The sequence below is a fragment of the Hakea prostrata genome, chromosome 7 (genome assembly GCF_041222555.1).
Source record: "Hakea prostrata isolate BN-2017 chromosome 7, UWA_Hpros_2, whole genome shotgun sequence".
In the NCBI taxonomy this organism is placed as follows: domain Eukaryota; kingdom Viridiplantae; phylum Streptophyta; class Magnoliopsida; order Proteales; family Proteaceae; genus Hakea; species Hakea prostrata.
This window is the reverse complement of record NC_142606.1, coordinates 71,821,769-71,887,739: the sequence shown is the minus strand read 5'-3', so window position 1 is coordinate 71,887,739 and position 65,971 is coordinate 71,821,769. Positions and strand designations below refer to the sequence as shown.

Below are 65,971 nucleotides of genomic sequence, written 5' to 3'. Positions count from 1 at the left end.
AAATAATAAAACAAGGAAGCTGGTGGAAGGCACATGTGATAGATGCAATGTATTGGTTAGGGTAATTCACACACGGCTCTAAGTCTGTGTGGTTTGGTGGGAAAACATTTTTCTCGTGACATTAAAAATTGTTTTATGTTTGGTAAGGAGGAAAGGAAAAAGAAAGGGAATAAAATAATGAAGAGGTGGTCCCCACCCACGCCTGCGCCTGCGCAAAATCGAGAAATGTATTGATTGGTTGCATGAAAGCCCCAATTTCTTTTTCTATTGATTCTCTTGCCGGAGTCCGGACGCGACCGACATGACTTTTTCAAATTTGCAAAAAACCCCACGTGATCTGCGTTTCGTATTAATTCATTTCCGTCTCCGTGCATAGATAGAAACAAGCCCTCAGTCTTTAACAAAATTACATCATGTGCCATCCTTCCTTCCAATTCCACTTGCAACTTGCAACTTGCAACTTGCAGTTACGGTTTTTTTCTTCTTTTCTTACACGGTACGTCGGCACCGGTTCGACCCGTTTATGGGTTGCCTGGATCGAATCAGACGAATTGTTCTTTTCTTTTTTGGTAATTTTCATCTGGACCCCCTGAGGTTTGGGCGGTCACTTATCAGTTTAAGTTTTCTTGCATAGCTCCCCTGTTTTATAATGATTAAATAAGCGTTACCTGTAATTTAATAAATTTGGTGCAAAAATACCCTCGTTTGGATTTTTGTTTTTATTTTTATTTTGTTTCGTCCCACAAGGCTTCGCCACTCATTTTCGCGAACCTGCGCATAATTTGCTCTTTTGTTTTGATTCGTTCAAATCCACCTCTCAAACCCTAAAAACATCAATGGAAGTCATGAGGACTTTCAACTTCATTCGTTTGTCCGGATGGTTTTCGTCGGTACCATCTGTTCTCCCCGTTCTTTGAGAAAATTCAAACGATGGTCTACAATCCAAAAAGCAAAACAAGGCACAAAACGTAAGAATTCAAGCCAAAGAAACTGTTTTTCATCGGATGTGGGCGTTCCTACGATCCATTCTAAATGAGAAGATGGGGCCGTCGAGGCCGCAAACAGTCGCCGTTATTAGAATGGGTATATTCTGTATTCAATAATCCCACGCCGTTGTCTTCTTACCTCTCTATTCTAAGTGAAGCAGTCCACTTCCAGATGCCTGTCCAAGCTTGAAACATGGGGTACCTATTGGGCGGTTACCCCTGTTGCCGGGAGACCAACGGGTGGGTAGGTAAATCGTCCTCATTTTCTTTTTGTGCGGTAGCATGAGGTCCGGGTTGGTTTTGTCTCCTGTGGCTCACTCAATCTTCTTCGTCGCGGGTTTCCGACTCGCGGTCGTTCAGGGATCGTGCTGTTTATTATTTATTTTATGTTTTATTTTAGTAGTTAATTATTCCAACGGGGTTTTTGTCACCAATTTATTATTCGTTCGTAAACTTGTCCTTATTTATCATTTATTAACTCGGGGAGCCTTGCGGCTTCGGCTGTGCCCGGCCCCTCGGGGGTCCTGTTCCTTTTTTTTTTAATCAACAAATTTATTCAAGCGCAAATTTGAGATATGAAATTAAAAAGCTCCCTAATAAAAAAATGAAAATAAATAAGATAATTGAGTGCTATAAAGGTCAAGTTTTCTAACCAAATTTAACTTAACCTCATTATCAATTTTTACCATGTTCAACTATTGTAAATTTATCATTTAACTTAAGCTCATTATAAAAAATAAAACAAATTGCACTGACACCCCAAAATGGAGGCTTTAGAGCACTGACACCCCACTTTTTGTTTAAAAAACACAGACACCTCAATTCATTAAACACATAAGTCTATTCTATTAGTAAAACAGTTAATCCATTATTTATTTTTCTTTAATTCAAAAAATGTCCTTACCAAAATTTGAGGAAAAAAAAAAAAACTAACAATGTCTTCATGAAATAACATTTATTCGCAAAAGAATGTTTTTTTTTTTTGGTAAATGAGAATAAGATTTCTTGAAAGGTTATAATAATCTTTGTGATAATATAACTAACCATTATAAGAGAATAAGACAGTATGTGTTTTCTCAAACAAAAAGTGGGATATGAATACTTTAAAGCCTCCATTTTGAGGTGGTAGTACAATTTACTCTACAATATAATAACTATTAACATTCTTTTTCTCTAACAATTTTGAATTTTTTACCTAAAGAATATGTCATTTTAGAAACTTTTAGAATTGATTGAAGTGTTAAGTGCAAATCTAATCTATTGTTTTCATAAGCATAACCAACGCTTCCACAAAGGAGGTTAGAGTTCGAATCTCCTGCCGGATGTTGTCGATGAGCGCGTAAGTTGGCCCAGATGAACCTCTATAATAAAAAAAATAATATATGCACATTTGTATCAAATTCAATATCATTTTCTTATATTATATTTCTTATTCTTATTTTTATATTAAATGACATTATTATTTTATTACATAGAAGATAGCAACATTTTATTGGTCAATTCATAAACATCTAACACATGACTTTGAGTGAGAATTTTTCCTAACTCATACCTAACCATTTCAAAGAAGGCAAAGATTTGTGGTAAAGAGGGTGTTTTCCCCCCTTTTTTGATAAGGTGATAGAACTTCTTATCTAATAAAGAAAAAATTTGATTCTTCTATTTAGGATGATTGCTTTTCTTTAAAAAAAAAAAACAGTTGTTGCATTATTAGATAAGGCTATGGTTTTTTAATATAAAATCTAACTACAACATGAGAAAAAACACCTCTTTGCTCTTTTTTCTTCTTCTTTTCCTTCTCTTCTTAAATTAGTTTTGATGTAATAATACATGTGAGAAGCCACAAGCACAATACATGCCTGAACCATCAAAACCTTTCTTTTTTATCCCTACTTTAGAATAACATATGTATAATATTTTAAGAATAAAACAAAGTTCAAATGAAATGAAGATCACAACCTTCAGATTCTCTACTTGGTGATTATAAGTTAATCTAAATGTTGGGTTGTCTTTAATTATTTAAATATATTATTATAAGTTAATCTAATATTTGGTATTTGAGGTTTATCCGGGCCAGCTTGCGCACACCTTGATTACATCCTTAGGGGGGATGCTTGTCGTCCACAAGGGTCGAAACCATGACCTCTCCATTGAGAAGTATGGATCTTACCACTCTACCAACCCTGCATTTACAAGTAGAGTTTTTTTTTTGATACATGAGGATCTTGGAAACAACCATGCCCTTGTAAATAGTTAAACGATTCCAAATTGAAGATCTCTTTCTCACACTTCTCTTATTGCAGGATTCGCACGACGATGACTGAGGAGTGTAAGTAGATTTTTTTCATCATATATCATGGCTCATGTATGGTGTTAGTTTGGGTCTTATAGTTTGATAGACCTTCTTCAGTTCAGCATTGAACTGTTCAGCGAGATTCATAACTGTTGGATCGAGTATCTTGACCAAGATCTCAATCCAATAGTTGAGATCTCGATCCAATAGTCAATTTCTTCTCGTTGAACAGTTCAGAACAGAAGAATTAAGGCAATTCTTAAAATTTTTTAAAAATCCGGGGGGCATGGCCCCCTCGGCCCCTTCATAGGTCCCCGCCGCTGTTTGGGACCACTCATTTCAACACATGTGGTTGCTTCTGGTGGTCCATCTGGTGCTTATGTTTTTAATAATGTTTTGTTAAGAATCAAGTCATTAATAATAAATTTAGGTTGTGTCAATGATGTATTCATAAAATAGGTCATGAGTTTATAACAAATTTTAAAAAATATATAGATTCAGTTACCAATATAGACCGGTTCATCTAGTTTTCTATTCCTCTCATATTTTTAGCAGCCTTAGGTGGTGGGGTTACTCATATTTGAGAAAAATAAATTATTTTCTTAAAGAACCAAATCTCATCTATCGGATCAAGGATAAAAATCAACAAAATTTTCTCTTTTTTTTTTTTGTTTGAATTAATTGACTGAGATCAATTTCACCATCAAATGAAATAAAAATCCATGTTTTATTAGTGGATAAAAGTTGAATCTATACTTTTTTTTTTTTGGGTGGCTTTCAATATATATGGTCCATCAACTAACAAATGCTTTTCAATATTAAATATGTAAAATATATTATTTTCTATGCATCTATGTGATATTAGGCAAAATTACAAGTTGCACGTAATAAACATGCATGACAAATGAAAAGGATAGAACCAATAATTCAGGATGCCGTAACTCTATTCGTATTTTCTATGATTGGCGTTCTCAATACATTAAGAAAATCGTAAAGTTATATTATATGTATTTAATATATGTAGACGAAGAGGAAGGGAGAAAACCAAATACGAATTTACCAATTATGAGTGGGGGCACTTTAACCATTCCGACATGAATGCTTATTGAGATGATGGTACATTATAAATAACCAAATTCCAATTGAAATGAAAATTTTAAAAAGAATCAATAAAAGGACACAATTGCCCATGTTGAGAATTACCAAACTTATGTGACAATAATAATTTGTTTGTTTTATTCTATCCTATCTGGAAAGATATTGTAATGTATCAAAATATAGTAAATAAAATAGAATAACAGTTATGATATCACTCTTCAATTCCTCGTGCTAATATATCTTAAAATTAAATAAATTTATGGTTTTGCCTCTGTTTTGTTACATGAATCCAGAGATTTCAAATCTCTGGATTCATGAATCTGAGAATTATACCCGTTTGGTTGTAAAAATCTATAGATTCATGAAATCTAGAGATTCACCTTTTTACACTAAAAACGTGAATCTGTAGATTTATGGGTAAGGGGTGAAATCCAGAGATTTCAAAAAAGCTATACATTTGCACATTCACAAAAATCACGTCGATCAAATAGTTTTTTAGGATGAATCCATAGATTTCATTCCACAACCAAACATCTAATTTTATAAATTATAACTCCATAGATTTGAAATTTATAGATTTAAAATCTTTAGATATTTGAAATCTCCAGACTCATGTAACCAAACAGGCCAATGAATAATCAATGGTTACTGAAAAAACAAAAAAAAAAACACAAAAAATAAATTATTATTTTTTTTTTATAAAAAAAACAAACCCACAAATCAAACCTCAATGATGGTTTGGTTTTTTAAAAAAAACAAAAAAAAAAAAAAAAACAAAGGTGGGTGGTTTGATTGCCCCGCAAAAAAGGGTGTTTTTGGGGGCGGTTTTTACATGATTTTCGGGTATGGCAACCTAGCGGGAATGGAGTTCACGAAATGAGCAAAATTTTCCTGCAAAGCGAGCGAAGGCCGAGTTTATGAAGACCATGCGAACTTTGCGTAAAAATTATTTTGGTAAAGCACAAATTGCATTTAGATTCTTTATTCGATGACCCGTGTTACACTAAGAGATGTAAGTATGGCGTTATTTCAGATTAGGGTTTTGATATAAATATATTGAGGGGTATAATTCGAAGCGTCGAGGGCTCCTGAAGAAAAATTTATTTTATTTTATATGATACTAATCATGCATAACTGAGGTTCTGAATCAAAGAATGCCATGGGACATTTTACATTCAAAGCACAATTGAACTATTAAAATACATGCAGCACTCCTCCAACAAAGCTCTTTTTATACAATTGGCCCAGTGTTTGTTGACGGCCGACTTCGCTAGGACGCCTTGGCCTGGAGGGATTCGAACTTTGCCCTCTCCTCAGATTTGGTGTGACAATATTGGTGCTACCTATAAGAAGGTTTCAATTGCTTTCAAGAAGCACCAAACCTATTGAGATCGATTCATTTTGTTGGCATTGGTCTACTCAAATCCTTTATCCCAGTCCCAGCATACCAGATTTGACACCAATTTGAATAACTGAATTCTGAATCAAAGAATGCAATGGGACATTTTACATTCAAAGCACAATTGAACTATTAAATGACTCAGTGCAGATACTCCTCCACTACAACTCAGTTGTTCTATAAGTACATATGCTCACTTTAATAAAACATATTAGATATTCTTTCTATCATGAACCTTTATGCCATGTGTGCAAACCAGCAAGGAGGATGAAGAGGCTGCAACAAAAAGTAAAAAAATGCTTCATCTGTTGCAGCCAAAACTGTATCAGTAGATACAAGATGAAGTCATCAATCTGTGAGTTTAATTCAGGAACCCCTTCAGACATTGTTATCTATGCTTGTAATGTTCTGGGATTTCGACTGCTTAACCGGCCGTCCTTGTTCATCATATCGGTCAAGATTTTCACATGGATCAGGGAAGATGGTTCCAATCACCCGTCCTTGAACAAAAGCACATTGAAAGACATCCTTCGTCTTCTTTGTTATTCCCACTGACATGTCCTGAAACGTAATGTTTCTAACAGGTATCTCTTCACTGCCTTGGATTTGAACTGGGACTCGAACTCCTTGGCCACGAACACCAGTAAAGCTTATATCCTCAAGGAGTGGGAGGGCCGAGTGATTGTAACTCTCATCAGGGTGCTGATTATAGTTGGTCATAATAACAATCCCCACCCGGGTATTGTCAAAGGTCAAGTTCCTGTAGTGTATCTGTCGAACATATCCCCCTCTCCCAGGGGCGGTCTTGATCCGAACTGCTCGTCTTGAGCTCCATACATGAAGATTCTCCACTGTTATGTTTGAGACTCCCCCAGACATCTCACTGCCGATTGATACTCCCGCACTGGCCAACAGTGCAATAAAGCAGACCTTTGTTACACGTCAAATGCAAAAAAGGACTTGAATGAAGAAAGCCAAATATGTAAAGAGACACACCTAAGGACAAGACACGACAATGTTCAACTAACAAACTGGGCCCAACATGCGTCCAGGTGTGTTTTCAACTAATGGTAAAGGCACATCAACTTTAAAGGCATGGCACTGATGAGCATGACACAGTGGAGACCCATGCTGGCTCTGGACTTAGACTGGACCCATTTATGGTAAGTAAACACAAGTAGGACTTGTAAAGAGGAGCATGAACCATTCTCTTCTTAAAAAACATATGCAAAGGGAGAACACTGCTGATAATATTTATGGTTATTGTATGCGCACACACTATTATAGCATATTCTACGCATAAATTGTACCATAGACATGAATGGATGAAAATTGTGGCAGGCCAAACATGATGTCCAATTTTGGCCTTGCCTGAACCCCAAGGGGTTGACTCAGTTGGCAAAGAACAATATCAAATAATAGGTCAAGTGTTCAAATCTCCTTAAGGCCAAGGCTTCTTCTCAATACATAAATTACCCCCTCCCCCATATATAGAAGCTTTTGGCCTTGCCTGATGACTTCAAGCCCTCAATGGCATTGGTTTCATACTACTGGTCTGGAGGCCATAGGTAGCAGGAGGGAACTGCCGGGCATGTGGGGTGGGGGGGGGGTTCAGGGTACTAGGGCAAGGCAAAATAGTCCTTCCATGAAATATCACAGCTGTTGCAACATATAACAGGCATGAACCACTATATTCGCACATATTTGTGCATCTGACGAGCGGGAAAACATAACAAGCAATAACTCACCTCACCATAGAGCGAACAGTAAGGTTTCGGATGAGAATGTTGGTGGAAGGTCGACCATAAGAAATTCCAAATTGATCCCAGCCACTCTTTATTGCAATTCCATCATCTCCTACGCTGATGTAACAATCCTCTATTACCATATTCTCACATGAATCTGCAGAGAACAAACCCTAGTCTGAATTCCAATCTCAGAATACCAATAAAAAGAATAATCCATGTCACTTAAAATTGTGAATATCCCATACCAATGAACTATCTTAGCACCAAGGATATAAAGAGAAACAATTTAAGCCAAAAGCTAAATGAGGACTTTTCTCTAACAAAGAGAAGTATATGACAATCATGGGTCCACCATTCTCCCAGAATCTGAAACAGCAGGATCCATTTCTACTTATTGAACAGAAAGTTCGACTGACTGCTAGGTATTTTAAAGATGAAGCACTCACATAATTCCTATTCCATCTGTTTGACTGGTTGGTAAACATTTAAGGATGGGACACATATAATCTCCATTCCAACTGTCATCAACCTGCTTTGAGATTTTTAGGCAATCGTGATTAAACTCAGTATCATATGGTTAACAACCCCTGGTGGTTCACCATAAATTCTTCCATCACAAAATGACCAATGAACAAGATAGTAGAAACAGTAGGATGGCACACTTACCAGGATCAATTCCATCAGTGTTTGGAGCTCCTAATACAGGAGCTAAAATGGTTACATTCGTGATAGTTACATTCTTGCAGTCATAGGGATGGAGGGTCCAGAAAGGAGAATTGCGTAAAGTGATATTAGAAATCCAGATGTTACTTGACCACATGATCTGCACAAGTGGGCCCCTGGTATGGTTGAGAAGTTTCTGCTGATGCTTCACCCACCATGATTTACCTTGTCCGTCTATGGTGCCATTATGCCCTGCTTTGTATAGAATGAAAAGCTATTAGTTATGCTATCAACACCACCAAACCTCCCTCCCCTTTCCCACAAAATAAGAGAGGGAAAAAAGAGTTTGAATCACTTCAGAAATGACAGATACAACTTCTGTTTCCTACAAGGTTTTGATAATGGAACATATGGCTCATCAGCAACCCATACAGATGTGTGATTAATAACGAAGAAAATAATCCAAAGAAAGCTGAATCATCCAAAAATCCAATCGCTATGACTTTGAAGCTCAGTCCATCCAAGAGAAATCGGCCAATAAATGTATATCTATGGGGCACAAGTAGACATTTGGATTAAATTCATCCAACTGCCTAAGCAGCTTGACATCTTGTTCATTTTTTCAGGATGTAGATCAGTCAGATACAGATCTTAGATTCTATTTATAACTCTGGCAGACCTAGGATTTGAATAGGCTTTTGTTTATAGATGGTGAAACTTTACCTGGTTGGTATACTTAAATCTGCTACACAGACTTAAAAGGATACTGAAAGTCTGAAACATATGCAGCACTTAAAATGACTACAGTTGAATTTTGACAATGTTTCAATAGAGCATAATGTTGCAGAGGACTAGACAAGGGGGATAACAATGAATTTGACTCTATAATGACATAAGCAGCTTCCAGAATAATAAAGTAGCTCTTTCTCTTAGCCTTTCTAACCAGTAATCCCTTCTTCTCAAACCCCGATACAAATAAAAATTTTGGCCACTCCTGGGCCAAGTCATTCACCATTTCCTACCCAGTTAAAAACTTATCTCAAATCTTCCAATTGGGAAACTCAGATAAGAAATGCCCCTACCCACACCTAGAGAGAGAGAGAGAGAGAGAGAGAGAGAGAGAGCTTGGACAGATAGCCGTATTTTCCTGTACAAGGAAAAACTCAGCTGTACCATCCAGATAAGCATCAGAGAATTAAAACGCTGACACGAATTCATGTGAAAAAACCTTTCTGAAAGATCCACCAACTTAAAAAGGCAATATCTAATTGATCATACCATGAGTAGCTGACTTGGCTCAAGAACCATTTGGCTCATATGGCTGGAACTTTTATTAAGCTTGGCTGTAGAAAACAATTTTGGAACATGCAGGAATATATTCACTCAGTAACTTTCTGAGTTGGTGGATTAGAATGGAGACACTACCCCATGAAAACTCGTGTCAATTATTGAATGGAAAAAAATTAAAAAAAAAAAATGTCTAACCAGTTATAATGACATCCTTGAGATTTTGACCATGGATCAGACTCCCATATCGTGCTCCAGGATGCTCTCTCCCATATCCATAAGAGGGCAAAGGAGGCATCAGTGGCCAATACTTTTCATCCTGTTAAATGATATGTTAGTATGATTCAATAATAATATGTAAAATGGTAACCCTAATCATTCTTAACAGCTTAGTAACACTACTGTAAGGTACATAACAAGAAGTAATATAGCAGACAGAAGAAATTGAATGAACTTCATTGTTCAATAATATAGGTCCCAAGACCTACCTCAAATTGAAGACAAAGGCCTAGAAGAAACCCTAGACTTGCTGCCCAGCAACATAAGAAGCCAATCCATACAACCAGCAGAACCTTAGTAAGTCATTTTTTTTGGGTGGAAATACCTTAGTTAGTACAAAAGATATGTCATACATAATCCATAATGGGCTTTTAATTTCTGTTTAAGTCAGTCTAAAGTTAAGTCAGGTCTATTTAGAGTGATACACATTATTTAATTACATAATGCATATTACTAGAGTTTGTTTTGAACTCAGTTTGGTATTAGAAATTAGAATACAACCAGGAATTAGAAACAACAGTTTGTAAGGCTCACAGTTCAGATTATTAATAAAATTAGCTATTGCAGCCTATTTGTTTGTTGTTCTGAGAGAAGATCATGCCCCAGATGTGGTAAGGTCGCTCCACATGGTCAAGGAAAATGGTCTCTAAGTGACTTAAAGTTGAGAATCCTCTATGGCTATGCATTTAGCATACATGCAGTTCTGTCCACCACCACCTCAACTCACCACAAGGCTTTTCTTTCAATTTTTTGGTAAGCCAGCAACCCTCCATTCTTCCTTCCATCCTTTCATCTTCTATCTTGAGACCTCTCCATACCCATAGCCTAAATGCATAAAACCCTAACCCTAAGTTCAGAATTATAAGGGACTTAAACCAGCGGCCATCCATCAAGAATTCCTAATCTAGGAGCCCTCAACCCTACCTTCACCCCCTGTTTTGACCCAAACAGAATCCCTAATCATTCTTAACAGCTCATTCATCTAGATCTTAGATTGTTGGCCCTCATTCAATTGAGGCTACATCATTACATTAATGTTTATTCAAATAACAAAACTTTCTAAAGAAACAGTTGGACCTATAGGCTACCCTTGAAAATTATTGAGACAATTATCATTAGATGCTCAACTTGGAAGCAAAAGCATCAGCATTTAGGACCTTAAAGGAGACCAAGACCTAAATATTCCTCCTATCTGAGAATCCCTCACAGTAGCATTGGGTATCAACCATTGCAAAGAGTTGATCACTCACTGGATATGCCTGGGGTGCCTTGACCGAAGTGCAGAAGGAGATAAATATATTACATGATCTCACACCTCTAATGAGGAGAAGTGACAACAATCTAAATCTTGGTATTGCATATTGGATTGGATACCACTGATCCCAACTGGGATCAGCCAACTTTTGCCAGAATATTGATGGCATAGGCGTAATCAGTGCTAGCACTTGATACCTTGGATAGTCATCCCTACTCATACTAAAGCAGATAGGCAAAGCTGGTTTGCCCCCAGAGATCCACCAAATTGTCTTCCCAGCTTTAAAGCATAAAATCTCAGTTGATTCCACTATATAGCAAATGCAAACACTTCCTTGAAGGTTGAAATCCTATCTGGCAAGATTAATTAAGTAAATTAGAAGAAAAAAAATGCATGTCCAAAATCTCATACAAAATTATCCTATTTTAGCAGAGAATGGGAAAATAGAAATACTAGGCAACCCAAAAAGCCACCATGTGAAAAAGCATGAAGTATACAAAGAGAAAATCATAATGGTAGACTAGTACCTTGATACAAAAGAAAGAATATTTATCCAAACTTCATCTCCAGAACCGATGTTATCGTGTTACAAAGAATAGAAAGCTGAATCAGTAATAAAGTTGTGCAAAGGCAAATATTTCTTGAATCAAACAAGGAATCCTCCAGCAACCATTTTTAACACCACATGTTAAGACTAAGCACACAGTGATAATCATTACCTTTGCATTTTAAACCACTTAAGATTCAAGAGATTCCAACCACTGATAATATTTCGAATACAATGATACTACATATCCATCCATAGGATCAAATTTAATAAATATAAAAGGTTATATTTACTAAGCCAAACCAAAAAATCTTTGATCCTGAATCCAAGGGAAGGAGAGTCACTAGCCAAAATCTATTAACAAGTAGTTTGAAACTATGAAGATATTCGAATCTGATAACCATAAGATCAGCAAAATTTTCATGATTAACTTAACACAACCAAGTCACTGTATCTAGCTGTGTATTAAAAGAAAAAGACTAGACTACAGGGAAGTAAGAGGAATGAATCCACCATTAGATTCTTAAATAATTTCATCTCTGCATCAAGAACAATAGATTGATAGTAAATTTACAAGTCTTGAATAAGGAAAAACTATCTAGTATCTACCTACCTCAATCCCGAGTATAACAGCATCCTCAGCAAGAAAAAGAGTCATGTGACTGGTAAGATTAAAAGGTGCCGTAAGCCAACGCCCAGCGGGCACATTAAGCTGTCCACCTCCTCTCTTCTCCACCTTAGAAATAGCGGCAATAGCACTCTCAAATGCGTTGGTATTTAATGTTACGCCATCGCCAACACCGCCAAAATCAGTCAAATTGAACACAAATGTACGTTGAGTTGGAATGGAGTTAACTGGTACTTTCTGGAAAAAGGGAAAATCATAAACGATGTTCCGCTGCCATATTAAAACAGAAACAAATCCAACGATCCAGAGAACAGAGAAAAGTCTCTTGCGTGAAGATAGAAATGGAGGAACACATCGCTTGAAGTCGGGTATTTGGAAGTGACACCTCCCAAATGATAAGGTATCTCCCATTATCAGATTAACGAGTCTGTTCAAAACAAACTGTGGAATTTCTATTCGAAGAAATCAACGGTTTCACCTCAGAGACTGAATTAAACCCCAAAATTTTGAATCGCAAAATTAATCTGGAGGAAGAAACTAAAAGTTTTAGAAGGTGAGGAGACTTGTCAAAATCAAGAGAGTTTGGTAATGAAGTAAATTGAAAGGTAAGGTTCAGCTTGCATTCGCCAAAACTAACGAAACCAGGCTAGAACTTTTCTACCTCGGTTCAGGTTCATGGGAGATGCAACTGTGACGAAACTGCCGTAGTTATGGCGGCATCCATGAGGAACAGATAAGGACGATCTGTTCTACTGGCGCCATGAATCTGCGTTCGGAAAACGACCATACCAACATCAACTATAAAATTTTTCTGTTGACGCGAACTTTAGAGTTTCTTTATTTGAAAAGTATAATTTGAAGTTGAAAGTCAAACATTCCATCGAGCAGGTAAGAGGTCGGACAGAGAGAGATAGCTCAACGAACCAGAATTACCCGGTCTCTGAGACCTACCTTAGATGATACCAGAGCTGCTCGAAGTCCACTGCAAGATAAAACAAAATTGCACAATTTCGATCAATCTACTGCAGTGAGAAAATTTTATTTTTGCTGTTTACCTCTCAGTAGCTGGAGAAGTTGAATACTTAAGTAATTGAGGTGTCTCAGTCACCGATGTGGCACGATTTGATTGGACATTTGGGGATAATACCTGCATCACTACTTCCTGTCCTTAAATCTTTCTTGTTCAATTAGAGCTCTGCAGCGGTGGGAGATTGAGAAGCTCACCATGGCATTGCCTATCGCGTCTTCTTCGTTGTCGAAGCTCCCTCCTGCTTCAGCTCCAAGGTTAGTTTGGATTTCTTCTATTTTCTTTCCAAATTTAGGTATCTTCGAAGTTGGAATTCGTAATCGTAATCTGATTCGTTAATGTAAATGCTGTTTGGAGAAATTAATAGGGAAACATCTCAAAACACCTTATCAGGCAGCTTCACACTTAAATGTAAATCATTAAGAAGCGGCGCGGTTAATGCAACTAAAGGAGTATCCAGTATTTGTAAGCCTCTTCCTCCCGATAGACCTCTCTGGTTCCCAGGTAGTTCGCCTCCTCCGTGGCTCGATGGAAGGTGCGTTTTTTTTTTCCTTCTGTATTATCTCTCTTTGTTTTTACATACTTCGGAATCGAAATTAGTGACATTTCTTCTTCTCTGCAACTCTCCAGTCTCCCAGGAGACTTTGGTTTCGATCCTCTCGGACTAGGTAAGCTTTTCTTGCGAGTTACAATGTAAAAACACTTAGATAAACTCTGAATCGAACTGAAATTTTGGTTTAAATCCATCGTAGGATCTGATCCGGAGCTTCTCCAGTGGTTTGCTCAAGCTGAGTTAATGCATTCCAGATGGGCAATGCTGGCCGTTGCCGGAATCTTGATCCCTGAGTGGCTGGAGAAGTTAGGGTTCATAGAAAACTTCTCGTGGTATGATGCTGGTGCGCGGGAATACTTTGCGGACCCGGTGACCTTGTTTGTGGTTCAATTGGTTTTGATGGGTTGGGCCGAGGGAAGAAGATGGGCCGATCTAATCAAGCCTGGTTGTGTGGATATTGAGCCCAAGTTTCCAAACAGGAAGAACCCAAAACCGGATGTTGGGTACCCAGGTGGGTTGTGGTTCGACCCGATTATGTGGGGTAGGGGTTCTCCAGAGCCCGTTATGGTTTTGAGGACTAAAGAAATCAAGAATGGTCGTCTAGCCATGCTGGCTTTCGTGGGCTTTTGCTTTCAGGCTATTTATACAGGAGAAGGCCCAATTGAAAACTTGATGGCCCACATTGCAGATCCGGGACACTGCAACATTTTCTCGGTAAGTTTTTCTTCGGTAGCACTTTTTATACATAGAGAAATTAGAGTCCGGATCATCTCCCCTGACGCCCTGACGGGGAGTTCCCTTCAACTGTTGACCACAAATTACAGGAGGCCTCATAGAGTTGTGGGCCCCACATAAATTGTAGTTGTAATGTCGTCAGAGGAGGAGCACAGAGTGTTCCCTGTCAGGGGTCAGGGGAGATGATCCACACTCGAAAAATGGGAATGGAAATATTACATATGCCTACGATAAGGGTTGAACCTACGACTTTTCCACTAACCCTCCATTGACCTTGGTAAAATTTCCTTTTTATACCATTTTGTTATTTTCCGTTATTTAACACTTGCCTTGTGACCAAACGGGGTTTCACAATTCTTTCTAGTTTCTTTCATGAAGATGATTACTAAAAACTTATTTGTGTTTGCAGGCATTCACTTCACGGTAACATGTTAATTGGAGAAGGGGAAGAAGAGGCCTGAAATGACTTGTTAATTGGGTTATTTCTATGTCCTTTAAATTGTTCATTACTTGGTATATATAAAGGGATAAAATCAAAATTGATAAATAAAATGATGAATTTTCACATGATCCTCCAGCATGCATCTTATGCTTCTTTAAGGGCATGTTTGGTTACATGAGTATGGAGATTTCAAATCTATGGAGTCATAATTTACAAAATTAACTGTTTGGTGTAGAATGAAATCTGTGAATTCATCTTAAAAAACTATTTGGTCGACATGATTTTTGTGAATACACAAATATTTAGTGCTTTTATAGTAGGCGTTAAATCTCTGAATTTCACCCAATACCCATTGATAAAGGAGAAATAAACTAGCTCGCCTTACCAAGTCAAGGTCGGTTATACAGCGTAAAGGGATAACAAAGTGAATCCTAGTAAATTGAGACCGAAGACAAGTTGGGACTCAATAACTCATAGAGTAGACTCAATCGTCGGTCAAGTATGTTTTGTTCAAAACGAACTCATACGTGACGTATTGAGTGGACACAATGACTGGGCGGATCACACCAAACTAGGGTTTGAGTCTCCTCGAACCGTCGGGAAAATCTATAAAAGGAAGGGCGGTTAGAACTATCCTATTCATATCATTATTGTTCATTCTTTCCTTAGTCGGCTCCTACCCGATGGGTGAAATCTCCACGGTCGGCTCATTCACGTTTTTAGTGTAAAACCCATAAATCTACAGATTCACGTTTTTAGTGTAAAAAGATGAATCTCTAGATTTCATGAATCTAGGAATTTTTGGAATTTTTACAACCAAATGGGTATAAATCTCGCATTCATGAATCTAGAGATTTGGAATCTATGGATTCATGTAACCAAATAGGCCATAAATTAATTTTATTTTATTTATGAATAAATATATGGCTTTGGCTTGGTTAATAAACATGGTTTGTACTATATCATTAATCGAATTATATTGAATTTCGTCTTAATTTTCTTATATGAAATAGCGAACACGACCATTCAGCAATATTCCATGTATTTGGCTATCAGACTTGTATTTTTCTTTGGCTTTTTGCTTTATCATGTGAATAAATTTTTTTTTTTGAAAAACAAAATCTTTGTTAATTAAGATAACAGATACATAAGATAGTAGGGTCTATTACATATGACTTGTTAAAGTCTATAGAGGACTGAAATGTTAAATACATGAGCCATTGGTGGAGTATGGTATCACAAAAACTATTAAGGTTTGCATCCTTAATGTGAGTTACTATATTTATCAAAATTGGGACATGAGATATCGGCCATTTGCTGTGATTAAGTGGCATGAGTAGATCACGAACTTCTTTGTTATTGCACCATATATCTTGTATTTGAATATTGTGGTGCAATGCTTGATCTATCCCTTCCTTTAATCCAATCAAGAGTGCCTCAACGATGTTTCCCTTCGCTAGACCTCCTGTGCTTAGAAGCTTTAACTGCCCTTCATGCACTACTCCCACATTCCAACTTGTGCTGTCTAGTTTTGCATTATGTACCCCTGCACACAATAAAGTTGGACAAAGATTTAAGTTAGTTAGAGTATTACAAAAGCAAGTATTTGGCTCAGATGGTTGTGTTTGTGTTTGGTGATGTGAGTTTTCAAAACTTTCTTGTGGTGTGATTTTTAAATCCTGGATCCAACTTGCTATGTTATTTAGAGCTTTGATGGGGTTGGGTTTATCTTTATTAATGATTTTATTATTCTGTTCTTTCCAGATAAAGTAGCATGTAATTATAAAAACGGACACCATCCATCTTTTTGATGCCTTATCCATCCTTGCGTCTAGGATCTTTTTGATGCCTTATCCATCCTTGCGTCTAGGATAAAGGAGTTGCACAGATCCCTGATTGATGGACTTTTGAATCTTTCTGTTCTCAAACCCAGTGGTCCAGCCGCCCAAATCCTTTTCGTCCATTCACAAGAAAGGAATACAAGCCATGCAGATTCCACACAATTTCCACAAAGTTCGCATTCTGGGAATATTGGTATCCATTGCGCAAGTGTTGCCTTAACTGGTAATCCTGCATTTAACAGACGCCAAAAAAGGTCTTAAGTTTGAGGAGTAGGAGTATTTTCCAAAAGAACCTCCACCAACCAACCGGTGTAAATAGAAGAATGAGATGTCGATCTTATTTGCGCAAGGGTTTTTCTTGCCAGTTTGACAGAGAAATCCCCATTACTTGAAATAAGAGACATCCATGTATCATTTTCATTTGACAGTCTCAGGTGAGAGAGGTGGAATAGATGAGAGTTTAGAGGAAGTGACAACTCCCTGTTGGGCAAATTGATTGAATCCACCACTTGAGCTATCGAATTGTTTCTCTCACACTGGCTCGTATTAGGTTCTAGTTGTGTTCAATCTTCCGGATTTTTGATCCAGGGATCAAACCAAAAAGATGTGTTCCTCCCGTTTCCTATCTTTCTCCATATCATATTCTCCAATTTTGGTAATATTCCACGGATGTTGTTCCACGTCCATGATCCATTTCTTCTTTTCACCTTTGGATCGAAAGGTGAAGTATGTGGGAAGTATTTTGCCTTTAGTGTCCGCACCTATAATGATTCGGGGTTCTTGAGCATTCTCCATCCTTGCTTGAGTAAGAGAGCTGTGTTAACTTCCCCCATTTTCTTGAAGCCCAGCCCGCCATTTTCTTTTGATTCGCAGCATTGGTCCCATGAGATGAGCGTAAGTTGCTTTTCCTTTGTTGGATTCCCTAGCCAGAATTTTTGGCATAAGGAATCAATTTGTTTGCATATTGTAGTTGGGAATTTAAAGCACTGCATGTGGTATAACGACTGACTTTGAAGGACATATTTTATTAGTAACCCCCTTCCTGCAAATGAGAGATTCGCCGCTTTCCAGAAGGCCATCTTCTTCTTCATTTTGTTGGTTATAAACTGAAGATCTTTTATTTTGGACCGATCGTGTAAGAGTTGCGATCCTAAATAAACTGAATCTTTTTTCATTTCATTGATTCCCAAAGTTTGTAGGATTGCATTCTTTTCAGTAGACGGTATATTTCTGCTAAGAATGCCCCACTTTTTTCAAAATTAATTTCTTGGCCTGTGATATCAGAAAAAAGTTATAATACAACTTTTAGGGCCAAAATGTCTTCCTTTTCGCTCGACAAAACAAGAAAAGTATCATCAGCAAAGAATAGGTGAGAGATCTCATGAGTGCTTCTAGCCACCTTAATTCCTTTAAAGAGATTTAGAGTCCTATATTCATTCAACAACCTAGAAAGAATTTCCATGACAAACAGAAAAAGATACAGACTCAGTGGGCAACCTTGACGTAAACCTCTTGTTCCTGAGAAACAGAAGTAAGGATTTCCATTGTGTTTAATGGAAAAGGAAGCAGTAGAGATTAAGCACTCAATCATTTGGCACCATTTTTTTTTTTCAAAGCCTAGGAACTTAAAATTTTTTTGAAGGACATTCCACTCTACTCTATCATAGGCTTTTGACAAGTCGAGCTTCAGAGCAACAAATTTATTTTTTGCTCTGGTCTTGCTCATGAAGTGGAAGATTTCTTGGGTTAACAAAATGTTATCCGAGATTTGTCTATTTTCCACAATGCTCCTTGACATGGGGAAATGAAAATTTTCAATAGAGGTTTTAGTCTACGCGCAATTATCTTAGCCACAATTTTGTAGCTAACATTACATAGACTAATCGGTCTGAAGTTAGTTGTCGTTCTAGCATTCTCTTTCTTGGGAATAAAGCAAAGAAGAGTATGATTACCACTAAAGGGGTAGTGAGGGATGATTGAAGAAATCAAAGACGAAATCACAGAGATCAGAACTAATTAAATCCCAATTTTTCTAATAGAAAAAAGCATTAAAGCCGTCCATTCCTAGAGCCTTGTGGGGATCCAATGAGAAAACTGTCTTTTTGATTTCCTCAACAGTTGGTGACCCCGAGATCCCTACTAAGTTTACAAAGTTGGACATGTTCGGGAAAAGGCTTTCAATGAAAAACGGATCCAACGGGTTTGAGGAGGTAAATAAATTTTGCATGTGAGAAGAGAAAGCATCAACAATTTCAAAGGGAGAACTTACAAGTTGACCATTGTGTTTGATGTTCTCAATCTTCCTTTTATGGCAATAGATTTTTTAGGATAGATGACAGTACCTGGTATTTCGGTCTCCATCCTTTATATATATATTTACCTCTTGATTTTTGAAACCAGAACTGCTCTTCGGCATCCAGTGCCAAAGAAAAAGCTTGTTTTTTCTGCGCGACCATATCCCAATGTGGACATACTTGATTCTCCATTGCATCAATTTCCGCAGAAATGTTGTGGAAAATGTTTTCAATGTTTCCAAACACATCTATATTCCAATGGGTTAGAAATCGAGAAAGATTAGCAAGTTTATGGGTTAGTGGAACATTACCTTCACTTACCCAGGTTTTTTCGATTGCAGAGGTACAGAGTGGATGACAATGCCAAGCTGTTTGATAGTGAAACAACTTTCTTCCTTGCGGTTTGTTGTTATCCAGGCTAAGTAGAATAGGGTTATGATCCGATCCCGTGGCTGGTAACTTCTTTAGCTTGGCATCTTGAAAAAGTGCGATCCACGACGTGGATACCCAACACCCATCAAGCTTTTCCTTGATTAAGTTGGGAGGTTTTTGTCTATTTGACCAAGTGAAGGAAAGGGTTGGGGTAGAGATTTTTCGTAGGTCCAAGCTAAAAACAATATTTTGAAGAGCAGAGAGTGCAAGGGATGGTTTGAAGTCATTTCCCAATTTGTCTTCCTGGTTTCATGATTTCATTGAAACCCCCAATGATTATAAACGGTTTGGTCATAGATTGGATGAACGAGAGGAGCTGTGTCCAAATTTTTTTTCTTTGCATACGTAGGAGGGGCATAAATGAGAATTGTGATCCAGTCTCTCCCTTTGAAAGAGCAGTTGATGCCCATGAAAAAATGGTTTTTTTTGATAAAAGAGTACACCCAGTTCCCTTTTTTTGTAGTGTCCAAATTCCCCCCTTCATTCCTTTCACTCCCTGACTGTCGGAAAATCCAATAGATGAATAATTCTTTAGGATCTTCCCCTTCAATTTTTTAAAATTCTTAATGTTCACACATTTTGTTTCACATAAGAACACCAAATTGGGGTTGTGCTTGTTAAGAACTTTAGACAAGCATTGGGTTGTAAATTTCCCATTGATGCCCCTGACGTTCCAAGACAAGATTTTCATATTCAAAAAAAGGAAGGTGACCAACAGAAATAAAGCACGCACGATCTTCAAGGTATGAACGGCTAGAGATTTTAAAAAAACATAAACTAACTAGAAAGCAAACATAGAAAATCAGTAACAGTACTGAGTAAAAGAAACAATGTTGTAAATATGTTTAAAACTTTATATAAATATTTTATTTATTTTAATTGTGTCTTTTATCCATGGTTTTGTTTAGTCCCACATCGGGTTGAGAGGATCTGATTATATGGTTTATATATAGTAAGAGCCCAGGTATTATTAATTTTCCTGAACCCTATAGTGACCTTGCCATGATTATATAGATAGATATATATTAATATTAATATATCTATATGACTTGGGACTTGGGACTTGGGACTTGGGACTTGGGACTTGGCTTTAATCCGGAAGGCCCGGTTTGTCATGGGCCCTATCGGAAGCCCCTCTGGGTGAATCGTGGAGATGCCATTTGGTGGCACTCTCCGGGGAGGTCGGGGTACCTTCTTGGGGTTGGGAGGTACCTTTCCCCCGCCTTTGGGGCTGTATTCTCCATTTCGTGCTCATTCTTGACCCTTCCTCCTCCTCTTTCTCTCTCTCTCTCTCCCGTTATTCTTGCATTGGGTGAACATAACCTGATTATACCTTGAGTAAACCTTTCAAAGGTTTTGGGCTGACTATATTGGGGTGACTGATCTTGGGGTGAAGACACTTTTAGAACCCGTATTGCACAATTCGGGGTGTCTAAATACCTTAAACTTGGCTCTTACTATATATAAACCATATAATCAGATCCTCTAAACCCGATGTGGGACTAAACAAAACCATGGATAAAAGACACAATTAAAATAAATAAAATATTTATATAAAGTTTTAAACATATTTACAACAATCCCCCACAATGGTTAAAACTTCAAATACAAAGGCTGAAGACTCAAGTAGCAGTTTCTTAGTTTGATTAACTATTTCTAGGCTTGTTCCCATGATCAACATGTCATCTACATAAAGTAGAATAAAAACACCCTTCCCTTGATGAAACTTACTATATAAGCACCTTTCAGAATCATTGACACTAAAACCCTTTGAAATGAGAGCAGTATCAAATTTCTCATGCCATTGCTTGGGTGCTTGCTTCAACCCATACAATGACTTGACTAATTTACAAACCTTATTAGGTTGACCAAGAGATACATAACCTTCTGGTTGTCTTATGTAGATCTCTTCCTCCAATTCCCCATTTAGAAATGTTGTCTTTACATCCATTGTAGATAGATGCAATAGCCATGAGAACTCTCACTATAGTTATTCTTGCTATAGGTGCAAAGGTGTCAAAGTAATCTATGTCTTTCTTTTGCCTAAAACCTTTGACTACAAGTCTGGCTTTAAACTTATCTAAGGAACCATCAGATTTCAATTTCTTTCGAAATATCCACTTGGTTTCTAACACCTTTGAACCTTGAGGAAGATTTACCAATTCCCAAGTGTGATTAGCTATGATGGAATCTAGTTCACTCTTTATAGCTTCCTTCCAAAAGACAGCATCCGGAGAAGTAATTGCTTCACTATAAGTGAGAGGGTCATTGTCTATAAGATAGACTATCCACTCATCATATGAAAATTTAGCTTTCCTTTGTCTTTTGCTTTTCCGTATAGGATTCTCATTTCCACTTGGAGTCAATATTATCTCATTTCCACTGTCTTGTGACAATTCATGAGATAAATCAGCGGTTGTAGCCAAATCATTTCCATGATTCATACTACTACTTCCAGACTCACTATCAAGTCTATTAAATTTAAAAGGAAATATTCTTTCAAAGAATTCAGCATCCCTTGTCTCAATTATTGAATTTTCCTCACAAATTTCTTCAATGGTTCTTATAACCATGCAACGGTATGCAGAACTATGTACTGCATATCCTAAAAACACACAGTCAATGGTCTTAGGACCAACTTTTCGCTTCTTAGGTTCTGGAATGGCCACTTTGACCAAACAACCCCATGTTCTCAAGTGTTTTACACTTGGTTTTCTTAAATACCATATTTCATATGGTATCATTCCGATTTTCTGTGGGGAATTCTGTTTAAAACATAACATGAAGTTAATATTGCATCCCCCCACAAGTCAAGTGGTAAGCCAGAACTGATTAACATTGCATTCATCATCTCTTTTAATGAACGATTTTTCCTTTCTGCTATCCCATTAGATTGTGGTTGATATGGGGCAGTGGTTTCATGAATAATGCCATTCTCTTCAAAGAATTTACTAAGGCTGAAATATTCTGACCCTCTGTCAGTCCTTAGCCTTTTTATCTTTCTTCCAAGTTGATTCTCTACTTCTGCTTTATAAGACAGAAAGGCATTGCAGGCTTCATTCTTAGATTTCAGTAGATATATCATAGTATATCTAGAACAGTCATCTATAAAGGTGATAACATACTTATTACCACATCTTGATTCTTGTGATTTGAAATCACATAAATCACTATGCACTAGTTCTAGCAAATTCGTTTTCCTATCCACTGACTTATGAGGTTTCTTTGTAAATTTAGCCTCAACACAAATTTGACATTTAGTCAGTGGTGGTTTAACACTATGTATAATGCCCAACTTACATAATTGAGATATATAAGGTGCACTACTGTGACCTAGTCTACCATGCCATAAATCAAAAGAATAAAAAACATAAGCATAATCATAAGTATTTATTAATTCAGTAATACTCAATACAAAAAGGCCATCATTTAGATAACCTTTTCCAATAAATACATCATTTTTCAAGAGAACTGCTTTGTCTGCTTCAAAGGACAGTTTGAACCCGACTTTATTCAGGAGTGGACCAGAGATCGATTTCGCCTTATATCTCGTACATAGAGAACATTCTCCAACCTCAGAATTTTTCCAGAGGTCAGCTTCAGGGTGATTTGTCCTTTTCCGATTACATTGGCTGGTTGAGAATTTCCCATGAAGATCTTGTCAGCAGCATCAGAGTACTTGGAGAAGAAGCTCCTATCTCCACAAATGTGCCTGGTAGCTGTTGTAAATATGTTTAAAACTTTATATAAATATTTTATTTATTTTAATTGTGTCTTTTATCCATGGTTTTGTTTAGTCCCACATCGGGTTGAGAGGATCTGATTATATGGTTTATATATAGTAAGAGCCCAGGTATTATTAATTTGCCTGAACCCTATAGTGACCTTGCCATGATTATATAGATAGATATATATTAATATTAATATATCTATATGACTTGGGACTTGGGACTTGGGACTTGGGCTTTAATCCGAAAGGCCCAGTTTGTCATGGGCCCTATTCTGGAAAGCCCACTTCTGGGTGAATACGTGGAGATGCCATTTGAGTGGCACTCTCCTGTAGGGAGGTCAGCTGAAGGTACCTTGCTGAAGAGAGTTGAGCTGAAAGGTACCCTCACAGCCTTACCCTTTCACCCACAGCCTTTGGGGCTGTATATAAACTCCATTTCGTGCTCATTCTTGACACACAGAATTCCTCCTCCTCTTTCTCTCTCTCTCTCTCCCTGTTATTCAGTTAAGCAGTGAACATAACCTGATTATACCTTGAGTAAACCTTTCTGAGGTGCAACCTTAAAGGTTTGGGCTGACTGATCTTGGGGTGAAGACACTTTTAGAACCCGTATTGCACAATTCGGGGTGTCTAAATACCTTAAAGAAAGTACTTCATGTACGTTTCAGCTCTAAAGAAGTATTGTGATTACAACAACAGTTCTGGTGTGCGTGCAGATCCCTCAGACGTCAACAACAAACAGTGATCAAGAATAAGATTACAAAGATAAGGACAAGGAAGAAAAACCTAATAACAAAGTAGGTGAACAAAGTGGCAAAAGAGGAACTTCAAATTCACACAGCAAATAGAACACCTAAAATAGTACATAACAATATATCTGAGAATACAAACTTTATTAGAAGAGTAACAAGCATCAAGATTTGAACCAACTTAACAGGATAGCGAGTAGAAGCATGAAGTAAATGATGAATTGATCCAAAAAATCAGAATAGATGTGATATGTGAATACATGAGGGTCGATGGGGGCTGGAATTAGAACCTCTGGCTTGTTATTTACTCAGTGAATGTTGGTGTGGTTCTCATAGGTCTTCTCATTTTCGGACTGCTTTGGGCAGTTCATGGCATTCATTTGGTTGAGTTGCTCAAAGATGTGATGACAGGTGTCCATCTTAGTTTTGAAGTGGTAGAATATAGTTAGTGGTTCAGCACAATGGTGGAGAGTTTGGTCCAGGTTAAGGCAAAAGGAAGCCACATCGTTTTGGGTTGAAGAGAATTCAGCAACTCTTCTTCTTTTAAGAAAATTAGAACCAACATCAGTTATGAAATGGTTTTGCCCTACTCTAGCACCAGCTGATTCCCCATCAATTGGAGAAGTACTTGCATCCTGCCCCTTGGCCTATTAGCCGTGCTTGCCAAGCTCGATTTGACCACAGCTTCACTCTTATTATCCTCTATACCTGCTGCAGTAGCTTGGAATTTGTTCTCAATGCTTTCAATTCTTTCCAGCAATTTGGAAAGGATCGAGTTGGTAGTACCCTGTTCTTGTTTCTTCTATGCTTCCATCGCGATCTGTTGATTAATGAACTGGTTTTTGATCAGAGCTTCCATTTCAAACTGTCTTTCTAAAAATAGTTGCAAGACCACTTGATTTTCTTCTTCCTCTTCAGCCATGACCTGTTTACCTTTGCTTTTTGGTTGTAGAACTTTGACTTCTTCATTCAAATCACTCAATTTCCCCACAAATGACCCAGATGCTTTGTACCTATCAGGATCGATATTGTGTTTCTCATCCGCAAACTTTCCTAGCTTGTTGCCCTTATGTTTTGGGAAGCTTCTTTTTGCAGAAGTTGTTTCTTCAGCAGCTTCTGCATTGTTGGCCGATCCTTCCTCTTCCAAGATATCTATCTGTTCCTCATCAATTTGAATGTTGGGAACAAGTTGAATACCTGCAGCATCATCTTCCTCCTCGGAATTGTTATTTGAAGCGATCGAGAGTGGTGTAGTCAGCATACTTCGGATGAAGGGCGTGGTCATCACCTTCAGAAAACCTCCAGCCAATGGTTTTGTTGTCACTCCCTCATACAATCTTGATTGTAGGGCTTCATCAGTTAGAAACACTTCCTCTGTTCCATATTTCTTACAGAAACCAGTTTGGTGAGAGAGATGCCCACACCTAAGACACATAATTTTAACTTCATATTTTACATCCAAGCTAACCCATTCATTTTTTAAAGTTCTGAAAGAAGTTGTTGTCTGCACTTTTTTATTGATATCGAACACGATCTTGATTCTCACAACATTCCCTGATAATCCAACCTCTTTTGAGTTCAGTTGGACTTCTAAATTACTTCCCACTTTAGAAGCAGCCATCAAGATTCCTTCATAGTTCATACAATCAGCTCTTAAACCACCAAGCTGTATCCAGATAATAATCGGTGGTAAGAGGGTGTTTTTCCGACATTCTAGAATGGGGTCTAAAGCCAAATGCAGAATGTGGTTTCCACACCACCAAGGAGACAAGGATATCACATGGTTTCTATGAGCCTCTGAGACCAACAGAGCCTTGAAATTTTTCCTGCCAGTACTAACAATGGAGGTGGCTCCAAGAGGATGCCAGAGGTCCAAAAGTTTTTTCTTTGTAGCAGAGATTAATTCCCTGGGGAAACAGGCATACTCGTAGAGAGGGAAGCCAGAAGAAGGAGCATTAGTGTGGTTAGGCTTCAGCAACCGAGCATGACTACCTGGAGGTACTATTGCCTTCCAGGAGTCAGCATCTATATTCCTTCTTGTTTCAGCAACTTTGGCAGAGTAGCGGGACACTCCTGCAGCATGGGGATTAGGAGAGGAAGAGGGACGGAGAGGTGGATAAATAGGATAGCCACGTCCATGTTGTCTATTCATCTTTGCAAGTAAAATGGCAATTTTTTCACTACGATGCTGAAGTTCTATTTTCCAAAAGAAGAAAGTACAGCATTCACAGAGTATTATCTTTTGAAACTTGCCTTTTTGGGTTCAGGGGGTGGTGTGGTATGAAAACGGGTAGGTAAAATGAGTGGTTTGCAATTGTTTTAGGGTGTGGGACATGTTATGTAAGGGGATGTGTAGCTGTAATGGATGTTAGTAAAGGCGGTGTAAGATGGCTGTATGAAGTGTGATCCAAAACAGTGACGGGTGGTTTGAAAATATGAGTGAAAGATAATAATAAAAGGGATAAAGCTTGAACCATCAACTTGTATTGCCACATAAGGTGATCAAGATGACCACATATCACATCTTAGACCTAAGAGAACCCATCGACACTCCTCAACTACTAGAGATTGGTTCTTACCTCGAGCCCCATCTTCCTCAGGGTTGATTCCCTCACCTGCCAAAGAAACAAAACCACTAGCAGAACAAAGAGAAGCAGTGGAAAAAAGAATAAAATAAGAAGAAGAGAAATTTGGAAGGAGATTAGCCATGTTTTTTTTATTTATTTAAAACAACTAGAGGGTGCTATTGTTCAGCCCTTGAAAACACAGTTGCCGTATTCTATTGTAGGGCTGTGTTTGTTGCACTGGAATAAAGATGTAGACTCAGTGCCCGAGATGAAAGAGATTTACTTGTATGGATCAGAAAGTTGATCTGCTAACTTAGAACTATACACACTTTCAACTAAGCAACAATGCAAACTGAGAGTTGCCCTAGATTCCGAAAAGTTATTGATGCGATTCCTCAGTAATGATTCATCATGGATATAGAATCTCATGTGAATAAAATTACTTCTCACCAAGGGGCCTTTTTGGTATCAATTCTCATTCACTATTTTGCATATTTAAAATAAATGATTATGAGAACATATTTTTAATCAAAATTGAAAAAATGGTTTGATGATTTTTGTCCAGAATAAATTATAGAATGAAAAATAAGTTTGCCACTTCAAAATGAAAAAATTATAAAAAATTGATGATGAAAATCGAGAATGGATCATTAGGGTGTAGAAGTGAGAAAAAAATGAAAAATAATAGAATTTTCATAAAAGAATGTATATTTACTATTATACTTTCAATTTGTATTAGAATTTTAAGTAATTTGTGCAAAAATAAATAGAATGATTTTTTTTAATCTAAGATCCATAAAAAAGAAAAAAAATAGAAAGAAAAAAAGAAAAGAAAGTCTACTATGAATAGAGGATTTTATGTTCTTTTAAGTGAAAAAATGAATCCCAAAAATGTCAACAAAATGAAAGATGTCACGAAATGAGAATTAGAATTATACTAAAAAGACCTAAAATCAGGGGAAAAAATTAAAGAACCAAAGCGATACCAAGTAGAAATTTTGAAATTTTAGAATGCATTCAAGCTTGCCATGAAAAATCAATGCATTCAAGGGCTTGGAATGCATTTTTTCCTTTTTCTAGAATTGATATCTATACATTAAGGTGGGAGAATATACATTGTTATTTATATATTAGGAGGTGAAAGACTATTATATATATATACCACTAGAGAGTTGAACCCATGACTTTTTTTCATTAATAAACGTTGATTTTTCTTTCTTCTTCTACGTTTTTTTTGGGACTCAACCAGAAACTAGGAAGTATTGATTGCCAACACAGTAAACTTTTAATGGTTCTGCAATGCGTTTTAATAATGCATATGGTATATTGTTCTACCAAAAACACATATTGTACAGTATCTTAATTTGCAGTATTTTGATGCATTCACGTAAATGGGAGGATCTCCACTAACCAGTGAGCACATCTATGAATCTAGATGAGGTATGCAAAGAGATGCTAGACAACATATCTCTTTTTATTGTATTAATAGCTGATAATTAATAATTAGGTAATTTTCATCTGGATTCCCTGAGGTTTCGTCTATGTCATTTTAGTCCAAAAAAATGGATACTTTGCATCTGCCTCCCTTGATGTATTCAATAAGATCAATTAAGGACACTTTGTGATTTTTATGACCAAAATACCCTCACATCTATTGTATAGTAAAATTTGCATATTTTCATCACAATTAAATCCAATGGTGAAAATAAAAAGAGTGGGGTGTCAATTCTCTCTCATTTCCTTCATCGTCTCCATCTTTGGTCCGACTTTACTGTCATTTTTCCGCTTCAACTCCGGCAGCAGTTGAATCGAGTCTTTTTTTTTTTTTGGTTGCCAACCCCGGTTCCAAGGCTTTGCCTTGACTAATTCGGTGTTCGACCATGGTCGCACACCTGGCTGTGGTGGGTGAGTCTCCCAGCGGGGATTTTTTGCATCCACAAGGTTTCGATACCGGAACCTTGCTTAAGCGGAACAAGTTGCTTACCACTTGGACCAACCCCGTTGGTGTTGAATCGAGTCTTTACTGCCATTTCTGCCATCCCAAATTTTCCTTAATCCGCACTTATAGAATAAATAAAAAGAAAGAAACCGAAGATAATAAATAGGAAGAAAAGAGGAGATATGAGAGAATAAATAGGGATTGAGGAGTTAATTTCCATTAGAAATGACATTTTGAATATTTAATAATATATTTTTCTCAAAAATTTTCCTAAGAAGAATATATAGGAAGAAAAGATGTGAGAGAGAGAGAGGGAGTTATTGGAATTGAGGAGTTAGTTTCCATTAGAAATGGCATTTTGAATATTTAATAATAAATTTTTTTCAAAAATTTCTCTTAACCCACGTTTATAGAAGGAGAATAAATAGGAAGAAAATATGTGAGAGAGAAGCGAGAGGAGAATAAATAGGGATTGATGAATTATTTATTTATTTATTTTTTGGTTGCCAACCCCGGTTCTAAGGCTTTGTCTTGACTAATACGGTGTTCGACCCGGGTCGCATACTTGGCTGTGGTGGGTGAGTCTCCCAGCAGGAATTTTTTGCATCCACAATGTTTTGATACCGGAACATTACTTAAGCGGACAAAGTTGGCATTTATACCCATTATTTCTCCTTTAAAATTTGTTTTCAAATTTGGGAGGACCAAAAGTGATATTTCACATGTGAGAAGAGAAAAAAGCTGGAAAAATGAAAGAAAATTAATATAAAAAATGAAAAAACTAAGCAATTAATAAAAAAATTAAAATATTCGAGGGCCATGGCCCCTGGCCCCTTAGTGGGTCCACCCCTGCTCACGGATGCTACTGCTACCTTACTCTATCTTTTGGTCTGCCATGGCGTTGGAAGAGTAGCAGAAAGGTTCCACTCCCAGAGGTGAGGCTGCGAAGCAGTTTTACAACTTCCAAATGAAGTAGGTGAGCGAGAGGGACAGAGTACGGTTCACCGAGTAATAATAGTGAGTGTTATGTGAAAAACTCTTAATAATTTAAGTAAAGTGAGCTGTCACTAAACCTGATGCTGTCAGGCTTTCGGATCTTTCGACTCGGGTCCTATTTGGATTAGAGACTAATATATGCCACCAAGTGGGTGAGAACTTAGGACCTCCCCGTAAGAGGGCGGGTCTTTAATCACTTGACTAATCCATCATTGGCAAGTAATCCTAGTAAGTAACACCAAATGTAAGTAATCGTGGATGATAATTAGATTCCAAATGAACGGACAGTTATGATCAAGAGCGATAAAACGTGAAATCCTAGTAACAGCGTAACAAGATTAAACTTAATTGCAGGTTGACTTTATTGCTGTTTACTACTGATTCAAAATTCCTAATTTGGATTATAAAGACCTTCTAGTGTGTGAACTGGTGAAGTCGAGATCTCGATATCTCGACCGGCTCTTCTTCGCTCTTAATTGCTACTTCAGATCCGGTGCTCGTTCACCAATCATCATTGACTTCACCATTAATTCTTGTCGATTCTTGGTCTCTCACACTCTGGTACTTATAATTGTCGCTTGAGTGAGCTTCAACTCAGCGACAATGGCGTCAATCGATTTGTTCAGGGTTTTCTCTTTTCTTCTTCTTTGTTTTATCTGCATTGAAGCTTCCGTTCACGAGTATACCGGAGAGAGTTTCATCAATAAGGGCAATGCGTTTGTCGTCTACGGAGGCAGTGAGGGTCTTTATTCGTCTGTATCTAATGAGACCGAGAGTTCAAACTCCGCAAATGGTGATTCCTATATACGGTGAGTTGGATCTGCATTTCTTTTAATTGGTATCTCTTTATTTTTTTTTTCCGGTTACTTTATCTGGAATTCAAGTTGTAATGATTGGATCTCTAGGTTTTTTTTTTTCATCCGGATTTGCTCTATCTTTTCTTCTACGACGACAATTTGGGGTTTATTTAGCTGAATCTCGATTTGTTTCTTTTCGTCTCTAAACCTCTTGTCGCTATTTTAGCTGTAATGTTTCTGTGAACAGATAGATCTAAAGTCTCTGCAGCAGTTCCTCAGACTTTTCTTCTAGTTAGAAGTGTCCTTGCTCGTACTCTTTCCCTTAGCCCCAGTAATTGGACAAATGAACACTATTCCGTTTTTTCATTTTTTCTCTTGAAACTTAGGACTCTTGTATTTGTATTTTGGTACTCTTTTTAAGGATCATAGCTACGCAAGGGTGAATTGTTTGCGGGGCATTGCTCTGATGTTATATCTTGAGTTAGGAGGAGAGGGGAAAAGAAAGTAGTAGCAATGCTTAATAGAAAATAGAACGTGAAGCAAGAACGTGAAAATCAGTAGGTAAATAGAACATGAAGTAAGAACATAGAAATTAGTGGATGTACCTTTGTCTTTGAGGGCATCATCCAGTTTCCTTTGAGTTTTCTTTCTCTATTAATTCTAATGGAGTTACTCTTTTTTACCCCTTTTTTTCCCTTCTTTTTCAGATGGAGTTAAATAATGTGAAGAAATTTAGTGTCATGTATGTTTTATTCTTGTACCTGTTTAGAAGACTGACTCTCATAAATTTTGGTTGCAAACCAAAGGATTTCCTCTGAGATCTGCGATGGTAGCTGAAGGCTTGAGCAGACTGAGTATGACATAACCTAACTCGATTGTTTGATCTGTTGGAGGATATTTATATTTTTTACTGTCCTAATAGAGAGCACAGTTGAGATTTTTTTTTTGTGGGGGCGGGGGTGGGGTGGTTTTGGGTGTTCTTCAGAGATTCCATTACAAACTTTCGTCCATCACATAGTGAAAACAACTTCAGCTTTGACCGTGGACATAGCACATCAAATTGGTGTGTGAATCATGCTAAGTCTTTGGATCACCTTGATCTATTTGTGTTTTATATTCAGATTTTCTTTTCTGTTCATTCGGACATTTATTCTCTCCACCTTCACTTTGAAAATAGTTTTCCACCTTCACCATAAAAACAATATGCCAAAAATCAAGCTCCATTTCAGTATGGATTGGAGAGCATTGAATGAGAACTTCATACGATTAGCACTATCTGATAGCTTTTGGTGACATAAATATCTCACTTTCCTACCCGACAATGTTAATTTAAGTCTTTAAAATTCTGAATGGAGTATGATATGTTTGCATGACTCACTGAATTAATATACTGTGAGATAAGAGTTGTAGTGTATTGTTTTGTTGATGCCGGCCCATTAAAGCTCAAGGTAACAATTCCCTTTGTTCAATTGTGAAGTTTAAATTTCATGCGCTCTGAATAACCTAAATAATGACTTGTTCCTTCATGGGTTCATTCTTTTCCTTCTTTTTAGCAAATATGAAGCAACAATGTAGTCCCAATTCTTCTACTGGTTACTATTTTGGCCATGTTCCTTACTCTGTATTCTTTTTGAACGAAACCAGTTTTGAGAAGATCACATTTCGGAGGCCAAAGGAAGCTGCTCAATCCAGCTCTGGAATGGTTCATGCCATTGTCTTTGAGGTGGAAGATAGGGAGACAATTGGGGGTTCAGCATATGGGGGTCAAAGAGCTATCTGCTGCACCTCAGATCTTGAAAAAATAGGTGCTTGTAAACAAGGTCAAGTCATACATCGCCAATCAACTAGGAACCCTAACTGGCCCCAAGTTTTTGGTGTCTCTTTCGCTGGAGATGATGAAGTTGCAACACTCAAACCAAAATCCATACAGATTACAGAGACTGGGATGTATAATCTTTATTTCATTCATTGTGATCCAAACCTTAAGAGGTTGGTTGTGGAAGGGAAGACCATATGGAAAAACCCTACTGGGTATCTACCTGGAAGAATGGCACCACTTAAGAATTTCTATGGGTTTATGTCCCTTGCTTTTGTTATACTTGGAGTCTTCTGGTTCTCTCAGTATGCAAGATTTTGGAGAGAGGTTCTTCAACTGCAGAACTGCATAACCTTGGTGATTTCTTTGGGCATGTTTGAAATGACATTATGGTACTTTGAGTACGCTGAATTTAATAAGACTGGAATCAGACCTAGGGGGATAACTTTTTGGGCAGTCACGTTTGGTACCGTTAAACGTACAGTTGCACGTCTCATAATCCTGATGGTTTCTATGGGCTATGGTGTTGTGAGGCCCACTCTAGGTGGTCTTACTAAGAAGGTGATTATGCTTGGTGGGACTTTTTTTATGGCATCGGAAATTCTTGAATTGGTAGAAAATGTTGGTACCATTAACGATCTTTCTGGAAAGGCAAGACTTTTTCTGGTTCTTCCGGTGGCAGTCTTGGATGCTTTTTTCATTCTTTGGATATTTACTTCTCTCTCCTCAACCCTAAACAAGCTTCAGGTATATGTTCCACTTTGGTATTTGTTTGTTTGCTTAAAATATTCTCTCCTTCAAATACTGCCCAATTATATATATATATATATATATATATATATATATATATATATATATATTGATTATAAGAAAAAACATAAAGTATATATCTGTATCATTTATAGTGGTAAGGCATATGGCTAGCAACATAGAGATGGTTCATGATGATGCAGCAGAGCATGGACCTCTGTGCTTTCTCATTTATCATCAATATAGTGTATGCATAAAATAAATGGATTTCCTTCTTTGGCTCATCTAGTCCGTATTCTGTGAAATGCTTGATTGAGCTTGTTTATCCACTCTCTGCTCCAAAAAGAATCTCCATGGTGGATTTGTGGGGATCCTTTTCATGTACGCCATTTAAAAGGCGGATATGTGGGTAATTATAAACCCATGCTATGCTGCATCACAGTTTAGTAACTCTACTGTTGTATGGTATAACCATACTTAGGACTTTACCCAAAAAAAAAAAAAAAAAAAAAAAAACCATACTTAGGACTTTAGAGTAAGAACAATGAAGTAGCTCATATCTTCCTTTTTTTTTTTTTTTTTTTTTTTTTTAATTTTTTTTTAATTTTTTGCACATTTATGGTGACAGGCAAGAAGGATGATGGCCAAATTAGACATTTACAGGAAATTCACAAATGCTTTAGCGGTAGCTGTTATTGTTTCTGTTGGTTGGATCTGCTATGAGGTAATATGCATGTTATTTTGCATTATGCTGCAAAGTTTGTTAGTAGTGAGGTAATGGCGGCTATCTTCAATGATCTCTGATTCATCAAGGGTCACTTTCTTCATTCTTCACATCATTCCTTGCTGGTGCAATCCCAGGTTTTCCTTGTGCATGAAAACCCTTTTTAGTCTACTGTTCTCACTGCACTGCCTGTGTTATCCCTAGGTTTCTATGGAATTAGATTTTCATCTTTATTCTCTCTAGTGCTGTTTCCCCCTCTCAAAACCCTCTACATAGTAATTTCTTCCCAGCAAGTAGCCTGCAATTTTCTGTGAATTGTCAGTAAACCATAATGCCTGAAATTTTATGTTTCATTGCAGCTTCACTTCAAATCAAACGATGTCTACAATGAGAGATGGCCAAGAGCATGGATTATCCCTGCCTTCTGGCAAGTCCTGTCTTTCTCTCTTCTATGCATCATTTGTGCACTTTGGGCACCCTCTCAGAACTCTATGCGGTAATGTTTCTCACATTGTAGATCTTGCCTCGTCATTTTCTTCTCTGATGAACAACACCTTCCCCCTCCCTCCTGTGAAAGAAAAAGAAAAAAAAAGAAGAGAGCTCATTTATTATTTATTATATATTATATTTATATTATATGTCCTACTGGTGGGCATGGGCTTTAAGTCCACCACATCTCACTGACTGCACCACATGGTCTTTCAATTCATGATGACGACTTCTACTGGGGACAAGTGCCACCAATGCAGGGGTATGAGATATCAATTTGCCCTGGTATTGTTTTCATTTGATTAGATGTGACCTTTGGCATGAAGGATTATAAAGTCTGATCAATCAGATCACCCTACTTTGTTAATCCGTTAGGCCCTTGTAGGCTACTTACTAATGCTGTTAACACCCTCCACCTCCCCCCCCCCCCAGCCAAAAAAAAAAAAAAAAAAAAAAGAAGAAGAAGAAGAAAATCATGTTCGGGAGAGTTGTTCATGGTTATTTAATAATTTTCTTCAAATCCAAATTGAAAAACATTTTTAAATCTTATTTTTTTTTGCTTTATCTCAAAGTTCATGAATGATTCGGCTGAATAGAAGCATATCAGACTTATTTTGATATATTTAATCAAAAATTTTAAGCTCATTGTTTACTCTCACTCGTAGCTAAGATGCATATTGACCATGGTGGTTCATAGTGTATGGTGAAATTCTTATTCTGGAACCGATGTTGGGGTACAAATGATGGAATTAGATGGATTAGAAGTTGTTTGTATTCTAATTTTTTATTTTACTTATTTCTAATTCAAGTCTACTCAATGATTTTGATCATGTTAAGCATATAGTGTTAATATTAAAACTTGTGCCTACTTATTTGGCCGAAAATTTTCTTTTGACAAAATATTTTTTCTCGAAGCTGAACTTGAATTTTAGTTTTCCTTTTCTTTTACCCAAATCTTAAATTAATAAATTGAATTATTCCAAATAATTCTTGAATCCAAAGTTGCTTATCAATTGTCTCTAAATCTCTGCCCTACGCTTTCCAATTTGGCAGGTATGCTTACTCTGACGATGCAGGCGAAGAGTTTGATAAGGAGGATACCTTAAAGCTCATCAAACCATCTCCTATGGCTTCAATAGATGTCTGGAACTCATTGGAATCCAGAGCTGTGAATAGCAAGGAAGAGGCACTGAATGGAGATCCAGAAGAAAAAACAGAGTAGAGGAGCCACATAATGGAAATAACCCAATATTTGCTAGCACCTGAACCTTAGGATTCTTGTGACAAAATTTCAGCTACTCCCTGGGTTTGGTTCATCGAGTTATTCTGTTGGCAGAGAAGATCATAGCGGAGAGTTGTATGTGAGGATGTAAAAGTTTGTTTTCTGTTTTTTCTATTATTTTATTTTTGGGGGGATTTAGGTTTAGACATGATTGTATTAGTATTACAAGATTGGACAGACTTGAGTGTCTGCAATTTGTGATAGTTCGATGGATTAGTTCAAAACTTTCAAAATTGGATTAGCCCTCACCACCAACAATGACAAAGTAGCTGTTATGATATTGTCCACATAATATTATCAGATGGGAGTGTCACTGCTTCGCTCCCTCTCTACCTCTTGCTCAAGGAAACCTTTCCCACATGGTGAAGATAACCAAAATCCCACACCTTTTCTTTTTTAATTTTTGGAAGAAGAGAATTTTATAGATGATCAGAGAGAATGAGGAACACAAGAAGGGTTGTAGTTTGCATGGAATCCTGGAGACAAGGAGTGATCATGGCCAATCTGTTTTTCACTCTTTCAACATAAGTCCCTCAGGGTTAATGTTCAACCAAATTAAGATTCCTATAAATGGAATTGGAAGAAGCACGTAAGAAGTGAAAGATTTTAAGTTTCTTACACCCAGATCTATAGGACAGGTATTGAATTAGGTAATAGTGTGGCTGATCGCTGGCTAGGAAGGTTGTGTCTGTTTCAAAAATGATGTGTTGATTATTTTCAGTTTCGTGGTTTCTTAACTCAGCATGGTCAAGTCTTTTGATTTGGAAATCACTCGTGGTAAAGGGAGAACAAGGTGTTCTCCTGAAATTTCTCTAAGGGACCTAGTTGTCAGAAAAGTGGGGAATGGGGAAAACACCCTTTTTTGGGTTGATCCATGGGTTAAAAATAATACTGAGCATGTGGTGGGTATGTTTAACATGCATTTTGCTCACTATAAGATTAGTTTGGCTGAAGTGGTAAGTGCAAGGGATAGGTTTGCCTCTTCTCTCACTTTTGATTCCCAGATTTCCTTTGCTATAAACTCTGTCCAGCTCTCATCTGAACAGGATGTTTGGAAGCTAAGACACTCTTCTGCTCAGGATCTAACCACCAAAATTGCTTATAAACACCTGTACTCCAAACATGACCCATCTTTATATGCTTGTATATATAAGAACTGATGGTTGTTCTTACGGAAACTTAAGATTCATCCAAGATTTGTTAACTTTTTCTGGCGGCTTTTGAATGCAGGGATCCCAGTTAATGCGATACTTGCCAAATGGAATTCAAATACAGATCGGTGTGTTCTGTGTGATTGTAGTACTGAATCACGTTGGCATCTATTTTTCACATGTAAATGGACGAGGAGAATTTGGATGGCGGGATCGATAGAATTAAGAATTGAAATGTTGCCTTTTTCAGACATCAGTGATTTATGTTTTGATCTGTTCTATAATTCAAATCTAGACAAAACTATGCTAAGGTGGTTATTTTCCATTATATGCATCACTTGCTATAGCGTGTGGCGATTGCACAATGCAATTATTTTCAGGAAAGCTAAAGCGGATCCCAAAAATGTGTTATCATACATTAATAAATGGTGTCATAACCTAAAGCTAAAGCCACCTGGGGCTTTAGACAATGGCATTCCCGGATCTCTAAATAGAGAGGATAGGGGAATGCAGTTTCTAAAACTACAATCAATAATACCAGCAAATCTCACAATGTTATTTTGTGCAGGGACGGATAAAGGATCCAATAACGAGACAGGATGCTATTGGGGAGTAGCTCAATGCGGAAAGATCATTTACTGTTGGAACGGAAAATACCGAGGATACAAGTTTATACCTACAGTTGCCAGAGGGCTAGCTTTGGGAATGAGATTTGCATTAACATACAATCTGCGGCTAGAAGGCATGCTAACAAACTGGGAGCTGATCCAGGAGTACTTACCAAAACCACAAAAACAATGGTGGTTTGAAGAAGTCCAGACCTACTATTCTTAGCCTCTAATATAGAGAATATAGAGATTGTCACATCTAATAACCAAGAGGTCATAAACTACGCTGCAAGGATGGCTGAAATTCCCTGTTACAGGAAGAACCATGGGAAGAGTACAACATGTAATCACAGTCACTATTTTTTTGCATTTGTATCAAAAAAAAAAAAAAAAAAAGGTGTTCTCATGAAAATAGTAGTGAGGAAGGCCCACATGAGACCCCCAACCCATTCAGAGTTTTGTCTACGATTTATTTTATAGCATTTATAGGTAGACTTCACCACTATTGTGTGATGGAAAAGTATTAGAAGAGAAGATGTGCTCTGCAGGGAGGTGATTTAGACTTTTCCAGTTTTGCTCAGTAAATTAAGATTCACACACAAAAAAGGAGGGATTGAAGGTTGGTTGGTTTGCTCTCCTACTGCTTTGAAGAGTGAAAATTGTAATATGGGTCATGGGTGCTTATACTTTAATTAGCAAAAGTCAAATTGGCGTTGGTTTCTAACTTCTAAGTACGCACATGAAAGATGTCTAACGTGGGTCTTGCTTGGGTCCTGCGCATTATAGCAAAAGTCAGAATGACGCTGGTTCTAACTTCTAAGTACGCACATGGAAGATGTCTAACGTGGGTCTTTCTTGGGTCTTGCTCATTTAATGCGTAGGACCAACAAGCCACACAATATGGGCCGTCGTTCGAAATTTCTATTTCGACCCTTGAAATTCAATGGGTCCGAAATCTCGACTTGACGGTTAATGCGCATGACCCAAGCAATTTCGGTCTTACCTGATTTCTCATTGTAATGACTAATCCTTCAGCCAGGGGTGGACTCAGAATTCAACATCGGAAGGACGGGGTAAAATGTCATGATACGAAATGTTGCCAACACAAAGAGTGTTGGTTGCTGTTGACACCACTGAAGCCCCTGCATTTCAGGGGTTTTGGTAAAGTTTTTTTATTTATTTTTATAGATAATTATTATTTAAAAAGAGACAAATATTACATTATGATTTGATTTTAACTATAAATTTATAGATTTAGTCAACTTCACTTTAAAATTTCAATTACACCTTTGTTTCCAATTATAATTTCAATCAACTTTACAAATTTCAATTACTTCTTTGTTTCCAGCTATGACAACTTTACAATACAAACTCTAATATTCTTTTGTATTTTGAATTCTAGGATATAGTTTCTATTCTAAAATTTGAATTTTTTTTGGTGTATTAAAAATATGTGTTTTCTCAAATCAACTATAGTTGCAAATGAATGATTCTCACCCTACTCTGCAAACTATAATTGATTGTCAATTTCTATAATCACATCTAAAACTTCAAGTTTTAAAAGTTCAATAAGAGTTAGGTTTTTGTTGGGATTATTACCATATGCATTGATAACATGATTTTGGATTTAGACCAGCATCACCTTGGAGCAAGCATGTCTCACCATCATTGCATATCAAAATATGTAGAATCAAGTTGGAGAGCAAGAACCAAACCACCACCCCACGCCCAAAAAAAAATAAAAAATAAAAAATGGAGTTATCTCCTTGGTTGCTAGCTAGTGTCTTTGTACGGGAGATATTTCTTAGCCCGTCATCTCCAGAGCTCTCGACATCACTTCTCGTGGTCCCTTGCTTGACCTCAAGGGCTCGGATTATGTGAAATTGATCCGGCTAGATGAGCGATAATCTTGAGTAATACTTTGGCCTATCCTCATGGTCAAACCAACTTGGGCTCGGATTATGTGGAATTGATCTGGCTAGACGAGCGATAATCTTGAGTAATACTTTGGCCTATCCTCATGGTCAAACCAACTTGGGCTGACCATGGTTCACGACTTGTTCGCCATGCTTATTGAATTTATGCACAACACTACCCCCTCCCCCCCCCCCCCCCCAAAAAAAAAAAAAAAAAAAAACTTCATTTTCAATTAATAGTGAAGAATCTAATTAAAGATCTCCTCTATAATTTAGAACCAGCACAAGAAAGTGTAGAAAGCAACAACGAGAGAGAGAGAGATATTAGACTTTGAAGTTGCAATTTTGAAGATCTCATGTTCGTCCATTTTCTAAATCCTTTCATGTACTCCGGTCTCAATCATAAATAAATAAACCAATTCATATGAGGAAACCACCACGTAAGTGAAAATGACAAGGAAATGACATATTATAGGACAAAATAAAAAGCTAGCCTAGAAAAATAGAACTTCTTTTCACAATCTTAATTACAATAAATTTTTCCTAAAAGCAGTTAGGTCAAGAAAGTTTTAAAACACTTGGAGAAAGAATTCAGCTAGGTTTGAATTGGACAAATCAGAAATCTTTGCACAATTTAATAGCCCTTCTTTCATTGTAAATGGAAGCTTTATCATATATTTGTTCTTTCTTGTTGTTTGCTTTATAGTGGTGTTGCACAAATCTTTATCTCAATTCTAACATTGTTAACTGTTTTACTTAAGGAGATTCAAATCGAGTGGTTTTGCAAGAAAACAAATAGAAGCTTTCAATTCGAGTCGTGATTTTGCTGAAAGGTTCAATTGTCGAACATTTCCTTCCTTGGATTGATTCCAAGAATTTAAATAAGTATAATAATATATGTAATACCGACCTCCTCTCGCTCGCTTCCTTGAGAAAAAAACTAAGCACCATGATAACATATATATTATATATCCTTGAGGTACCTTTACCTAATCCCTCAAAATTATTTTTCGTAAAATTGTTAGATCAGCTATGGATCTAAATATACGAAAAATCACACATGACATGAAATGTTAAAATGTTGACAGTAATCACATTAGTTTGTTTTGATTATCAGTGGTTTTATGCATTTGAGCTGTTTTTGAACTTGTTAAAATTTTATAATTCCCTCATGTTATATAGCTTATACCCTAAAGGGAAATTGAGTTTTAGAATACATAAATGTGGGATGTGGTTTTTTTGGGGGGTATTTTGTGTTTAGCATGTTTTTCGAAAGTTACATATAAAAACCTATTATATAATAATTATGAGTTGGTCAATCTAGTGCATATTATCAAAATGAGTATTAATCATGTAGTCGATTGGTTTTCAAGGATGTTCTGTGATGAAATGGAAATCTTGAAATCCTACAAAGGTTACTTCCGGAATTAAAGGAATTTCTTCAGGCTAATATGTTTACTGGGCCAAATTAGTTTTTTATTTGTTTTGTTTTCTGTTGGATCCTTCATGACCTAGTTCTTCTAACCAAATTTTTTTTTTCATATTCTTACTCATACATATTCAACATTAAAAAGAAGAAGAAGAAAAAATTAAAGAAGAAAAAATCAAATGAGAAAGGGAAAAAATCAACCAAAAAAGAGAGAGAAATAAGACTACTTGATTGTGGTCCTCTGGAGAAGTTTTAGGAGAAATTTTTTTGTTTTTCTACATCCAAGTTTCCCTTTTAGTGGTGTGTGAACAAAGACGGGAGAGAAGATGAGAGAATAAATAAGAACAAAGAGAATAAATAGAGAGAAATTTATGGATCATGAGTTAGTTTTAATTGGGAGTTAATTGTTTCTTCCTTAAAAATTGAATTTTAATTATAACTGTTAAATAGAAAGAAGAATGACATGTATATCTTTTATCTTTTTGAAATAAATTATTTCCAATATTAGAGAGGAGGACCAAATATTGGTGTTTCAAATGGAAAATGAAAAAAATAAGGGAAAACTAGGGAAACTATCAGAGTTTTTTTATTTTGCCTAATTAAGTTGGGCCCAAACTCTTGTTTGCCCACTTAAGTGGCAAATATTTCAGTTGGTCCAATTTTATCAACTTGAAAAATTACAAAAAATCCAACGTTAGTTTTTAACTTGGAGTGTTATGTTTTTTTTTTGGGTAAAGATATAAATACCCCTTATTCATGTGAATGACCAAAATGCCCCTCTCACTCCCACCGGTGACCGCCATCCCTTCCCTTGCCGGCAAACATTGCCCCACCGCCTGTTGAAGTAGAGGAAATTTGCTTCTGCATCGAGTTTTGACCTTAGCTTCAAATCCGTTGCTTAGAAAGAATGGCACCCATAGTTGTTGGTGATGACATGTTATCCTTGATAGAACCCTAGCCTTCTTCAATGAATCTGATCAGCTATAGAAGGTCTCAATTCACTCTCTTGCTGCTGGTAAAAAGTCTAGCGCCTTCACCCCGACTTGTAGGTCATTTCTCTCTTTCCTTCTTTGCTTTTTATTATTTGAGTGTTCTATGTTTGTTTCGACAACGTAACTGCATTGATATAGCAGGTTCTGTAAGTATTTTACAATTCATCAAATCAGATATGGGTTGTTAGGTTTTTTATTAAAATCTATATCATTTATATATTAAGTTTCAAAAATTAGATTTTTGCATTTCTTTTATTTAATTATTTTATTAGTGTGTGGGACCCATGAGGTAAGGGTGGTAATGAGGCACTATGAGTAAAGGAGGCCCTTCATGACATTGGTCATGGGTCTTAATGGTCTTGATCTTGGTGGTGTGGTGGGGTTACATGAAGGGTGGAATTTACAACAAAACAAAAAGTTTATGGTTCGCACTGATTGCGAAGCCATAGTTAAATTCTACAATAATTTGAATGAAAATAAGATTTCATAAAGAATATGGCTCGTCTATCTTTTGAGATATAGAATTTTGCTACCTCCGGTTCTTCCATCCCCATCTCTAACATCGATTCCAACAGTTGTGCTAGTTTCTCTGCTTTCTTTTCTTTGGAGTTCTATGTTTATAATTCCTGACCCTGTATAAGGCATGTCTGTCATCCTTTGTTAGGGTGTATTCGTCATACGCCCAATCAGTCTTCTTGTATAATGTGCCTTCATTTAACAAAGCACACAAGCACACAACCACGAACGAAGAAGAACACAAGCAAAGCACACAAGGGAAATTTAACGTGGTTTGACAAAACCATGCCTACGTCCATCAGAGAGAAAAAGAGTTTCACTATTTTCAGAAAACCTCACACCACTCTCACACCCACAAAGTCCTACCCTTTGCTTGCCCTCCATCCTTATCAGGATGGATACCCCAATCCCCTACAGGGATTGATTCCCCAATATTCTACAGAGATTGATGCCTATAGGTTATCCCACATAGACTATTTATAGGGAAACCTAAAACCCTAATCTCAATGTAATTAAAATGTTATCCCAGTAATAGTAATTGACCCAAAACTTGTTTCAATTACTAATACAACCAAAACCATAATTATATGGGCCTACAGAATACAAGATACCCAAACCCAACAATCTCCACCTTGGCTTGAATTCTGCAAACTACCTTGAAGAAAACCGTTGATGATGTCTCTCTGCAATCACCAGTCTCTGTGTATCCACCACACTTTACATCATGGCCCACATCCCCTCCAAGGATGCTTTTGTTACCGCCATCACTAAACCTGCATGGCGCACACCCTCCACCTGAGGTGTCCCGTACAACTCATTGTCGTTATACACGCATGACCCACATCCCCTCCAGGAATGCTTTTGTTACCGCCATTACTAAACCAGCATGGCACACACCCCCACCTGGGGTGTCCGGTACAGCTCACCGCCGCTATAAAACGTGACATGGCTCCATCTCTCCTGTCACAGCCGGCTCCGAGAGATCACTGCCACTCACCAAATCCAAAGCAAAAGTCATTCGCTTCTTTTCAAATTTGCCCTTGTTTTACGCCTGAACAACCTGCAAATTCTGTCTACGTGTACCCCTTGACAAAGTGTCAATTGGAGCTCCACCTGTTTCAACACTTCCTGCAAGTCTGTACAGTTTCTTGATCTGTAGCTTTCGTACCCATCAATCAATTGAAAGAACATCACCATTGATTTCCATATGAACTCACAAAATCAATACCAAGGGAGTGAAATCTCCTCGATCCGTCACTTCCACTAAGTCCGGAACGCCCAAAAACCTCAAGAACACCTAACTCCGTACAAAACACCTTCGCACAAAATCCCGTGAAAACAATTGTACGATACGGATCCGATAATTTAAAAAAAAAAAAAAAAAAAACTCGTCTTGTTTCTCAACCGAATTTCATTTTTTTTTTTTTTTTTTTTCTTCTTTCCAGTACGGTTCTTCTCCACGTTCCACTCACTTTTCAACAACTAATTTTTTTTTTCAAAAAACAAAATAACCATTGCATGAAAAAAAAAAAATTGAAAAAAACTTCCCTTCCTCACGGTCCAACCTCCCTGACCGTACTAAATTTTTTGTTTTCACGATCTTAAACAAGATCGCATTCCTCTTTTTTTTTTTCAATCCTCGAGGCGATGGATTTTTATTTGCTGCAGCTGCTAAAGTAAAAAAATATTATATACAAATATGATTTTTTCTTTTACATTTTAAAGGTTTTAGAATTTATTAATTTACACACTCAGCCCCTATAGTTAGTCGAATCGGAATCTCTGCCGGCAGCTGATACCTAGCCATATTTACCGGCGATAACTTCTCCGGTTTTGCATCCCTCTCCTCCTTCGTCATTTTCCGTCTCCCTTCCACTCCCTCCGTTCACCTCCGTTCACCTCTTCCTTCAATTTTTTAACTCTCAATCGCAACAATCTGGAGGAAAAAAAAAAAAAAAAAACAGAACACTTGCTGATTCCTTCAAGAAAATGATCCAGTGGATCATGTAAATCCTAAATAACTGACTAGAAAATGAACAAAGATAAAGAGAAGAAAACAAAGGGAGATATCTCTGTGCAGGATTTTGATTGCAGAAATGGGTTTCCAAAGGAGAAATAGGATAACTATGGGGACGGTGCGCAGATGGGTGAAGTTCAAAGGATGTGAGAATTCTTTGTCGATTGCTATGTTGAACTTTGCCATTCAGGCATCCCCGTATTTCTCCGTTTACAACGAATCCATGTAACCATCAAATGATGTAGGAATTCTTTGTGAAAGTCTTGATTGCTTCATAGACCACCATCAAAATGACTTGTCGCCCGTGCTACAGATTCGCAAAGAACATTGGAAGAACTAGTTTTGGTTATTGTTTTATTAATGGAAATGTTATTTTCTTCTTCCTGTTTTAGGCTGATAATTTTTACAGTTACTTTCTGTATGAAATGGAAAACGAACTCAACTTTCAAAAAAAAAAACCCAATTTCATGTTTACCAAAACCCGGATCATCAAGAATAGAAGTATCGTTTTCAACCCCCACCCGAAAAACAATCACATACATGATGGTCAGATTCCTGAACCATGTACTCACCTTGCTGTTTCCGTAGTCCTCATCTCCTCTCTGCAATGGACTTGAACCTCTTCCCATGAGGATGAGCTCTCTTGGATTGGAAGCCCACGCCTGATAATCCACCCTCCTCTTGCTCAGATTCTCCGGTGTCAAAACTGGCGGCATTGTCGATCCACCTCTGGGATCGATGTAGCAGTTTGAGCGAGTAAACCCTAGTGTTCTTTTTTTTCTCCCAATCGTTGCGATTGAGAGTTAAAAAATTGAAGCAAGAGGTGAACGGAGGAGAACAGAGTGGAAGGGAGAGGAAAACGACGAAGGAGGAGAGGGATGCAAACCGGAGAAGTTCTCGCCGGTAAACATGGCTGGGTATCAGCTACCGGCAGAGATTTCGATTCGACTACCTACAGGGGCTGAGTTTGTAAATCAATAAATTCTAAACCTTTAAAATGCAAAACAAGAAATCATATTGATATATAATATTTTTTTATTTTTAATCTGAAATGTTAAATATCAAATGGATGACGTGGTCGAATCTAGACCGTCGGCAGCTGCCGCAAATAAAAATCCCGAGCGGATCCGCAAAAACTTCACCGAACACTGTTGCATGTTCCTAGGGATCCAAAATCTGACCGCAACTTTCTCCTTCTTTTTTTTTTTTTTTTTTATTTTATTTTTTTAAACACTGATCTAACCCGATCAACTCTGCAAGAAAAAAAAAACTTCATGATTCTAGATCCAAAATCGTACCTTCGATCAACCGTTAAAGCCTTTCGGAAATTTAAAGAATCGGATCTCCTTTCTAGATCTTCGCACACATCCGACAACGATCCAACGAACATCGCTCTGATACCACTTGTTAGGGATAATGGATGCACAACCACGAACGGAGAAGAACACAAGCAAAGCACACAAGGGAAATTTAACGTGGTTCGGCAAAACCATGCCTACGTCCACCAGAGAGAAAAAGAGTTTCATTATTTCAGGAAACCTCACACCACTCTCACAAAGTGCTACCCTTTGCTTGCCCTCCATCCTTATCAGGATAGGTACCCCAATCCCCTACAGGGATTGATTCCCCAATCTTCTACAGAGATTGATGCCTATAGGTTATCCCACAGAGACTATTTATAGGAAAACCTAAAACCCTAATCCCAATGTAATTACAATGTTACCCCAGTAATAGTAAATGACCCAAACCTTGTTTCAATTACAAATACAACCAAAACCATAATTATATGGGTCCACAGAATACAAGACACCCAAACCCAACATATTCGTCATACGCCCAGTCAGTCTTCTTGTATAATGTGCCTTCATTTTTCTCGTAGAAATATGAGGTCTTTAGTCCCACTTCAGATTCTTCCGCAGTAATTCTGTAGGTGGCTTTTCCAGCCCACCTTCCATTCTTATTTTCTCAGGCATTTCGGCTTTAACATCAGCCCGGACTATCATGTTGTCCAAATTCTGAATGTGTATCTCTTTCAGATATCTTTCAATGATTTCAATATCTTTCTTTTTCACTTGTTGCCGGTAGGGATTAACTAGTTGTAATTGTTATTCTCCAGTCTCAACTAGAATTGCAGCACTAGCTGGCTATAACCACATTCTACAAAATGCAATTAAAATTAATAGTAAACTGATAAGTAATCACCTAAAGCAAGAAAACCAAGATATGGGGACTCATCAATGCTGAAGGTTGGGCTATCTATAGGCCATGGCTAAGTTGTTTGTGAAAAAAGACAAAAGAATAATAATATGTATAATATTTTTACTAATTGCCAAAAAAGAGTTGATGGAAGAACTGGCAGCTCGCACAAAAGATGCATGAACCGATGTTTCTTTTGATTTAGACAATTTTTTATCGATATTAAGATGATATATTTTCATTTTTTTACGAAATCTCTTCTCCGGTACCCTTATTTTGATAATACATAAACCTACCCTCCCACTTTGTTCTGTTCTTGAAATGTATTTCGTTTATTTTTTTTTCCAATCGTGTTGGTTGATTTCCCCATCTACTTAGGTTCATCATATTATTATGATGGTCAAAAATTAATATCACCTTGTTTCAACCTGAAATTAATATTGATAAAAAATTCTTCAAATCAAAAGAAAAACATCAAACACATCGGTTGCATTTGTGCCTCCGGCCCGCTGGTTCTTCCGGCCCTTGTGTAACATTAGTATCAGCTGCAGTCCTTCCCCTTATTTTGTTTTCCTTGGGTTTCGGTGTCTGTAATTTCTCACCCTGTGTAAGGCGAACTTGTCATCACCCTTGGTCATAGTATACGCATCATAGGCCCAATTAGTTTTCGCATATGAGCCATCCTCCTTCTTCTCATAAAAGAAATATGATTTCTTAAATCCCACGACGTCTGATCCACGTAGATGCGTTTTTCCGCCCATTTTCCTTTTGTATTGTTTCTCTTATTCCTTCCCTCACTCTCTAGGGGAGAATAGTGTTGAGTTTGGGTGTCTTGTATTCTGGTCCATGTAATTATGATTTTGGTTGTGTTTGTAATTGAAACATAGTTTGGGTCAATTACTAATACTGGGGTAAAACTGTAATTACATTGGGATTATGGTTTTAGGTTTTCCTATAAATAATCTAAGTGGGATAACCTATAGGTATCAATCTCTGTAGGAGATTGGGAACCCATCTTGGGAATAGGGTTGGGCAAGAAGTAAAAGGTAGCACTTTGTGGGGTGAGAGTGGTGTGTAGTTTCCTGTAAATAGTGAAACTTCTTTTCTCTCTGGTGGACGTAGGCATGGTTTTGCCGAACCACGCTAAATCCCTCTTGTGTGCTTTGCTTGTGTTCTTCTCTGTTCGTGATTGTGCATTTATTATCCATAACAAGTGGTATCAGAGCAAGGTTCGGTGGATCGTCGTCGGAGATGTGCGAAGATCCAGGAAGGAAAGGATAGGTGCCAGGAGAATGGAGAAGGCTTCGACGGATTGATTGAATGTACGATTCTAGATCTAGAATCATGAAGTTTTTTTTATCATTTTTATTTCTTATGATTTGAGCATTATCCCTAATAAGTGGTATCAGAGCAAGGTTTGGTGGATCGTCGTCGAAGATGTGCGAAGATCTAGGAAGGAAAATCCACACAAGAGGACTATGGTGGTTCTATTCTCCACTACAAAAGAAGAATAAGAGACACAATATGCAAGGAAAATGGACTGAAAAACTCACCAACGAAATTATCGTGGGATTTGAGGTGTTGGGTTTTAATAAATCACATTTCTTCTATGAGAAGAAGGATGTATTGTGTGTATCATGCATATACTCTAACCAAGAAAGACAAGTACACCTTATGTAAGGTAAGAAATTATAAGCAGAGAAATCCAAGGAAAACAAAGGAAGAGAAAGGAACTAGCACAGCTAGTGCTAGACAAGGGGGTTGGAAGAACTGGAAGCTGATGATGTTAGAAATGCAGACAAAGAATTCAGCATTGATATCCTCCTTTGTTGAGGTCTCGAAGTAAGGTATGTTTCCCTTGGATTCTCACCAATCCTTTGCTGTCTTCTCTGCAACCTGTACATGCACAGGCATTGTAGAACCAGATACAAGGAAAGAACAAAACTTTGAAGAGCCATTTTCATATCCTTACCACTCGACTATTTCCACCATCTATGTCGATCTTGTTCCCAAGTAATATGAATGGAAATGTTTTGGGGTCGTGTGGGCTCGCCTATAAAAGCACAGACATTGGGTAAGTACATGTATACCCCATGATACGGGAAGCTTATATCTAACGGGTATAACCCCACTCAACCAGGTATAACCCGGATGACCGGGTGATACTTGGGCAAATGAACAAATCCAGACGGGTCATCTCATCAGTACCCTTTTCCTATATCAACGGGCTACGCCCGAATGGGGCTCTGCAGTCAATCGGGACATGACTAATTGTGTTGGCCAAAGCGCACATCATGCTCAACAAATAAGGCAGTCTCTCCCTATTGAGAAAGTCAACTCCACCGGCTATCCTACTGAAACCAATAACAGAAAGACATAATCTCAGGAGATACGATGACTCCTGTCGAGCGGACTTACCAAAAACACATAAGGTAAGTTACACGGTATAAGATAGGAGATGCGCTCCCTTGGTAAGCAATCCAATACACTTTGAGTTTAATCTTGTGTAGCTTTTGCACGAGTCCTTACTCTGGTCATTATCTGACTTTGCCATCGGAGGCGGCTGCCCGGCACACAAGCCGGCCCGCATCTAACCTTTCTTGCATGACTCATCGTCCGGATACGAGAGGAGGCTCAGTTGGATCCAGAAGCATAATTGATCTGCATCAGTTTGGAGCTGTCTTTGGGAACGACAAGATCCTCAAGTCATGGTGCGATGAGTTAATGGACGTTCTCGACAAGAAAATACCAAGGATAATCGAACGATCTTCGAGGAAGCGGTTGACCCTTCAACCCATGTAGAGCAAGGACAACTTTAGGATAATCTGGTTCTAGAGGACCCGAATGGCGAGGGAACATCCCGGGGTCCTCAAGAACCGCCATTATGGCCGACATGGACGAGTTAAGAAAAGGTATGCTTGAGATGCAGGGAGTGCTACGCAACTTGGTCCATCAAATTGGAGTCGAACAAGGACCGAGATATAATACCCAGTCGGGAAGACTGGTGAAAGTTTTGAGGACAACGCGGGGATCCCGAGGAGCAAGGCGTATCCCAAGGTTAAAAATAACTCGGGAACAAAAGGAGGCGAATCCTGAATGAAGCAAACGCCAAACTACTCCCAATGGAATGAGAATCAGTGCCTTAGATCGTCTTTCGATGCCACCTAAGACAGGGTCTTTACCCCAAAGGAGTCAACGGGAGGAAATCGAAGACAAGGAGGACCAGAGGAGAAAGTCAACCTCAACCGTCACAATCGAGAGTATCAACGTCTCGGGCACATCCCCGAGGAAAGGAAGCACCTACCCACCATCGTGGCAAAGAGGATGCTGAATCGGATGAAGACGGAGCACGACAAAATCGGATTCGAAGGCGGGTAGCGGAGGTCGAGCGAAAACTGGAGGATCGAGATCATGATGACGATCTGGACATGGTTGATCGAGAACCTTTCTCAGATGAGATCATGAACATGCCTCTTCCTAGGAACTTCATCATGCCAATATTCACCCCCTTCGAGGGGAAAACGAGTCCTAAAGAGCATATAAGCTACTTTAAGTCAGTAATGACTGTACTGGGTCGGGAGGACGAATTGCTCAGCAGAACGTTCCCGACGTCACTCAAAGGACCAGCCATCAAATGGTTCAGTAGCCTGCAACCGGGATCCATTAATAATTTCTGGGAGCTAGCTCAAAAATTCATAGCCCGGTTCCGCAGTGCGATCGGGAGTAAGAAGACTTTTGATAGTCTCTTTGGCATTCGGCAAGGAAGAAATGAATCTATTCGGGATTATCTGAAGCAATTTGACAAAGTTGCTATCTAGATCGAGGAGCTTGATGACCAAGTAGCGTACAGTGCCCTTTGGAGCGGCATCACACACCAAAGACTTCTGGAAGTCTTGCTAACAAACAAACCCAAAACATATGGGACGCTGTTACGCAAATGCCAGGAGCGAGCCAGCGTCTATGAAGTGATAAACGCCCGGGTAAAAGCTGACCGGGAAAGAAGATTTGATCGGGATACAGATAAAAGTTCCTTGAATGAAAGAAATCAAGGATCAAAAAGTAAATGAAAGCGCGACCAAGGAAGAGTGAGCTATACTCCTCTTAATACGAAACCATTGGAGATCCTAATGAACATTCGGGACAAGAGCTCATTAAAATGGCCCGGGAAGCTACGTGCACCACCAGAAGACCGGGATATGACAAAATATTGTCGATTCCACAAAGACTATGGACACCACACAGATGGGTGTCGAATTCTGAAATCAGAGATAGAGAAGTTGATTCAGCAAGGGAAACTGGGCCAGACGTGAGGGGAATCGGGAAAATCCCGTAATTTCTCTCCAGAATAAAAAAAGAGGGCCCGATCCCCAAGCCCGAAAGAAACCGTCAAAAAAGCAGATAAGGGAAAGGAGAAGGTGGATCGGGAAGAAACACCTGTGTACGTGATCATGGGAGGCCCAACTGTGGAATCAATCAAGAAGGCGAAGCAAAAGGCCCGGTTCGTAGGGGCTATTCACTTGCCTAAAAAGAGGCAAAATTCAGCTTGTCCGGAACCCATAACTTTCACGGATGCAGATTTGGAGGGAGTTATAGCACCTCATGATGATGCTATAATAGTCAAGGTTAAAATAGCAAACCGGGAAGTTCACCGAGTATTGGTTGACACGGGGTCATCCGTTGACCTAATCTCATACGAAGCTTTCAAAAGATTGAAATTGGCTGATGATTTGCTAACCCCTTCATCAACTCCATTATATGGTTTCGCGGGATCCTCAACAATGGTAGAAGGAACGATCCATTTGGATCTTAAGATCGGGAAGTCACCCCGAGATACTCTGGTACGGGTAAATTTCATGGTCGTGAAAGAGTTATCGGCATACAATGTGATCCTGGGACGTCCGACACTCAATGCGCTTGAGGCAGTCGTATCTCCTAGGCACATGAAGTTAAAGTTCCCAATTGAGGCTGGAGTAGGGGAATGCTGTTCAGATCAATCAGCTTCCCGACAATGCTACACCAATTACTTGAAGGAAAAGTGTAGGCCAGAAAGTTCGGGAACTGCTCTGAATGTTGAGGTTCGAGATGATCGGGACGAGGAAAACATGCAGCGGGCGGAGCTCGTGGAAAAACTGGAAAGGATACAACTCAGTCTATCCCTTCCCGGCAGAGGAACGTTCATCGGCTCGGAGCAACCGGAAAGCTTCAAGAAGGAGCTTACTCAGTTCTTGTGTGATAATGCAGATATCTTTGCATGGTCGGCAAGTTATATGCCCGGGATAGACAGGCGGGTAGCAGAATACAAACTCTGGATACAAAAGGATGCTACCCCGGTCATCCAAAGACGAAGGAACTTCGCGATAGAAAAGCATGAAGCAATCAGGATCGAAGTTGAAAAATTGGAGCAGTCGGGTTTTATAAAACCAATTGAATGCCTAACCTGGCTGGCCAATGTTGTAATGGTCAAAAAGGCGAACGAGAAATGGAGAATGTGTACTGACTACACAGACTTGAACAAGGCCTGCCCAAAAGATTGTTACCCCCTCCCGAGGATTGATCTTCTGATCGATGCTACTGCTGGGCACGAAGTCCTTAGCTTTATGGACTCTTATTCGGGGTATAACCAGATCTTGATGAGTCGGGATGACGAAAGACACACTTCATTCATGACTGATTGGGAAAGTTACTACTATCGAGTGATGCCTTTCGGTTTGAAAAATGCAAGGGCCACTTATCGAGAGGCTGTCAATAAAATTTTCCAACGGCAGATCGGGAGGAACATGGAGGTTTACGTTGACGACATGCTCGTGAAGAGTTTGGTTCGGGCAAGACATTTGGCCGACTTGGAAGAAACGTTTGATGTGCTTAGAACGTACCAAATGCGCCTGAACCATGAAAAATATGCCTTCGGAGTATCTTCGGGAAAGTTCCTCGGGTTCATGGTTTCTCAGAGAGGAATAGAGACCAACCCGGAAAAGATCCAAGCACTGATCGAGATGGCACCACCCGTTACGATAAAGGAAATCCAATGTTTGATCGGGAGGGTAGCCGCTTTAAACCGGTTTATATCCCGGGCCGGAGAAAAATGCAATTCTTTTTTCAAGGCGTTAAAAACCACATCAAGTTCGGGAACAATCACTTGGACGGGGGAATGCCAGCATGCATTTGATCAACTCAAAACATCTCTTGGGACAACACCTATCTTGGCACGGCCCAAAACCGGGGAAACTCTCGCAGTTTACCTTGCGATTTCACCAACGGCGGTTAGTGCAGTGTTGGTCAGAGGGGACACAATCCAGAACCCGGTCTATTATGTGAGTCACGTACTCATAGATGAGGAGACACGATACCTAGATGTAGATAAGCAGGCATTAACCCTTCTCGTGGCATCACGAAAGCTAAGGCCCTATTTTCAAGCACACCCGATAACAGTACCGACTAATTTTCCACTATAGAAAATACTTCAAAGGCCTGATGTGGCAGGAAGGATGGTCGGGTGGTCGGTGGAGCTTAGCGAATATCAGATCGAGTTCAGACCGATGACGGCCATAAAAGCTCAGATACTGGCCGATTTCATTGTCGAAAGCACCATACCACAAAGGGAGAATCAAACAGCATCAATTGAAACATCCGACTTGTGGATTCTACACGTTGATGGCTCGAGCAGTGTTTCTGGATCGGGAGCAGGCTTGACCCTCAGTAGCCCCGAGAACTTTACCATTAGCTATGCTATAAGATTCAGTTTCCAGGCTTCAAATAATGAAGCAAAATACGAAGCTGTCATAGCAGGCTTACGTGTGGCTCGAGCACTCAGAGTTCGGGAATTAGAAGTAAGAAGTGATTCCCAACTAGTTGTCAACCAAATCAAGGGAGAATATGGTGCAAAGGATGAGAGAATGGCTAAGTATTTAGTCAAGGTAGAATAGATCCAGGCTTTCTTCAATCGGGTAACCACCGACAGATACCAGAAAGGAGAATGAAAAGGCAGATGAACTCTCCCGCTTGTCCTTGGCAAATTACAAAAACTTGGACTCGGCAGTTTATATTGAAGAACTAAGCAGCCTGAGTATCCAGGAGGTAGAAACATTTGAAATCAATAATGAGCTTGACTGGACAACACCTCTGGTTGAATACATTCGGGATGATACTCTCTCGACTGATCCGAAGGAAGCCAAAAGAATCGAAACCAGGCGGCTCGGTTCACCATTATCGGGGATCAGCTGTATAGAAGGTCGTTCACAGAGCCTCTCTTGAGATGTGTTGGGCCATCCCGAGCACGCTATGCACTAGCTAAAATTCACGAGGGCATTTGTGGCGCACATATGGGCGGGAAGACGTTGGCACAAAAAGTATTACGCTCGGGCATATTCTGGCTTACCGTGCAAAAGGACGCAATTGAGTATGTTCGCAAATGTGAACAATGCCAAAAACATGCTAATGTCCCGAAGTTACCAGCAGTTCCCATGATGTCCGTCTCAAACCCGACGCCATTTGCAATGTGGGGAATGGACTTAGTCGGGAAATTACCGAAGGCTCCTAGGAATCGGGAATACATGGTGGTTGCAATAGACTACTTCACAAAATGGGTCGAAGCTGAACCATTATCCTCCATTACAGAAAATAGATGGAAATTTTTTTTTGAAGAAAAGGTTATATACAGGTTCGGGATACCTCGGATCCTGGTAACAGACAATGGAAAATAGTTTGAAGGAGGCAGGATTCAAATCCTTCTGTATGCGATACCACATAGAACATCGGTTCGCCTCAGTTGCCTACCCTCAGAGCAATGGGCAAGTAGAAGTCACCAACAGGACACTTCTTGATGGGATCAAGAAGAGATTGGAGGATAATCGGGCGATGTGGGTCGAGGAACTCCCGAGTGTCCTATGGTCATACAGAACTACGATGCGGATCCCGACTGGAGAAACTCCTTTTTGCCTGGCTTATGGAACTGAAGCTTTAGCTCCCGTAGAGGTGTTGGCCGGATCGTTACGATACGACATTTTTTATGAAGGGCAGAACGACCAAGGCCTAAGGGAGAACTTAGACCTTTTGCAAGAAGTCCGAACAAGGGCACAACAAAGGAATCAGTTGTATCAAAAAAGAGCAGCACAACACTACAACTCTCGGGTCAAAGGCCGAAGATACAGATCGGGAGATCTAGTGTTGAGACGAATTGGGGCTTCAGATCCAAGGAACCAAGGAAAGTTAACTCCAAAATGGGAAGGACCTTACTTGGTAGATAAAGAAACAAGGCCGGGGACATATCGATTGAAAGACTTAGAAACTGGAAAACCAATCGATCGATCATGGAACTCTACCAATTTAAGAAGGTTTTATCAGTAGCTCCTATTCTCGTCGGATCATGGAACTTCATTTTGGCACCTTCATTAAGGGCTGGCACTTTTTTAATAAAGTCAAGACTCGGGTCCTTCCCGTTTGTTCTCTTTGCGCCTTTTTTAAGGACTTACATCTTTTTTATTAAAAAAAAAAGATCACACACATTCGGGTCCTTCCCGTTTGTTCTCTTTGCGCCTTTTATAAGGACTTACATCTTTTCTATTAAAAAGGATTACACACGTTCGGGTCCTTCCCGTTTGTTCTCTTTGCGCCTTTTTTAAGGACTTACATCTTTTTTATTAAAAAAAAAAGATCACACACATTCGGGTCCTTCCCGTTTGTTCTCTTTGCGCCTTTTATAAGGACTTACATCTTTTCTATTAAAAAGGATTACACACGTTCGGGTCCTTCCCGTTTGTTCTCTTTGCGCCTTTTTTAAGGACTTACATCTTTTTTTTAAAAAAAAAGATCACACACATTCGGGTCCTTCCCGTTTGTTCTCTTTGCGCCTTTTATAAGGACTTACATCTTTTCTATTAAAAAAGATTACACACATTCGGGTCCTTCCCGTTTGTTCTCTTTGCGCCTTTTTTAAGGACTTACATCTTTTTCTTTAAAAGATAACACTCAATCGGGTACTTCCGGCAGATCAACAAAAGCTTTAACCCGAATTATTACGTTTGGCAACAAATGACTAAGGCTATAAAAGCAAAAGTCTTTAAACTCATTCATGAAAAGGATTACATTATTCGAGTTACATAGATCAAAAAGGACTTGGATAAAAAGCTGGCGGGTCCTCATTTAGTCTTTACAGAGGGGCTTCCGGAAGATTCTCTTCAATTAGCCGGCTTGACCATTCCCTCGAGGGATTCTTGCATATCAGCAGCAGTATCAGTCGGGGAATTTCTACCCTCCTCAAGAGTTTTCTCGGAATCGTCGTCCTCAAACTCTCCAGCCCCTTCCTGAACACCTGCTTCCTCTTCTTCTTTATCCTCTTCCACTCCTTCCTCAGGAGGTAGTTCCGGACTAGGGTCAATATAATCAATGGCAACAGGAAAAGGGAAGAATTCGAGTTCGGGAAGATCATCCGGTCGGGGCAGCTTGAGTTCATCATAAATCTGGGGATCCAGAAGAAGTTTCAAATCGTTGGGACGAGGAAGCTCAGTCTGCTCCAACACCTTCTTAAAGGCTACACGTAATCCCCTCTTAAAGGCTGGAGTAGCAATGGCCAGCGAAAGTTTTCCGAACTCTTCGGTCCCAAAGTATTCCTCAAGGACATCTCGCCTGAAGATCCGCGTCCCCGAGGACTTCAGTTCTGTTAACTCATCCCTCAGCTGGGCCTTCTCATTCTTCTCAACCGCCAAGAGGGCCTCAAACGCCCTCAAGTCTTCGGTAACCTTCCCGAGCCTCTCCTCGAGATCATTGACTTTCCCTTTGTATTTACCTTTGCTTTTGGAAAAGATGTCCCTCTCTTTCTTGAACTTGGCCGCTTTTTCTTCGGCCTCCTTCAACTTCTTCTCTGCCTCTTCCTTCTGGGTAATGGCAGCACGGGCCTGAACGTTAGACTCCCCATGGAGCTGCTCGGCCAGTGCTAACTATTAGCTTGGTCTCGTGCCCTTCGAAGAGACTCGGAAAATATGTGGACGGCCCCAACAACATATCTGAAGAAGAAATGTTAGATATAAACAAAAATAGGGAGTCGGGAGGAAAAGAAGAACTTAGAGAAGGAATTACCTGAATCCTTCCTTGAAAAACTCCCTCTTTGGGAGATTTTGCAAATACACCTGGTCAGCATCATTTGTGGCTTGATTCAGCCATTGCTCGGCATACCCAGAATCACTAAAAATAGTGTTAAAACTGGGATCGCCAACTGAAGGAGAGGGCACAACCTCCCAGATAGGTTCATCAATACGAACCCTCTTAGGAAGACGAAGAATCCCGTCTGCCTTTCGTTTTTCAGCTCCCGAAGCAGGAGCTTTCTTCTTTGGACTCTTCTCAGTCCCGACTGTAATAGGCTCCGAAGAAGGCCGGCCCATAGGGGGAGCAATCTTTGTTGGTACAGAAACTTGTGCTGGAGTTTTTGCTTTCAACACTCCCGAAGAAGAAGGTTTATTGGTAGGCACATGCTTTCTCCTTTTTGCCTCGTCCATCTTCCCGAGAGCCATTGCCAACAGATCATCTTCAGAAATATTATGACTCACTGCAAAACAAAGAAGATATAATCAGGTCAGCACAGCATGTACGAAGGAAAAGCAATAAAAACAAAGACTTACTCGGGGAGAAACCCCATATCTAAAGCACCGACTCATACTCCATGGAATACCCATGGATTGCAAATTCATCATCGTCGACCTGGTTAATGATCTCGATATATTTCTCCTCCTCGGGATATAGGATTGGGATATTTAGACGTTCAATTTTCTCCTTTGGTACTTCCTGGAACTGAGTACGGAAGAGCTCGGGAGAAGGTGGCTTGAAGAAAAGATAAAATTCCCTCCACTTCTTGGTGGTGGACGAGAGGGAGTCTTTCAAAAGAAAATTTCCTTGAAAAGAGGAAATTCTTTTTGAAAGAAAAAACCAACCGCGTTGGCTGTGAGGATGAAGAGAGTAATAATGAAGAAACAAGTCGAAAGTCGGGAAGACTCCCAAGGAATGGCAAAAACCAACGAACCCGATCATGATTTGCCAACTGTTCGGGCTCAAGTTAGACGGGCTAAGCCCGTAGTGGTCAAGCACATCGACAAAAAGATAGTGCAAAGTAAGACGTAGTCCCCCGATGAAGGCATCGTAGTACAAGGGATAAAATCCCTTTGGTGGACTGTTCACCCTCTGACTATCAATCGGGAGGATAATTTGATACCCCTCGGGTATACCAAAGCTAAGTTTAAATCTATCTAAGTCTTCAGGAAAAAGGGAACAGAGGTAAAATTTTGGTCCCGAGGAATTCTGGACAAAATCAACATGCCAGGGACTCAAAGGCTCTGACTCGGCCAGCGCTAGAGCAGCAGGATCCAGTTTTTTATGATCGGGTTTACGGGGAATAGCCCCCCGAAAACCACTGGGACGTTGAAAAGGTGGACGAGGTGGAGCTTTTGATCTAGAGACCCGGGAGGTAGATGGAACATCTGTTCGAAGAAAAGCTAGAGAATACGAAGCGGGAGTATCCCGGGAAGTTGCAGTAGACTCGGGTCTCAAAGCACTTTGGGCGGAAGGAGTGGCGGAATCGGAGGCAGGGGCAGGACTTAAATTTGAACTATGAGCAGGACCTTCCCGAGACTCAACACTGGGAACGGCCTCTACTTCGGTCCCTACTTCGGCCTCTGCTTCGACTTCTACTTCATCTTGAGTAGGTTGAACAGCCGGGACCTGACTTTCTCTTTTTTCCTTATCCTTACGAAACATCTCGTGAATCTCTACGAGGAGCCGAGGATCATCATCTTCGGTGAAACTACCGCAAGACTCGGATCTCTCTTCGTCTGAGGACTGCTCGTGGAGGTCTTTTAGACGATCCCCGGTCAGGTTATACCTCTTGGTTTGATCACTATCACCCTCACTAGCATACCCCTCGGCCCGACGACGTTTTTCCCGATACACGAGAACGGGAACCTTAGGCTGATGCCTAAAACCCCTCAAGCTCACTTTTGGTCTCTTCGCCTTATATTTCCTCGGGGCCATAAGAAAGAAGGAAACTTACTGCTTGAAGACTCGGAAGGCTTGGAAGGCTTTGAAAATTAAGTCGGGAGCGTTTCTTAGTCGAGAGCAAAGAAAACAGTGGCACAAAAATGAAAGGGAAGGTTCCTATTTATACTACCGGAAGAGGCGTTATGTCCCTGGATCGAATGGTTACACCCATTGATGATCGACGGTTACTGAATAGAGACGATTCATCTCCCCGAGACACTCATAATGAGCCTATGCGTAGCCGTTTGATGTGTCACTCTCGGACTGGGCGAGGACCTCGAGGAAAGCCGTTATGAAAACGACTGGTCACTTCATTGCAGACATTTAATGCATCCAATGAGAATACTCCCAAAGTCTCCCAAGAATGTCGAATAATGCTCAGGATAAGAGTCTTCTCATCGATCGGGATAAGCGACGAGTTTAATTGTGAACTGCTACATTCTCCCGAGTTATGCAGAGTAACGATTGGGATCAAGAAAGAAGACTTGGGAATTACCCTCAACACTCGGGACAACATCCGATTGTTACCACAGTCATGGATAACTAGTACTCTCTTAAAAATTCGGACACTGGATGGTCCAACTTCCCATCTATCTCGAACCTTGCGAACAACGACCGGGATAGGGGGCTTATGATACGGGAAGCTTATATCTAATGGGTATAACCCGACTCAACTAGGTATAACCCGGATGAACGGGTGTAACCCGGGCAAATGAACAAATCCAGACGGGTCATCTCATCAGTACCCTTTTCCTATATCAACGGGCTACGCCCGAATGGGGCTCTGCAGTCAATCGGGACATGACCGATTGTGTTGGCCAAAGCGCACATCACGCTCAACAAATAAGGCAGTCTCTCCCTTTTGAGAAAGTCAACTCCACCGGCTATCCTACTGAAACCAATAACAGAAAGGCATAATCTCAGGAGATACGATGACTCCCTTCGGGCGGACTTACCAAAAACACATAAGGTAAGTTACACGGTATAAAATAGGAGATGCGCTCCCTTGGTAAGCAATCCAATACACTCTGAGTTTAATCTTGTGTAGCTTTTGCACGAGTCCTTACTCTGGTCATTATCTGACTTTGCCATCGGAGGCGGCTGCCCGGCACACAAGCCGGCCCGCATCTAACCTTTCTTGCAGGACTCATCGTCCCGGATACGAGAGGAGGCTCAGTCGGATCCAGAAGCATAATTGATCCGCATCACCCCACATCATGAATTTACAAATGGATTAAACAATTGAATATCCAAGAGGATCAGTTGGTCCACAGTGGATTAATTGGATAAGGTCAGTCTTTCTAGATGATCCAGAGTGCAATACTACAACTAACAATTGACCACATTGAGCTAATCCTGGACTGGCTTAAGCAAAAGGGGTTGTGGGGGGAAATTTTTTAAAAGGGGTAAAAAAACTTCGGGTTTTTTGGATGAATAATTAATCAATTAAAAGACGAGAACAATACAAAAAGATCCAAAGGTCAAGGATCAAGGGGGAGAATGGATTTGGGAGTTGAGGCCCCAGGCAACAACAATGAGTCTGTTCCTTGGGGAGTCAACAACCGAGGGGGAGGGGAAAGCTGAAATTTTAGAGGATACATCAAAATAAATAGCATTCCAAATAGCATCTATGGATCGGGAAGTCCAACGCCGAAGGTTTCGCTCCCCACCACGGTGGTGGACTGAAGCACCAAAAACAAGCCTGCCTATTCGGTCACAGATAGAGGTACCTGAGAAGTTACTCAAAACCCAAGACCAGTCCCTGAGAAACCCAAATGAGCGCCGAGATCGGGGCCAAATGAAGTTAAGGGCTTTTCTCCAAAGGGCACTAGAGAAAGGGCAAGAAAAGAACAAATGCTCGATGTCCTCGGAGCCATTCCAACAAAGAATGCAATTTAGGTTCACAGGGATGTGGCGGGAAGCAAGGAATGACTGGGTTGGTAAGGCTGTGTTTAGGGCTCTCCAAAGGGTAAGGGAGTGACGAGGAATATGGCCTTTGAACCAAACCAAAGGGGGCCATAGAGGGGGAGGGGAGGGGGAACGAAACAAATTCCAAGCAGACTGGGTGGTGAATATTTTGGAAGGAGTGGGGATCCAAATGACTTTGTCAAGGGGAAGGGGAAGGATAGGGGGGAGAGAGTTCCAAACATGCGTGAGACTATGGTGAGGGGGGGGACCCAAGAACCACTAGAGATAAAATGAGAGAGGCGGGTAGATTTGGGAATGCGAGTCTCATAGACAATGCGGGGGGGGAAGAGATTGAGAAGAATACCCATCGGATGCCAAGGATCTAGCCAGAAAGAAGTAGAGGAACCAGAGGAGATCTGGGTGGTGATGGCAGGGAGAGCATGAGGTCTGAGGAGAAGCAACTTCCTCCATGTCCAGGAAGGATTAGGAGGAATAGGGGCAGTCCAGAAGGAGTCAGATTTGAGAAGATAAGATCGAACCCATTTAACCCAGATAGAGTCATGGTTAGTGACAATTTTCCAAATGAGTTTGAGTAAAGCAGCGGAATTGACTTCTTGGATTCTGCGGATTCCAAGACCCCCTTCAGATTTGGGTCTACAAATGTTGGCCCAGCTAATGGGGCGAAGAAATCGCGCAGATTCCTGGCCTTTCCAAAGGAAAGCACAGAATAGTGATTCCATTGCAGACGAAATGGCCTTGGGGATCGGGAAAATGCCACACCAATAGAGGTATGAAGATTGGAGCACAGATCGAATGAGTTCCACCCTACCTGCGAATGAGAGTAGCCGGCTTTTCCAAAGTTGGAGACATTTACGGATATGATCTAACATGGGCAAACAATGGTGGCGGGAGAGCCTACCAGGGATAAGGGGGAGACCAAGGTAAACCACAGGGAAGGATCCGGCCTTAAACCCCGAAAGATTAAGAAGATTTGACCGCAGAGGCTCGGAAACACCTGAGAGGAAGAGGGAAGATTTATCAAGGTTGACCTTAAGGCCGGAGATAGACTCAAAGAAGGAAAGAGCGGAGATGATGGAAGAGATGGAACAATGGTCAGCTTTAGCGAAGATCATGAGGTCATCAGCGAAAGCAAGATGGGTGAGCTTGATAGCTTTACATTTCGGGATTGGAGCAATCAGAAGTTGGTCAGTCTTGGCTTGGAGAATACGAGAGAGCACTTCTAGAGCCAGGGAGAAAAGGAAGGGAGAAAGAGGACAACCTTGGCGAATACCAACCCGAGAGGGAAAAAATCCGGCCGGCGAGCCATTGGTTAGGACAGAGAAGAAGGGAGTAGAGATGCAGACCTCGATCCAATGGATGAAGGAAGGGGGGAAACCCATAGCGGAAAGAACATCACTGATAAAGTCCCATCGGATAGAATCGAAAGCTTTGTGGAGGTCAACTTTGAGGAGGGCTGCAGGGGAGTGGGAGGATCTTTCAAACCCCCTAACAACCTCAGCACAAAGGAGAATATTATCCGCGATACTACGACCGGAGATAAAAGCCGATTGGTTGGGACTAACCAGGGATGGCATAACTTTCTTGAGCCTATTTGCTAGGATTTTGGAGATGAATTTGTAGAGAAGATTGCAAAGGGAGATGGGGCGAAAGTCAGAGACAGAAGAGGCTCCAGCTTTTTTGGGGATAAGGCAAAGGAATGTTTGGTTGATGGAAGAGAGCTGAGAGGGATTGAGAAAGAAACTGCGGACGGCTCGAATAAGGTCAACCTCAATGAGATCCCAGGCACAAGAGAAGAACCCCATACTGAATCCATCAGGGCCTGGGGCACGGTTTGATTTGTGGGAACGGATGGCCAGAGTAATCTCATCATGGGAAGGAATTGAGAAAAGAGAGGGGAGAGAGAGGGGGTCAACAAATTTATTGATAAGACCAGAGGGGAGAGGAGGACGGGGCGGGAGGGAGGGAGGAGAGAGAAGATTAGAAAAATAAGACACAACCTCAGCTTTGATTCCTGAGGGGTCAAAGATCCAAGAACCATTACTAGAAAGAAGGGCAGGGATGGAGTTGTAATTATTTCGAGCTTTAAGAGAGCGATGGAAGAAAGCAGTATTAGAGTCACCAAGCTGGAGCCAATTAATTCTAGCCTTTTGCCGGAGAAAACTTTCTTCAAGAGAAACAAGAGACGATAATTCAGAAGAGAGATCTCGCTCATTCTCCGCTAGCTGAGGATTGAGGGGGTCACTTTGGAGAAGGGATTGGGTACTTAGGAGATTAGAACGACAATTAGAAACCCTAGAGGAAATATCTCCGAAAGTAGAGGAGTTCCAACGACGGAGCGCTTCCTTAGTGTTCCTAAGGCGGCGGGCAAAAGCAATTAAGGGAAGGGAGTGACAATGGACAGGCTTCTCCCAGGCTTCCTTAACAGTGGGAAGAAAGGATTGGTTGGAGGTCCACATGTCAAAGAATTTGAAAGGCTTAGGACCGAAAGAGGAGGAGGGGAGGAGACGGACAAGACAGGGAGAGTGATCAGAAAGGCAGGCTGGAGAGAAAGAGGCATGGGAGTCCGGGAAGGATGAGAGCCAATGATGGTTAACAAGAAAGCGATCAAGTTTAGAGGCAATTCTATCTACACCAATACGACGATTATGCCAAGAAAGAGAGTGACCCGACCAACGAAGATCAGTGAGGCTAGAGTCATCAATACACAAATTGAAATCCTCAACTGCATCCGGATTAGGGGGACGACCACCCACCCTCTCATGGGAGAAACGAACAATGTTAAAATCACCTCCAACCCCCCAGGGAAGATTTCCAAAGGAGGAGGACAAGGAACGGATGGAGTCCCACAGAGGAGCACGGTCATCCACCCGATTAAACCCATACACAATGGTAAGGAAGAAGGGAGAGATAGCATTGGTGGGCGAGATGGAGAGATGCATGAATTGGGGAGAGGAGTCAATGAGGGCAATAGAAAAGGAGGAGGGATCCCAAAGAATCCAAATCCGACCATTAGAGCAATGAGAGTAGTTAGAAAGGAAGGACCAAGACGGGGCCAAGAATTGGGCAATCCGATGGGAATTTTCAGCTTGGACATGAGTCTCTAGAATGGCACAAAAGGAGACTTTGGAATCCAAAAGGAATTTTTTGATTTCCCTCTGCTTAGCAACTGCATTGAGACCACGAACATTCCACACAAAAAACTCAGACATGATAATAAAAAGGGGGGGGGGGAGCTAACAACTAATATTGGGGTCTGGGGAGGCTAATTGGAGGGGCGAGCAAGATGAATTAGTCTCACGCATGGTAGAATCCCAGGGGGAGGGAGTTTCAAAAATATTTGGGTCAATGGAGGGGGGGGGGGGGGGGGGGGGGGGGGGGGGGGGGGGGGGGGGGGGGGGGGGGGGGGGGGGGGGGGGGTTGGTTGGCTTGCTTGGGAGGGTGGGGGTGGGTTGGGGTTTGGGGTTTTTTTTTTCTTTTCCCCCCCCCCTCCCCCCCACTTTTTTTTTTTGTTGTTGGGTTGCTTGTCCTATCTCTTTTTTTCGTGGGGGGGGCGGGGGGGGGAGGGGGGGGGGGGGAGGAATTTTTTTTTCTCTTCCCCCCCCCCGCCGGGGAGAGGGGAAATATTTTGCTTTTTTTGCCCAGAAGAAGAAAAAAAAAAAAATACAGGGGCCCGGATATGCTCCCCCCCCACACCCCCAATTTTAGGGGCCCTTTTTTTTTTCGGGGGGGAAAATACCACGGGGATGAAATTTGATGAGCAGGGACCTAAAAGCCTACCTATCCACAAATTTAATTAGGGCCCCATCTGTCTGCCATGTGGCAGTTATTGGCATTTAAAGTGGCATATCAAAACTGGCCTCCCTATAGCTTATGAATAGTATTTCTACTTCTCATCAACATAAACATATGGATTCCTGGTGTATGAACAAGCTACAACTGCATCATAATGTGATATTTTCCCCGGGATGAAATAAAAGAAAAAGTGTGGCCTGGGTAAGGAAGAGAATTATGTATTACATGAGTTAAAGACGACCAAATGATATAGTTTGTGAACTATACTTCAAACAAATTCGTGTGTGAAATCTTCTAGATCTTTACCAATCAAAAGATTCCCAGTATTGAATATTTGAGCTTTCTTTTGAAATTTGAAACAGACTAAAGGTTGAGATAGAAAGTTGATTAACACCTTTGTTTTAGCATAAGAAAGTGAACCTGCTATCAAGGTCCAGAATAACATATAAATATAAGAAAACCGTACCCACTATCTCCCAGAAGAATTATCTTAATCAAGAAAGAACGACTCTTGACCATTAATTCTCATTTCAACTTCATGACCATTCATGGCCATTACCATGAGTGGGGTTGAGTTTATTGAATGGATTAAATCCAATTCATTGCCTTAAGAATCCTAAGGGGGGGTGTAAGGTGAGGTTTGGGTCTACATAAACCCAACTTTTCCTTGCATGTGGGGTGCAATTGGGGTGTGCAATTGAGACACTCCTCACACTTGCATTATTTGTGTTATAAAGCTAATTTCTTTCTTTGAATTTGTCTAAGTGTTGTGCTCTAGTTTTTGGCTCCTTGAAGGGACTAGAAGAACTACCTTATCTTCTAGTTGGAGGTTGTTTTATCTTGGAGGTGGTGGTGCAAAGAACCCTTGGTAGTAGGGTGCATCAATTACCTTAAAGACAACACTCAAGGTGTGACTCAACCTCATTGATCGGTGGTTCGTTCGATTGCAACTTCAAGCTCTTCGGATTGGCTAAAGATCTTCATCTTTCAATTGTGTTGCAATTTCATTTTTTATACTTTGTAGAATTTGTAATACAATTACCCCAACATGGGTTAATCTAAGAATTTGTTCTTAAAGCTTCCCAAATGATTAATACCAAATCCACAACAAAAGCAACCAAAGTTCTCACCATCCTTCATAGCTATGGATTACTCAAACCACATATCTCCGCTTTTGAAATAAAAAAAAAAAGGACCCAAGAAAACTCTTAGTAGATCCTAAGAAAATCTTGATCAAAATGGAAAATTTTCTCTCATATGGGTATATCACCTTTCAAGGATCTTTCGCAGAGATGCAAGCATATTGATGAGTGCTAGTTTGGAAAACCAAATTGTTTCTTCCATGATTGAGCAACTTCAAGATTTCCACCTTGATTAGGGTTTGAGTTCTGGTGATGCGATGAAGACGGCGACGGGGAGATTTTACATAGAGTTCCAGCCACTTCTAGGTGAGCTTTGACAGTGTAAATGATGGGTGATCGCACACTTGAAACCAAGGTTTAAAGTATCGTATCGGTCAGATGATTTTAAGAGCGACATGTGGATTGTAGCTCGCTATGCATTTGGCGGCCGGGCGGGGGGCGCGCGGCGGGGCCCTGCTTGAACCTGTATCCCACGATTAGCCGATACGTATCCATATTTGACCAAACCGACATCTCAATATGTCTCTATTGAATTACACTAAAATACATTAGCCAGAGCGATACAATACTCGATATAGGACAATACATATCTTAAAATCACCTGGCCGATACAATACTTGATACCGATACTTTAAACCTTGTTTGAAACCATCACGGCATCACGAGACGCTTGGGCCATCAACATCAAGAAAGGGAATAAATTGCTGTTAAAAGTAAAATCCTTTTCTAAGAACACCTTGGATCATATATAATTATTAGTTAAACTAAGCAATAAAAGTATAAAACTATGGAAATGACTAATATGAATAGACAAGATTTATGTTATTCACCCAAACACTACGGTCGAGTTGAGATGAATTCACCGTGAGATGGGTTATTTTCTTTTTGTTTTTTTACATTTTTTTTTATAGAACCACTT

At 39.6% G+C, this 65,971-nt stretch overlaps 3 protein-coding genes across 4 annotated transcripts; 2 read left to right on the top strand and 1 right to left on the bottom strand.

The window, feature by feature from the left end:
- Positions 1–6,007: 6,007 nt before the first annotated feature.
- On the bottom strand, positions 6,008–13,122 carry LOC149011979 (putative polygalacturonase). 2 transcript variants are annotated; one of them, XM_089161321.1, is made up of 6 exons: positions 12,845–13,122; positions 12,169–12,707; positions 9,673–9,793; positions 8,191–8,442; positions 7,525–7,678; positions 6,008–6,680 (listed from the first exon to the last, which is right to left on the bottom strand). In XM_089161321.1, exons 2-6 carry the CDS (start codon positions 12,592–12,594, stop codon positions 6,155–6,157), a joined length of 1,479 nt encoding a protein of 492 aa, XP_089017447.1. In that variant the 5' UTR covers positions 12,595–12,707; positions 12,845–13,122; the 3' UTR covers positions 6,008–6,154. The 2 variants fall into 2 exon arrangements, with proteins under 2 accessions (XP_089017447.1, XP_089017448.1); XM_089161322.1 differs by having other exon boundaries at positions 8,191–8,439; positions 12,169–13,122.
- A 262-nt stretch (positions 13,123–13,384) lies between these two features.
- Positions 13,385–15,227, top strand: LHCA6 (PSI type II chlorophyll a/b-binding protein (Lhca2*1)). The gene is made up of 5 exons (XM_089161323.1): positions 13,385–13,467; positions 13,578–13,745; positions 13,841–13,878; positions 13,963–14,477; positions 14,908–15,227. The coding sequence occupies exons 1-5, from the start codon at positions 13,409–13,411 to the stop codon at positions 14,923–14,925; spliced, it is 798 nt and encodes a 265-aa protein (XP_089017449.1). The 5' UTR covers positions 13,385–13,408; the 3' UTR covers positions 14,926–15,227.
- A 14,658-nt stretch (positions 15,228–29,885) lies between these two features.
- On the top strand, positions 29,886–35,802 carry LOC149011977 (Lung seven transmembrane receptor family protein). Its single transcript, XM_089163432.1, has 5 exons — positions 29,886–30,297; positions 31,930–32,848; positions 33,480–33,575; positions 33,935–34,071; positions 35,118–35,802. Exons 1-5 carry the CDS (start codon positions 30,092–30,094, stop codon positions 35,284–35,286), a joined length of 1,527 nt encoding a protein of 508 aa, XP_089019558.1. The 5' UTR covers positions 29,886–30,091; the 3' UTR covers positions 35,287–35,802.
- Positions 35,803–65,971: the final 30,169 nt, after the last annotated feature.

Bases quoted from the DNA above. Each gene is read 5' to 3' on its own strand.
- LOC149011979 (XM_089161321.1), bottom strand. From the start codon at position 12,594: ATGGGAGATACCTTATCATTTGGGAGGTGTCACTTCCAAATACCCGAC. The intron at 9,794-12,168 runs GTAGGTAGATAC...ATCATTTAACAG, and splicing joins CTGTTATACTCGGGATTGAG to GATGAAAAGTATTGGCCACT. The intron at 7,679-8,190 runs GTAAGTGTGCCA...TGTTCTCTGCAG, and splicing joins CACTGATGGAATTGATCCTG to ATTCATGTGAGAATATGGTA.
- LHCA6 (XM_089161323.1), top strand. From the start codon at position 13,409: ATGGCATTGCCTATCGCGTCTTCTTCGTTGTCGAAGCTCCCTCCTGCT. The intron at 13,468-13,577 runs GTTAGTTTGGAT...AGAAATTAATAG, and splicing joins CCTCCTGCTTCAGCTCCAAG to GGAAACATCTCAAAACACCT. The intron at 13,746-13,840 runs GTGCGTTTTTTT...GCAACTCTCCAG, and splicing joins CCTCCGTGGCTCGATGGAAG to TCTCCCAGGAGACTTTGGTT.
- LOC149011977 (XM_089163432.1), top strand. From the start codon at position 30,092: ATGGCGTCAATCGATTTGTTCAGGGTTTTCTCTTTTCTTCTTCTTTGT. The intron at 30,298-31,929 runs GTGAGTTGGATC...GAACGAAACCAG, and splicing joins AATGGTGATTCCTATATACG to TTTTGAGAAGATCACATTTC. The intron at 34,072-35,117 runs GTAATGTTTCTC...CCAATTTGGCAG, and splicing joins CCCTCTCAGAACTCTATGCG to GTATGCTTACTCTGACGATG.